The 71,873-nt window shown below is 39.6% G+C and overlaps 3 protein-coding genes across 3 annotated transcripts; all 3 read left to right on the top strand.

Annotated features, from left to right (window-relative positions):
* The first annotated feature begins 28,014 nt into the window (after window positions 1–28,014).
* On the top strand, window positions 28,015–33,931 carry LOC128852586 (dual specificity protein kinase CLK1-like). Its single transcript, XM_054070689.1, has 9 exons — window positions 28,015–29,377; window positions 29,539–30,351; window positions 31,721–31,837; window positions 31,961–32,127; window positions 32,204–32,298; window positions 32,389–32,518; window positions 32,668–32,750; window positions 33,346–33,525; window positions 33,619–33,931. The coding sequence occupies exons 2-9, from the start codon at window positions 30,218–30,220 to the stop codon at window positions 33,811–33,813; spliced, it is 1,101 nt and encodes a 366-aa protein (XP_053926664.1). The 5' UTR covers window positions 28,015–29,377; window positions 29,539–30,217; the 3' UTR covers window positions 33,814–33,931.
* A 1,463-nt stretch (window positions 33,932–35,394) lies between these two features.
* Window positions 35,395–40,032, top strand: LOC128852563 (uncharacterized). The gene is made up of 3 exons (XM_054070558.1): window positions 35,395–35,521; window positions 38,306–38,719; window positions 39,142–40,032. Exons 1-3 carry the CDS (start codon window positions 35,395–35,397, stop codon window positions 39,456–39,458), a joined length of 858 nt encoding a protein of 285 aa, XP_053926533.1. The 3' UTR covers window positions 39,459–40,032.
* On the top strand, window positions 39,501–44,667 carry LOC128852562 (dual specificity protein kinase CLK1-like). Its single transcript, XM_054070557.1, has 11 exons — window positions 39,501–39,619; window positions 40,131–40,260; window positions 41,423–41,513; window positions 41,963–42,029; window positions 42,565–42,681; window positions 42,805–42,971; window positions 43,048–43,142; window positions 43,233–43,362; window positions 43,513–43,595; window positions 44,180–44,359; window positions 44,453–44,667. The coding sequence occupies exons 1-11, from the start codon at window positions 39,501–39,503 to the stop codon at window positions 44,645–44,647; spliced, it is 1,374 nt and encodes a 457-aa protein (XP_053926532.1). The 3' UTR covers window positions 44,648–44,667.
* The last annotated feature ends 27,206 nt before the right edge of the window (window positions 44,668–71,873 follow it).

Below are 71,873 nucleotides of genomic sequence, written 5' to 3'. Positions count from 1 at the left end.
TTAGTTTAAGCAGAACGCATTACAAGACAGAGTGCACTGCAATACTCATGAGTGCTGAATTCAACTAAAAAAATTGTGGAAAATTGTATGGTAGCATACCTTTTCCTACACTTTCTTTGGCTTGCTTTACTAGATATTTAATTTATCCTCACACCTCATTCTGTCCCTGAGTTGTCTCTCCAGGCTTGCTTCTCCTGAGAGTATACCTCCTTTAACTAATGAACAACAAATACTTACATTTCCCTTACAGGACATCACTAACTAAAATTTCTGTATATTTGTATGCATTTATATATATGCACACATGTATGCATATGCTGGACCTACAAAGTCTTCGTTAGTCTCTATGGTAAAAATTCAGCTTCCAATATATGAATATAAGTACTTCCGACCACTAAAATTTTATCCTGTATTTATCACACTATAAGTGAACATGGAATATGGCAATGTTTCTTCACATGGTTTCTTCAGACTATGTATTTTTGTTGTTTAAAATGAATTATTTCTTCTTTCATGGAAGTGAAGAGTAAGATATATAAAATATGTAAAATATGAAATAATTATAATTATTTTATATCATAGATATAAACATGTATATATAAATATATATCTATTAGGGATATGACATAGCAGCATTGATGAAGTCATTCAAGTGCAACAGTCTGTGCGTGTAAATTTGTTTTTTCTAATTCGATGTATATGTTGATAAAATCATACTAAAGAAAATAATATATATGTATATATTCTTAACTTTGTCTTTGCTATTCTGTGATTATCTGCATTATGTATTTATGCTAGCATTCATTGCATTTTATTCCTGATAGCTTGTCCAATCTATTTTCAATAGATAATTAACAATAATACAAGTAATTTTGTGGTAACTGGTTCATGTGAGTGTGCAGAAATAACATATGTATCTAGATAGAGTGCACTTGCAAGCGATTTCTATAATGTTTTTAGGTGAACAGATGTTTCTGGAAAAGCTAGTACATTTATCTGGGAGAGTTCTTTGTCTTCAAACGCAACTGTTATGCAAAACAGATGACAAGCTATTCCTGACCAAAGATACTGTTTATTGCTAAAATTAAACCTTTAATGGACAATAGAGAAGAGATTTTCCTTCTAACCAGCTCTTGCCATAAGAAAAAAGATATTTTTAATCTTGTGCTTAGTTAAGGTACTTAATTTTGTACCATGTTTAGTAAATTCCTACCGAAGTCCAAGACTAAGCCTATACTAAATTAGTTGGTTTGATTCTCCTATCCATATGGATATTCTGATAGTAGTATATATACGTAACTCCAATAGCAAGGATCAGATCTTGGCAGAGCTGTTAATTCTGCCAGTGGGTAATGGAAACATGATACATTATTTTGATTTTGTACATCAAAGCTGTGCAAGTGCCACACGCAATTCAGGTTTGCATCAGGTGATGCAAAAATGAACTCATATACATTGATTGAATGAATAATAATATAATTTGCAGAACAGGGGAAATATCAAACCAAAGTCCCAGAACACCTCCACTATGCTTAGAGACCATATTTACGTAGCAAATTTTTAGAATATATAGGGGTTTCTCCATTTTTTAACTCTCGTTGCAGTGTGTTTCTGATTTAGTAACTGTCTTCACCAGAAACATTTTTTGAATGCTAATGCCTTGACCAAATATTTTTGAAGACTGGCAGGGATTTGTTACACTGAATTCTGTAAGTTAAGTTATAAACTCACTACACAGTGTGAAAACACAGAGAAGCCTTACAGCAACTGTAAAAACTGGTAAGGATGCTTGCAGTATTTTAGGGCAAATGAAGAATAATATTAAAAAAATCAGTATTTTTAGGATTATTATCTTCTTTTTTTATTATCTTTTCTTTATACTGCATATTGCTGGAAGAGATCACTAGGATAATTCATATTTTGGAATCATCCTTTGTGTATTGTTGGCCAACAACACTGAAGCTCTCTGGAATAGACTGCACTAGGTAAAATTTTTCTAGTACAAGTGAAAAAATAGGGCAGGTTTGTTAATAACATTTGTTTTACTGGTGAAGTTGGAGTTTACAAAGGAATTTTAATGATCAGTCTAACAGTTTTTAATACTCATAAGTCTGGAAACAAATAAACCACATACAGTTTTTAATAAGAAATATTTCAGCCTTCTTAAATGTGTGAAGTAGTAATGAAAGGAATTTACATAAATAAAATAGTGATCAACTAAAATAAAATGTAATCAACAGAGTCCTATGTACTTCTTCACTTTTTTGGCAAGGGAATCCAGAGGACAAGTTATTCTTCTTGCTGATGAGGTGAGAAGTATATAGGTCTTATGACAAAACTTTATTTGGGGTACATGCATTTAAAGGAACAGCACTTCTGTACTAAGAGGGTATCATCTGTAAAAGCAGTCATCAGTGTTCTCTGCTTAGAGAAACATGTTTATTCTTTATAAACTTTCTTTTTCTGACAGGAAAATATAGAGGATTTGATTAATTTTATATATGCATTACTAAGTAAAAATGTTATAATAGGACAGAGGTTTTCCTTCGAGTGACAGCTTTGTCAGTACAGCCATCTGCATAGCATCACCTACATTCCAAGGCCATTCACTTACAATTTCTGTATTAAGGTTACATATATTTGTGTATATATATTTATACATATATATTTCCATAGGACAACTAGCTGTGTTTGTAAAAGGTCTGTCATCATCAAATCCCCAGATTTCCTTTAAAAAAAGTGTTGCCTGTTCTTTGTGCCCACACAGCCTTGCACATACACATGCTCTACTAGCACATGATACTGTCGTTCTCTTTAACATTGTTCTATCTTACTTGAGGCAAGTAACCATAGAATTTTTTCTTGCATTTTGCCTGAGCTGGCACCTCACTCACCTGACCCCAAACGGGGCTCAGAACAAGAGACACCAACGCAGAAGAGACCTGCAGAAGCCTGGCAGATACTTTTGCAAATTGTCAGTCTGTGCTTTGTTCTTTGTAACATCTTGTTCATGTGACAAGCTTAGGAAAGGCAAGTTTTAAATAAAAAATGTTTGAAATACTCAAGCTGGAAAATTTCAACTTTTCTCTTTCAATGTACATGGAAAGTTATGCTGAATCCTGCATTACGTAAGCTTCGCTCTCACTTTAGTGGCTATTTTCTGTGCATAGTGTTCTCAGACCCCAAGAAATTGTCTCTGTAGTTTAGCATAGGACACTAATATTTTCTGCAACTAATTCTTATTTATTAAATATTATTGTTTAAGAGCACAAGGTTTGACTACAGCCCTGCTTTTCCCCTTTAATCTTCTAAGCTTTTTTAAAAAAACACATAGTTTGGCTTGGCTCTGGATTTTGTTACTGTTTGCATATTTTTAATTTCTATTTTAACTGTGTTTCAAAGCATATTTTGAAGCAGGAAAGGCTACCAATTAAGAATTTTCTTACTGATAGTAAAAGAAGTAGAGGGTGTTTCTTTGCTAACTCAGTTGCAAACCTTCCATCGGAATTTTCAAGTAGCCTTTAAGGAACTGTCAGCCATTTTCCTGTGAGGGAAGATTTCAAGTTTAGTCATGCAATTAGTGAGTGTTCAAAAGGCTGCAGCATTCACAGACTGAGCTCTGCCATGGAAGTCTGTACAGGCAATTCTCTTTCTTCTAAGCATACCTGCAAACAATCTATCAGAGACAGAAGGGTTCAGAATAAAATTAGAGAGGAGAAACAATAATAAAAATACTAGTTCAAGGGGAATAGTCAATGCTTTGAAATAGGAACTCACTTAACTACCTGAATAAGGGACTTGATTTTAAATTACAGCTTTACTTTTATGGGAATGTTCCTAAGCACATACACACAAATGCATGCACAAACATTCACATTGGAAGTATTCATTCAGCCCAGTCTAAATATACATCTGCTTTAACTCAGATAATGACGAAGGAAGATCTTCTGCGAGTGCAGTTTGCTGTGGAAAATTTTGGTTCTAGTCTCGTTTCATTCAAACTTTGTTTTCCATAAGCAAATACTACCATAGGTTGCAGCAGAAGCACTCTAGGTGGGAAAAATTGTTGGCATAAAAAGAAGGCAGATATATTGTTTACTCAAGCATGAAAGCCTGTGTTCTATATCAAGAGCTTTTGTAAACACTCCTCTCTATATTGTTGTAATTGTTTTGTGTTTTAAAACATTTTTTTCATTAATATACATTTATCTAAAGTTGGCCTACACATTTGGTACTATAATATTTGCTACATAAAATGAGGCGGATCTGTCCTGATTTTTGGGATCTTCAAAAGAAGCATATTACCTTCCCCACAGATATCAGAACTCTGTGGTTTGCAATAAATTGGTCTCCTGTAAGAATCTCTTAATTAAGCCATTCAATTATCTTACATAACAGAGATAAATATAAGAGAATTTGATACTGTTTTCCAGGCTGCTTTATATTTTAAAGCCATACACTAGATATAACTACTCTGTCCTCTGCCTCTTCATTAAGAGCCAGGTACATTCATGCACACAGATATGTACATGTATACACACATCCCGATGCAATCCTGCTGACCATTTTGGAAACTATTTTCTTTCTAATTTTTTTCCAAGATAGAAAGGCATGATCTATAAATCCCTCTTTTATACAACATTTTAAGAACTTAAGGATTATATTTTCATCATTTTTAGATTTATAATGTTGTTTATAATAAGGAAAAAATCAACATATATAGACTTTGGGATCTATTTTGTCAAATAAACAAATGGAAGGATTTGTATGAATAATGCCCGTTATCACTAATGGCTATTTTAATTATTATATACCTCAAAGATATAAAATGCCCCTGTAAAGCTGAAGTATCTGTGATCTTTTAGTGAGTTACTTATATGCAACCTTGCTAAATTATTTTTAATTGGTGCATCACATCATTCAGTTATTTTAACAAGTTCAGTAGCTAATTTTCCTGAAGTCCTGCTGCTGATATTTATCTCTCCCTTCAGTAAAGAGCAGTTCATTGACAGCTGCATCCTGAATCTTATTTATCATAAATAGCTGCAAATCAAGATTAATTCCCCTGGTAACCTGCAATTTAATTTTAATATTTGGGTATAAATGCATTCATTTTGCATCTGTGAAGAATCTAACCAAGATTAGGAATTCTTCATTGCACTTTTTCTGTATTATGCTGAGGACTGAGATAATTTAACTCTGTAGTGCAATCCATACTGTACTGAATAACAGTATTGACAACAGATGCTATAACTTCAACACAATCTTCTTAAACAGTGAAAGATCAGATTAAAAATACTCAGATCTCAAGACAGTTATATATATTGTCACTAAGAACTGTCTAGACTGAGATTTCTTAATTTTCTACTATAAACAGGAGAAATCTAAGAAGTAATCACAGTAGAAATAACAAAAAGATAATTCACATTGTTCTTCATTTAAAGTTGCCACAAATCATTACAACTTTTATTCCAGTCCTCTACTTCCAAGAGAGAGAGTCTATTCTCTCTACAGAAACTGCATTGTGTAGTTTGAGTGGTAAGGTTGCATGGGTTTGACCTGGCTATTTCAGTTGGGTTTGAGTTATAAAAGTGTCAGTCTCCAGTTTGCTGCTCTGATGGGGGGAAGTGCAAAGGAAGCAGGCCAAAGCATCCAATTTATGGTTGAGAATGGCATGGCTCTGAATTTTCAACTGTTCATCTCTAGTTACCAAGATTTCCTTGATGACTAAGAGAAAAACCTCCTATATTTGAGCTGTAATGCATACTGGGCATGGTTTTATGCAGATTTGGAGGGGTTGCCTGTTGTTTTAGTTCAGGAATGAAGCTTCAAATCCTGTAAGGGCAAAGGGGCTTATTTTTGTTCATCATTAACAAACAAAGCAGGTTATCAGCTACTAATTATTAAGATTGATAGTACAGCATTTCCAAGCTGTAAATTTATTTTGCAAGTTAAACCCTTTGCCTTTACAACTGTTGCTCCTTTTACTTTTAATTTTTTTAAACCTGAAAGCACTTTACTTGCTTTTTATTCATATCTCATTTTCTTTTTACAAAGGCTTTGAAGATTCCATAGGCTAGAAACCTAGGATCAGTATGATAATGATCATGATCCATCACCTAGGGTCAAGTGGACCTAACTGGACTACAACGTTTCTTGAACACCTTTGTTCATCTTCAGAAATAAAAGGCAGCTTTTTTTTTTTTTTTTAAGTGCCTTTCCTGAATAAATATGATATAGTATTTAGAGTAGTAGAAAGATGATAAGATAATCTAGATAGATCACAAGACAAAGTGATTTTCTCTTTTTTTTTTCCCTTTAAGTGATCAGCAATGAAGAAATGATGTTTCTAACATTGACATTGTATGCTACAGGTCTCAAACTAAAACAACAACAACAAGCAAAAACAAATAAATAAAAAAAACCCACACTGAAATAAATAAGGTACTTCATAACTCAGGCTTCCATCTGCAAAACTAGACAGGAAACATTACAAGGTGCACGTGCAGATCAACTTTTTCAAGGTTAGCTTCAGAAACAAGAACAAGGGATATAATTAAAGAATAAGTAAACTGAGAAAAATAAGCCTCAGTAAATTTTCATATTTTCATAATAATGGATATACAGATCAGAGTCTAAAACAAGGTAGTTTTTAGATTGTGTTGATTCTGCCCTTTAAACTCACCTTCTTTTCTTCCAGACAATTGTTGAGAAATAAAAGTAATTTTGTTCCTTCCTAATTGGAAATGAAACTGAGAGCCTATTCTCTGGAAGGCTCAACATTCTTTAAGTATGGAAATAGCAATCTTTCTTTCATTTCTTAAAGCTGTCATAATGACATGAAAAATGACCTGTTTTCTGTCATTTCCTCAGAGACAAAAATGCTGATACCTCTATTAGTCTACTTGCTCACCAGGGAGCTTGAGTATCATAAGAAAGTTTCAAAAATGAGGTTCCAGCAGTCTATTTCTTGCATGAAAGTCTGTGTCAGGCCTGCCTGATGACATACTGCAACATTGGGCTTGGTGAGTTCAGAATCTACAACTCTGGATAAACAAATAATATAGTTCCACACTGTAGATCATATAATTAAGAAATTATAAGGAAAGAGGATGCGACAGTTACATTCTTTGGGCAGCACTGGGCAATACAAAAAAAAGCAGATTTGCTGACTAAGAAAACAGAATGAAATGAGTTAAGGACAACCTTCCTCTACCTAGTCAGACAATTTTTGCAAAACTTCTGTCATGGAGGTCATAAATTAAAAGGAGTACATCTACTATTTGGACAAACAAAAACAGTGTTTTGAAAGCAATGAAGTACACATCTCCTTAGCATCCCACCTTGGATCAGAACTTTCCCATCTTCCTCTATGTCTTCTTGACAGCAGCACGACACGGAGTCCTAGAAATAAAGTTTTCTGTGTAAAATTGCTTTACATTAAATCAAAGCCCCACACTCCTGATTCATGCTCTTCGGATGAGTTACCAAGCAAGTCATTTTTGCAATTAATTACTTACAGACATGTAGACACATATGCACCAATTCATATGACTTGCAAGTTTCAGATGTGTGTTCTGCTGCTGATAATGAGAGATGGCATTTGTCATTCGGTGTGTCATCTGGAACTAGAGTCAAGAAGTAGGTAGTTTAGAAATGACAAATGAATCTGATTACAGAAGATACCTTTCTCTTCTGTTGATTTCCCTACACATTTTACATATACAGAGTATATATTATCTGTTTCTGAATACACGCATCCAAGAATTCATAGGGGACTAGGCAATGTATAAGCATTTGAGAAGCTCTAATTTTTAAACTACTACGTCAAGTTTTATTTCTTACCCTGTCTTTAAAACTTTAGACATATAATGTCTTTTACTTATATATAACATAAGAATATTAACTTAATTAACATAAGTAATACCCTTTTCAACATTATTTGTACATGTTCTAGTTCCTGGAAATTAATCATGAAATATTCCTGTTGTATATCCTAACATATCTTAGACTTCCGCTGATCCTTGTTGAAGTGTGAACTATGATCATGAAATGTATTTCATGAGCTACAAAATACAGGTTTGTTTCTCTTTCCTAGCAGGATAAATGAAACAGTTCTCAGAGGGCTTAAAGGAACTTGTAGTATCTCAGAAAAGCAACGCATTTAAGTACAGAGGAAGAGGCCTGTGAGAAATACTGGGGTCAGATACTTTAATAAATCCCTTTTTTTCTGGTACCTCCATGTTTTGATCTGATTAATCCTAAACAAAACTGTTGTTGTTTAGATATTTCCTAGTACAGACTTGTTGTACACACACTGACACCAGGTGTAATCAACAGTTAATGATCTTATATATAAAAGTTATTTCAACTTCTGAAATGTTACTTCTCTGTAACTGCCAGCAATTGTCTCACTCTGTACCAGTACTTCTGCTACTGCTGTGGGTGTGCAAAAATCAAGCTGTAGGGATCTCTGTTCCAAACAGCTGTTGGAACTGAAAATAGAGTCCTTCTGTGGAGAAGCAGTGCAAAGGGGAGGTGAACAAAAGTTTAAAAGAAAAAGAAAAAAAAAGAACTCAATACATACAGAAAGGTTTTTTGTGGTGTTCACTCAGTTCTGTGCTTGGAAGCCTTAAATCAAATTAAAGAATTACCTTGAACTGGCTTCACCAAAGACCTAGATTAATATCTAGCTGACACTGTAGCTGAACCAAGCAAAATGCTCCTGCCATAGCATGTTTTAGCAAGACTGTGCTTTATGGTGTGTTATTAATTCCAGCTGTTCCCTCCAGCTTTCCAGGAGGTCTGTAAAGCACGAAAAAATGTAGCTACAGGGTTTTTCTGCCTGCATGGTAATATCATTCAAAGCACACCATTTTGTGTCTCTGTCTCAGATACCTAGACCAACTGAAGTTTGTATTGTAGACATAGTGTAAGAGCTTCCTAACAATTCTACCATTCAAACAATTTTTAACCCTTTCTCAAGAAAACATTAATTTCTTTTAAAAGTACTTTTAAAGGAACAGGTAATTTGTAACATTCAAATGGAAAACTCATTCTTCTGAGAATCATAGAATCACAGAATCATAGTATAGCTAGGGTTGGAAGGGACCTCAAACATCATCCAGTTCCACACCCCTCTGCCGTGGGTAGGGACACCTCCCACCAGACCAGGCTGCCCAAGGCCCCATCCAACCTGGCCTTGAACACCTCCAGGGATGGGGCAGACACAGCTTCCCTGGGCGGCCTGTGCCAGTGTCTCACCACTCTCATAGTGAAGAAATTCTTCCTAATGTCCAGTCTAAATCTGCCCCTCTCCAGTTTATACCCATTCTCCCTCGTCCTATCCCCACAAGCCTTTATGAACAGCCCCTCTCCAGCTTTCCTGCAGCTTTCCTTCAGGTACTGGAAGGTTGCTAAGATCTCCTCTGAGCCTTCTCTTCTCCAGGCTGAACAAGCCCAACTCTCTCAGCCTGTCCTTGTAGGGAATATGTAAGAATATGTAAGAGCTTCCTATTGACTTTTCTTCTTTTGGATTTCACAAAAAGGGTCATTTTTTTTCTTTTTTTCCTTTGTCTTTGAAAGAGACTTGCACAGATTGCAGGGGAACTAAACTATCTACAGTTTGTCCAATGGGATCACAGCAAATAAAAGACTGTTACACCAAACCCTACTTAGCATTCTTATGACAAGCTTTTTAACAGTATTAGAGCCTCTGGATCTGTTTTCCTGCTCAAAGCAGAGCTCCAAGAAGCTACTGTTTGTTCTGTGCACTAGGGGCTGTGTGCGTATTATAAGAGAAAAAAAAAATCATGAGATGTTATGCTACAAAGGAACATAGGGTACTCTCTCTCTGTTGTTTCGTTTTGCCACTTCCCCAGTACACTGAAAACTAATATTCATAAATAATGGATATATAATATTCATAAATAATGGCTATGGACTGGGAGATCAGGTTAGAGACCATGTAAGGAAACTGAAAGTGCACAAGTCCATAGGACCTAATGAGATGCATCTGTGAGTCCTGAGGGAACCAACAGATGAAGTTGCTAAGCCATTATCCACCATATTTGAGAAGTCACAGCAGTCCAGTGAAGTCCTCACTGACTGGAAAAGGGGAAAAGAATTCCTATTGTTAAAAAACGTGATAAGGAATACCTGGGGAACTTCGGGCCAGTCAGTCTTGCCTCTGTGCGTGGCAAAATCATGGAGAAGATCCTCTTGGAAATTCTGCTGAGGCTCATAGAAAATAAGGAGGTGATTTGTGACAACAAACACGGCTTTGCTAAGGGCAAATCCTGCCTGAAAAATTTGATGGCTTTCTACTAGAGGGTGGTTGGTGGTTAAGGGAAGAGTAACTGACATCTTCTGCCTTGACCTGTGCAAAACATTTGGTGCTGTTCTGCACAAAGTTCTGGTCAATATATTGGAGAGATATGGATTTGGGATAAAGAATTGGCTAGATGGTCGCACTCAAACAGTGGTGCTCAATGGCTCAATATCTAAGTGGAGGGAAGTGACAAGTGGCATTCCTCAGGGGTAGGTATTGGGACAAGTGTTGTATAACGTCTTTGTCACAGACATGGACAGCGGTAGTGAGTGCACCCTCAGTGAGTTTGCCGATGACACCAAGTTGCGTGGCAAGGTTGACAAGCTGGAGCGAAGGAATAACATCCAGAAGGACATTTACAGGCTTGAGAGGTGGGCCTGTGCTAACCTCATGAAGTTCATCTAAGGCCAAGTGAAAAGTCCTCCACCTGGGTCAGGGCAATCTGACAATTTACAGTCTGAGTGGAGAATGGATTGAGAGTAGCCCTAAAAAGAAGGACCTGGGGATGCTAGTGGGGGAGAAGCTCAACATGAACCAGCAGTGTGCACTTGCAGTCCAGAAAGCCAACTGTATCCTGGGCTGCATTAAAAGAACTGTGGCCATCGGGTAGAGGAGGTGATACTGCCTCTCTGCTCTGCTCTCATTAGAACTCAACTGGAGTACTGCATTTAGTTCTGGAATCCCCAGCACAGGAAGGACATGGATCTGTTAGGGCAAATCCAGAGGAGGGCCATGAAGAAGATCAGAGGGCTGGAGCACCTCCCATATGAGGACAGATTGAGTTGGGATTGTTTGAGCCTAGAGAAGAGAAGGCTTCAGGGAGACTTTATAGCAGCCTGCAGAAAAGCTGGGGAGGGGCTCTTTATCAGGGAGTGTAGTGATAGGATGAGAGGTAACAGATTTAAGCTGAAAGAGGGGAGATTTAGATTAGACATCAGGAAGAATTTTTTTACTGTGATTGTGTTAAGACACTGGAACAAGCTGTACAGAGAAGTCATGGATGCCTCATCCTTGAAGGTGTTTATTACCAGGTTGGTTGATGCTATGAGCAACCTTATCCAGTGGAAGGTGTCCCTGTTTATGGCAGGGGTGCTGGAAATAGATGATCTTTAAGGTTCCTTCCAAACCATACCATTCTATGATTCTATGAATATTGAATGAAGAGAAGCAACACTGTTTTTAAAAAGTAGAAACTCAAAACAAGCCTATGTGTGCTTTACTCTGCAGCAAAGACCATGTTGCTGCATGTTATCCAAAAATTATTTGACGCAAGATACAGGTAGCAAAGCATAAGAGCCCTGAATGACTCTTTTCCTAGGTTAGGGTCCTATCTGATAGAAAGGACTATGCAATTATACTCTTTCTGCTGTTTTCCCTCTTTTTCCCAAAGTATCTTTCATTCCATATTGCATAGATACTAAGGCTCAGGAACAGAAATTGCAAGTAACTGTTATACGTATTTATTTCTTTTGTACTACATTAGTGTATTTTAGCAGTGTATAAAGTTCAGTGTATGCTGTTTTGGGCGTGGAATACACATGTAAGTTGAGTCCTTCCAATGTGCATTAATTGAAGAAATACAGTCTCCTCAGGATTATATATAAGCTACTATATGCAATCCATACTTCAATGCACATATTTTTGCACATTTGAGAAAGCACAAACACATGATAACATAAACAGTAGCATACTTCTAACCATAACAGATATATATTAAAATACATATGCTCGTTCTTAAATTAGTCTATTATAATTTCTTGAAGACATATAGAAAACAGTTTAATTTACTAATGCCATCTCTTCATTTTTATTTGTCCAGTAGTCATTACTAAAAAGGACTGAACCATAAAAATAAATATTTTTTTTTTAATTGCCTAACTAGGCCTGCTTAGTAGGTAAATAAACACAAGCTGGCACAGGAAAACTGCTTTAAGTAACGCATTTTGGAAATGTCTACAGATGACTTAAAATGAATTTCTGAAAGCAAATGTATTTTAGTCTTGACCTACACATAAAATACAAGGAACAAGTGCCTGCTTTTAAAGGTTTTCTAATGACAGGCAATCCTTTTCAAGTTAGGGAATATGAGATTAAATTAATATTTAGAATCTCAGGCCTGTGAGTGATACATTTTCAAGGAGAATAAGGGAACATTTATTTGGATTTTTTTCAGCTAGATGGTGGATACTTAAAGGTTTGTGAAATTGAGGTGCTGAACTGGTGACTAGAATTTACTTGTTGTGTAGCAAATCCTCACTACTTTTCAAGGCTGAATGATGTCTTCTAGATTGTCCTCTTGTACAAGATCATTGGTACAAATGTATTCTGTTGTTGTGGCATAAGAAATTATGTTGGTGCCTTGCTACACTTGATTTGCATCAGAGAAATTAAGAAATTGCTCTAAATGCTTAAAACCAAACCATAGCAAGGACTAAATAAAATCTTCATTCCTTTAAACCTCACAGAAAGAATGGAGATCTTATCAGGAAATAGAGGCTTGAAGAACTTACCCATTTAGCCCTTTTCATTTTAAGTTGCATATGATGCTGTAGTTATCCTGATAGTCCAAATAATAACTCAGATGGAAACGATGATGACAGCAACAGTAACTAATGCATAACTGGTAATGTACATAATGGGATAATTAGGGATTAACAGACGGCACCTTAATATTTGCAGCCTAATGCAGTAAAAGCATGGCAAACTCACACTTCATCTCCATTTTCCTGATATTATTCATTTTTACCCTTAGGGCTCCATCTTCATTTATTTCCTATAGTTCTACTCCATTAAATAGATCATCCTGAAATAGCCAGTCCCATTTGTCAGCCTTTTGTTCTGGTCCCCAAGCTATCTGGTACCGGGGTAATGTTTCTTGTGCCCTTCTTCCTTTGTGTCTTCAATGAAGTTTATCATTCAGCATCTTACATGAGGTCCAGAATTAGATGTATAATTAAATAGTAAAATCTGGCTAGGAGCACTGACTTAGACTATTTCTTTCATCTTCACTTCTGGACCAGGTTGGGAGTTTTACTCATGGCAGTCAGATTTTTGCTTACAGAAGTCTTTTGTGACATATTACATATTATTTTTATTTTTTTTCCACAGGCTGATATATGAAGGATGAGACATTATAAGGGGCCTAAGCATTACAATGTTTAGTATGAAACTTTGAAGCTCCAAATAAAATTTAATCTAGAAGTTTTGGGACTCTGGGCACACTGGGATTGGGTTTTATTTTGAGAAGAAAACTAGGAAGAGTGCTGGAGAAGTGTGAATCTGATGCTTTTCCCCCTCTGAAATGCAGCCAGAGGAAGCATAGCTGCTGTGGTTTTGTATAATAACTCATTGGCTAAACACCTCTCCAGGATGTGTGAAATTTAATTACCACTTGTGTTTGGGAGGATCACAGTCAGTTCTTCACCTGTAGCAGGATTTTTAACCTCTAGTGGATTCCAGGCTCTGTGGAATGGAGCTGTTCTGACTGGACCTGCTAGTGTCTCAGGAAAAGTTCATGGAGAGCTTGTGAGAGGCCTTCAATTTATTGCCCAGTGATCTCCGAGCAAGAGAAAGTGTCAGGCTCTGCTCCCTACTCAATGTATTGTTTTGCGATTTTTTGACACACATAGTCACTTGGTAAAATGTACCAATAAACATCTCGGATGATAAGTACCCATGGAGGAAATTTCCAAATCTCTAATCCTAGCTAGCCTTTAGTGCGTTGCATTGCTTTATTTAAGACGTAGATATTGGTTTATTAGAAGACAAATAGGTTTTGACTGGGTTTGTTGCCATTTAATTTGCCCTTTAGCCAACATGCTGAGAAGATATGTACTGCTAATGAAACACTTATGTGGAACTGCTTTTTCAAAACCATCTCCTTAGGCATCTTTGAGCTGGTAGACCGAGGAGTAGTCTGGTATGACAGCAATAAATTTGTGCTATGCCGCTTCACTGATCTACCCTTTGTAGAATACTTCTCTAGGGCTCTCTTAAAAGCCATCACACATGTTTCTGCATCCCCGGCACATTCTGAATGATACGCTGCAAATCGGAAATGCTGTAGCACATCTGATTAAAGAAGTCATTCAAAATGTGGAGACATAAATGCAAATTCATTGTCTGAGTTTCTGGGAAGATTCTGACACACCTGAAATGTATCATTCAACTACAATTACTTTATTAGTCACATTATCTTTCATTTGAATTACTTCTGAAAAAGGAAAGGGGGAATCATTATTTTTTAATGTAGTCTCTTCTTTTTTTCATGAAGAATTAAAGGAGACATTTCTATGGCTATATATTTTTTTTAAATTTGATTCTGCATATACCTCTAGTCATAGGAGTTATTCAAATGCAAGTATTTAGGGATAGTAAAAAAATAAGTTCTCAGACAGCATCAGTACTAGCAATAACAATTCCCAGGAGTTTGAGGTAATGTTAATTACTATAAATTCCTGGATTATTTATTATAAATCAGAACAAACTTGGTGCATGTTCATGGCATGCTAGTGGTCTTGGTGATTTTTCAAAATCATGCTGGCTGCCAAGAGTTAAGCTCACAAGAAAACCTCTTGAAGGAAGCAGTATTCTCAAAGCATATTTCTTTACACAGTTTCCTCCTTCAAAGAGATGAGTGCAGAAGCAGCGTAGTTGCCAGGGGATGAGCTGTGGATTCTGAGTGTTACCAACATCATCCTTGAGACCTGTTTCCACTGCTCAGGGTTATGGAGATGCAAGTGAGTCCTACTGCTCGTGCGGTACCTGCCATGGGAAGGTGCGTCCATGCCCCAGAGCAGAGCTTGGACCAAACCTCTGGCTCACATGAGAATACACCCAGTCAATTCGGCAGACATTTTTTTCAAAGAAAAAATAATCAAAAAACCACATGATACTATTTGGAAACTATTTCCAAACTGAAGAGGCATGTTGTCCCTCAGCATCTTTGTAAAATCTTAAAGTGAGTTAAGGATCATGTGTATTTTCAGGCTCTGTTTTGATACTGGTGATAAAAATGGTATCTCGTACATTTATCAAAATATTTTATATCCTTCCTTGAGGCCAGGATACAGATGCACAATTAATGGATCACAAGGGAAGAACACGAAAAAGAAAACAGTCCCATAGATGGTTACATGCTTTAATATAGGTCTCAATCTCCTAAGCTCCTCAGCTTCAGTTACATTTGCTAAGACTTCATCAGATGAGCAAGCTGTTGCTTCTTTTATCCCAACTACTATCACTGCTGTTTTGTAGCCAGCTTTTGCCAATATTGGTTTAGTATTTCACAGGAAAACCACATGTTAAAGTATGAGCAGTGTATCGATTGAGCAATATTGTATAAAACACATAATTTTCACTACTTGCATGCTGTCTCTCTTTTCTAATCCATTGTGCAAAATGATAAAATGCTAAAGGACTACTGTCATTGCTTTGGTTTTACAATGGTGAAAGACATTAATCCTGCAATGATGATGAATGGTGCAGTCAATTTAGTTCATCCAATTTAGACCAATTAAACTAAAACAAGAATTTGGAATATCTAATATAGTTACTGGTATAATATTTGCAAGAAGCAAATGGTTTACAGGTGTATTTATTCAGATGAGAGTGGCATACTGATGGCTGTAGTACAGATCATAGTCTAATTCTAGCCAAGATAATATTTTAGCCTCAGACTAAATAATGAAAAGTATTGATGAGGTTTATTGCTTCTGAAGGGCAAAATGGCATGTGCTAGGAACCCATTGGTAAGAGAGAGTTCTTAAAAAATACTGACGGGCTAGAAAAAAAAAAGTAATGAGCATGAGTAAGGAAGAAACACTATCCTTTTTATAAGGAATGAAATCTCTCTTATTTTTTCACCAAAAGAGTTCCCAGCAATTGAAATGCAGATTGAAAATGGAAGCCAGGTGTGGAGTGACATACATAAGTGAATGTGCACTGTCAAACTAAGTCTGTCAAACTATGAAATCACAAGGGCTAACCAGGAATATTCAAAAACATCCCCAAAATATTGGAAGTTTAAAAAAAGATATTAAAAAATATCAGTTTCCTACTAATATACCAGCCACAACAAACAAAATGATAACTAAACTGGTATCTTCACAGAACATATGATAATACTGCTCCAGCAAGTGTCGTGTGCATCTAGGAGGTCACGGGCTTTTATGTCAGGTGACGCAGAGGCTTAAGTGGGTCAAAATTTTTATAAACTGAATTTTTTTTCTTGGAAAGTTCTGTTCATCTTCAACTTATCAGTAGCTAATAGGTTATCCAAGCTATGGCCCAAATTTGAACTTTTTGATTCCAGGGCTGAGTCAATCCGAAGGCTGGGCTAGCTTTAGAGTTAGTGAACTATGTATGACAAGAAAGGATTTTTCTGACATCATGTCTTAGACTTGTAAAAATGTCCTTGTGAAAAATAGGGCTGCTGTTCGTGTTCTCATTTTTCTTTGTGCAATCTGGCTACATAAATCTCCTGGAACAGAATGCTTTTCTGGATTGGATCCCAGAGCATAAAAGACACTAAGGGAACAGTAATAATCACAGTGACGCCTCACAGCAGTAGTAGAAACACTTCTATCAGTGGCAACAGAGTGAGCTGGAAAAAAATGAGATGTTATTACTGCAGTTGAGAGCATATATCATCAGACCCATCTTTTATTCCTCTCAGCCACATCACTGCAGAAGAGGACATACTTTTCATGCACCAATAAAACTGGATTCAAATCCTGGGCAGGGTTTAAGGGGAGGGGTACTCTTATAATGGACAACCCAAATGCATCAGTGAAACACTGCTGATGCATTAGAAATAGTTAATGGTCCAGATTACAGTTCTCCTGACTTTCTTCATTTAGCTAAGATAGCTGCTTTCTTGTGCCCTTTAGAAGCCCTACAGTTTCACAGAGCACAGCGTTATTTTAAAGATTAAAAGATCATGGTTGAAATACATGAGCAAAACTTTGGTTATATGTAGTAGCAACACACTATTACAGGTTTTCTAAATTCTTCACATCAGGTCTTTTGGCACCAAGCGCACTTACCAGCCCTTCCCCAGGCCTTCCTCAGGCCTTCCCCCACACCATGCTCATGGGTCCAGGAGACCCATTTCAGCTCAGCCTGGGATGGTCAGCCCCTGTCTGAGCAACAATGTAGGAGTGTCAGTCTCCCGCCCTACTTTCTGGACAGACCAAAGCTGTAGCACGGTCTTCTGCCTGTCTCTTGCCATATCTGCTTCTTCCCCTGACTGGACTGGAGGGACTTTGGACCTCTTTCATCATTTTCTGTGCCTGTGGATATCACATGTTCCCCTCTCTGCCTGCCGCATTCAGACTCTGCAGGACTATACCCAGTAGGTGAGCACACAGCCTGTACTGGTGGAAAACTTGGTTTCTGGCTTGTCCCCTGCTCATGGAGTTCCTCTATTGATGGACCATGATAATGTAGGACCCCAACGGCACTGTAGTCAAACTAGGTTGCTTTTAAAAGACAGTATTGTCAGAAGACTTTCCCTTTTCTCTCCTTCTGTGGTGGTTTCAGTGGAAGGAAAACATTTTGAACAATCTTGAAAATCCTGTCTTAAATAACTGTCTAACTGCTAGGTTGGGTAGAGAAAAACTAGTAGGCTATGAATACTAAGGGATGATAATAATAATAAGGCTTAGCTATTGTCACTGCTTTGCCTTTTTTTTTTTTTTTTTTGCAGGACATTCCATAGTCTTTGAGGTATTTATTGTTGTGGCATTCCATACAGCACACATGCAATGTGGAAACTGATACACACATAAGGGAAGTAATTTAATAAATTAAAAAAGAGTAAATTCAAAACTGGGAATAGAAATGCCCTAGTCCTGTCTTCTGAAAAGAAAATTTCATGAAAGGAATTACAACAGCTCTTGAAAATTTCTTCTTCAGAAGTTTTGTGAAAAAAACTTTCTTTAACAGGAAATGCACTGTTGTTTTTATTAAAATTTTCAGTGGGTTTAAAGAAACTGACAAGACCCAAGCAAAATCCTGGAAAATTTCCTTATTAATTCTGTCCTCCTGTTTCTCTTTTGTGTTGAGCTCTTGTTTTCACTCTGCTTTCGTACTGAATGACAAGGACATAAGGGTAAAGAAACAACACATCATGCAAGCCAGTGCATTTATTATTCAGTGCAGTACAAGAGTACTCTGTTATTTTCCTAAAGAATTACAAATTTCTCTATTCTCCATCTTCTAAGTGTTCTCAGGACAAATTAAGAAATAGGAGCATCCTTGAAATCATGAATCTTAGTGTGGAATAATTAGCAGTACCATACTGCAAATATCATCAAAAGTAAGGTTGAAAGACTTAGGAAATCAGCTACATAATCCTCCCAAAATTAATCTAAGCAAAGTGAATCCTGATAGCTTTAACTTCTAATTTGAAATTTTTTGTGATTAAAATTTTTAGCTCTTTCTATCTAGTATTCAGATATTCTTACAATAGAAAGCAGTTTCCTAATGTTCATTCTATATTTTTATTTCGTGCCTGACATAGTGTGAAAAACAGGTTTTCAGCTTTGTCTTAGTAGCAGTAGTTTACATATACATTACTTTTTTTTTTGTACTGATTAATCTCATGGCTTTTAATCATCATAAATAAAAATTTTGAGGATACTGATCTCTTATGATGTCTTCTGAACTTGTCTTTTGATCCATGTCTCTAAGTTACAGTGTCCCAGACAGTGTCCCACAGTACCTAGCTGAGGTCTTTCTGGTGCTGCCTGATGCACTTAGGTGCTTTTCATGGGATACACCTCTCCACAACCCTGCTGAAATCACATTGAAATGACAACATCATCAAGTGTATTACTAAACTTTACACCAGAGCATAAAAGAAATCAAAGTTACCCTCTCTGGGCATGGGAAGCTATCCCTTCCTTATAATAGATCTTGTGGTACCAGTAATGAAAGAAAGGTCTCTGTTCAATTTTCTTACCAATGCTAATCCCATCCTTCCCATACCTCTGCAGTCAAGTCCATTCAAATCCAATTCTGTCATATCAATTGCAAGTCTCGGTGGTTATGTCACTATGTCCCTTTGCATGGTTTGAAATTTCATGGAGCTCTTTAACCATTCTATGGCTGTGCACAGGTTTGCAGCAAAGGTCTACAGATTATTACTAAACACTTAAATGTTTCTGGTAAAATATCATTAGTTTTATACGCATGAAAAAACCTCAGTGCTCAAAGAGCATGAGAACAAATGTCACATATGTCCTTGGTAAGCTTTTGTTATGATAAAATAGGAGCTGATCTTATTTAATTTTTAATAAAAACTTGTCATCTGGTGTGACACCAGAAAGAGCTGGCAGTGAATGGTCAAAGACAACAGCTCCCAGACAACTCACAGTATTTAGACAGTTTGGCTGATTCTATAAGTAAAAAGGAAAACTAGAGGTAAGTCACGCATAGTTTTGTGGACAAAAGAGCTAGCAGAATTTACAAAGAATCTAAATGGATTGCTCAACCTTTTCTACTCAGTGGGATCTTCTGTATCAAAGAAAGGGATAGCCACCATAGCAGAAATCTGATAGTGGATATTGCAAAAAAAACCACGCATCTTTAAAAACTGTTGAAGTAGAAGGCTTACCAAATCAATAAGGAAAATTTTGGAAGAAGGAATTTAGAAAATGAATGACCTAGTAAGCTTGAGACAACATCTGGACCTTTATGATAATATCAGCCCTACTGCAAAGCCATCCATAAAACCTGCTGGATTTTGCATTCTCGTGAAGAATTAATAGGAACTAAAAGGAACCTGGTAAACTGAAAAACAAGCTCTTTCTAATTAAGAAGCAGATGTCGCTTTCTGTTTTGGTTTGACTCTAAACAGGGCAGAGGTTTGTCAAGGGAGATTTGTAAGTTGTTATGGTAGAAAAAGTATGATAGCTTTTTATTTCCTTGTACCTCAGGAGCTAAAAATAAGGCTGATCTTAGTGATGTTGTTCAAGTTGCTACAAAGATGTTAATAATTTAGTTTTAATTTTTTTCTTATGATTAACCTGACTCACAGAATTCTTCTATGTGCAACTCCACTGATACTCATGTAAGCCATTGCTGAACTTTATTAACTAACATGTCCAGCTCTGTAAACAGAGTTTGTACAATTTCACATGGTGGTTGAGCAATTAATAAAACCAGGTTTCTCTGAAAACTCTGTTTAACTTGTTTAAAATGCCTTTAATTTGACCTGCATAAGTGAAATTATGCTATGGTCTTTTGAATCTTTAAAGCCATGTGACTGTCTTGTCTGGGTGTTTACTTGAGCATTACCTGGAAGGGTGGATCCAATCCCTCCTATCCCTCACACAGTCCTTGGGACTGCAGAAGGTTTGATATGTAAAGACATAAAGCAGTGAAGGAAAATGTATATCAGATATACCTATCAAGTGTTATGCCAGTTATTAGATGCTCTATCTCTTTTTGGATAATTGCATAAATTATTGGGAATCAAATAGTTAAATGAAATGGCCATGTTATCTTATCTGCATAATCAGTCCAGAGTTCACCCAGTAGTTTGACTTTTGGACACATGCACTATATAGTCTGAAATAAAATTATTCTGCTTTGCTCTATCTTTGTTTTGATGCAAAAGAAGTCACATAAAATTGCAATTCACAAAATTTCATATTCTTACCTACAGTGACTAGAATACCATTCTAAAAAAACTGTGGTACTGCAGAAATAAGCTTGACTTTATTTTTTATTAATTTGTCAGTGTCAGCATGAAAATGTGTTATTTCTTTTCTTTCTGACATACATTGACATACAACTCAGCATAAAACATTTTACCATTTTTTTTACATTTGTGTTTCCCAAATATTAACATACTTAAGTGCAAGATGCTGGCATGCTGGTTCTGGATCTACTTCTCTTTCTCAGACACACAAATAGCTGAAGTACTCTAAGAGTCTCAGTGAGTTTAAATCAACGGAGCTTCACTGGTTTTAATGAAGTTATATTAATTTACACTAGTAGAGGATGTACTAAATCTCTTAGAAGCAAATGTTCCCTTTGATTACATTTTGCTGTTAGGTCTAAGTATTGTTCCATTCCAACACAATCATTGCCTATTGTTTTTTCTACGTATATATGTATATCTATATTCCTTTTAAAATAAGCAATCATTACATGGTTTTGAATGTTCCTTGCCTGTGTAAGTCCTTATAAAGACAATTCTGAAATCACTGATGTTTAATAGGGCTTGAAAAGATACAGAAGATCTAAAATTCCAAGGTTGCATTAAACTATTCCAGATTTTTCAAATTTTACAGGTGGGCTAAGTCACTAGGAGCACATGTAAAGCTTGATAAGACAATGGAAACATGCTCCATTCATACTGGGAGCAAGAGCTGGAGATGAAAGTTGAACATCAGAGTACAACTGCTGCTTTTTAATGCTGGTTAAAAACGTCTCATTTAATAACAACAACAAAAATAAAGCTACAGTTAATTCCTCAGCAGAATTACAAGTAAGTCTCTCAAAGCTCAAATTTCTGTTAATTAGCTATGTTTGGCATCAATTAGAGTAGCAAAAAGCATTTAACTGCATATTATGAAATGAAGTGAACAGCATGAGTAATATTAAATAAAACCACTAACAAGTAGGGAAATTGTCAAGCTAAAGAACTGCCAAAACTTAATATCAAGGAGTAATGACCCATATATCACTTTCCTTACTGTACTACTGGTATATGGAGCAAGAACAAACTGAGGAAGATTGACTAAGATTGCTTTTACTTACAGAAATATTTTACATTCTAAAGTGACAACACAGAAGAGACAGGTATTGATGGAGAGGCAGTTAGAGAGACACAAGACACTGTTTCCTCCAGCATGTGAACACAGGAAAGGTGAGGTAAAAGTGGAGTGTGCTGAAAGTGATCCAAGAAGTTTGTGGAAGAAAGAGAACACTAAGCAAAAATGCACTGCCAGACCCTCAGTGAAAAGCTCTAACTTTCTGATGTAACACTTGTGTCAGTCTCTGTTGTCCTTGAGGGCAGCTTGAATTAATCTTTATTCTTCATTGATCCTAAAACATCTAAAACACAGCTATTGATATAATTTGCAACAGCCTCAGGTTTGCTTTATATTGTGTCTTGCTTCAACCTAAATGGCAAGAAATCATTGACTGAGAGCAATATTTGGGGCATGTCCTCTTCCTCTATTTTTTGCCCTTGGTATGCACTCTATAAAATATAGTTTAAATACTAGTTGTTCGCAAGAGAATTTTCTGTGCTTACTTCAAAGCCTTTGTGCAAGGAAACTTCCATCCTGTCTATTTACTCAGAAAAGTAGAAGAAAAAACTATTCAACATAACCAAGGTTTCAAAATCAGGTTCAAAAAATGTCTGCAAAAAGTGGGGGGGAGAAAAGAGGAAAAAGTTCGACTAAAGCTATTGAACGGTACTTGCATGGCATGTGTTTTTAGAGGATGAAGGAATAAAAACCTGAAAAGCAGAATAGACATTTTCCTGAAATATGAGAAAGTGTAACCCTAACATTTTCCAATTCAATAGCTGGGTGCAGAAGCTTATTTTGAATTTTTATCTTCCTCCAGAGTTGTACTGCAGGCCTAGCTTTTGTGGTGTGCAAGAAAAAAAATATAGCAAGAAATTAAGATTAAATAATCTAGTAATAACATATACTTCCCCTCTCACAGACTCCGAATCTCTGTATGGCCTGAAAGGCAGGGAGTGAGACCATATCAAATTCAAATCCTGAGGATTTTTAGGTAGTGAAGAGATAATCACCTTCATTGGAATTTGGCCAAGACAGAGGCTATTAGACCATCATTCCACAACTGCTACAGGATTGTCAGTAACAAAAGAAACTCTTTTTTAGCATCATCCAAAGGATGACACCATTAGTAGGACAGTGACTCAAACCTGTCTTGTTCTCTTATTTAAGCACTGACCTGGCTTGACCTCTTTTAACACAGGAGATTTGACAGGCTCACAGCCTTAGGTGAACTAGTATGGCTGTAGGCGATACTGAACCATGTGAAGAAATCTGACTGGAATTATTGGAAGCCACACTTTTAATGGAGAATTTTTAGAGTATATTTTGGTCTGCATTTAAGTAGTCTGATCAGGTCATCATTCCAAAAAGAGAAAAAGAAACACAGTTATATACCTAAGAGTTGTCATTGAAGAAAAACTTCACAAACTCAGGCTTTTTCTTAATATTTTATGCACAGCATATGCTATAATGCCTATTTTGTAGTTATCTAGGCAACTAATGGAATATTTTTACATAAGTAGAATACTGTGAGATTTGAGCTAAAGAGTCTGAACTTCCCATGGTATCTCTCCCTTTGTTTCAGTGTTTGAGTGCTTGAGAAAATGCAAACTAGCACATTCCAAATCACAGAAACTGAAGGCTATTGATGTTACTGTCTCTCCTTCTGCCACTGTGCAGAAAACATGAGTTTGTTGGTCTAAGGATGCGTATGAACTTACTGTCACTTCTTGAATTTGCAGACATCAGATTGGATACTTTCGTATAGACTCATAGAGATGATTGTCTTCTTCATTTTTGAGAGCTGGACTATGACCTTGGCACCACTTCCCTCTAGACAGTTGTAATTAGTATCATTTGTAGTTGATCATTAATTGGATCTTGTCTGTGAGGAATCATTAGAAAGTAGCAGAAACAGCATGTCCCTTCTTTTTTCTTTACTAGCAAGGGACTGAATTTTTTGTGACAGTTTGTACATAAAAACCAAAGATTTCAACAAATGGCATTTGTTTCATTAAAATACTTGTAGTCAAAATAAACAGCATAATTTTCTCAGTGTAATATAGTGCTAAGAACAAAAGCAGAAAAAAGTGTAAGGGGAGGTAGTACACAAGCCTGAGGAGAGCATTCTAGGAAGTTACAAGCATGCAGATGTAATCTATTTTGCCCAGCTAAAACTCAGTAGACCCCAACCAAGGGAATTAGAAAGGCATGTTATGTGTGTGAGACCCTCTACAACAAATAAAAGGAAAAACCCAGAAACTTTGAAGTATACAAAAAATACTGAACAAAGTGGAGGAACTTCCACAACACGGACAAATCTGCCAAATGAGCAATGAAAATTAGGGAAAAACCTTTAAGATTATAATAACATGACGATAAAGAAGATCTGTGAAGTGAGAAAAGCATGATAAAGCTTCCACTTCAAATAATTTTTAAACATTAATTTTATTTTACATTAGTTGATTAATTTCACTCATAAAATAAAATTGTCCAACTTCAAATATATTGGCCATTTTAAACCTGTGCCATGCATTGTAGTAAGCATACTAACAAGACAGTTCTGCAGCAATTGACTTCCAGACAGCTAAAGATTTAAGCATGTGCCTAATTTTCAGCATGTCAGGAATTCTACTGAAGCTGAGAGGGATTATTCACCCACTTAAATTTTATACTGCTTTATGTATTTTGCTGAATTAGAGCCAACATCATATTAAGTTCAACCCAAAATGGCCCAAAGTGCTTTCAGGAAACAGAAAGTATATGCATTCACCCCAGTGTAACAAAGGAGAATTTCTGGTTGAAAGTAGCATTCCATTACAATATTGCTAATCTAGCAACGATGACTAATGGATTTATCATTTTGGTGTGATCTAGTACAATTGAAATCAGAGTTGTTCTTAGTAGCAAATTTAAACCAAGCTTTAGATGAAACATATTAATACACCACTCAATAAATATAGTTATTGAATGATTTTTGAAACCAGGATTTCTTTTTATTACATGTGGCTCAGTAATTGACTAACACTGTGAAACTTTAGTTTTGATAATAATAAGTTCCATTAATATTGTTAAAGAAATATGAATTATTGCCATTAAATTATAATTTCCATGAGCAATAGAATAAAAACATATTCTGGTTCACAGCCCCCTCTTGGAAAACATTGGAATTTTGTCTAGCCTTGCCCTTATGGAGAAATATGCTTTATTCAATGTATTCTCCCAGAATTTTGTTTCTTCTTCTAAACAATGTCAACCACGTATTTGACTGCCAAGCCTAACCCAGTGGGCTACAATTGATTTGGCACCAGTAGATCTGTAGTCTGTACAATAAAAATGAGGCAATAGTGACCGTTTAAACATATACTACAATGTGGCTAGCTAGACTGTCTTTCAAAGAGAAAAATGTAAGGTAGTATAATTGAAATATCATATTCAATCATTCATAAAGAATAAACAGGGCAACATGTCCTTTTGGCTCTCCAGTGTGTACTCAGCACGCTGTCATGAGCTGTAACATAGCATTTCATTTACAAAAAAATGAAGTGAAATATCAAAATAATCATTTAGCTTCTTTGGATGGCCTCCAAATATGCTGGATTTATTTTCAAAATGCTGTACTCCCCAGGAGAAAGGAGCAATTGAGTAAGAGAAGAATGTAAAGCAGACAAATGAGTTGTATTATATAAGGTCTAGTACCTCATTGCACTGCATGCAGTAATAATGTGTTGGGGTGTGGGCAGCAATCTCGTATGTATGTCTGACTCCATTGTTTGTGTACATGACAAAGTCAGCAGTCTGGTTTGACTCTGGTGAACTCATATGGCTGTGAGGTGCAGTCTGCCTCAGTAATTTTCTTGTGTAAAAGAACAAGTAAATAAAATAGTCAGATGTACAGCTTTACAATAAATAAACCAAGGATCTTAGCTTGTCCTCAAAATGAATCCCAACTAATCTTTCCTAAGGCCTAAAGCAGTTTGATAAAATTCATTTTCTCTTCTCTTTTCTCACTCATACCTCACTCTTCAGACTTCCTGCTCCAAGCTTAAAATGAGTGGTACCAAGGTGTGATGTGAAACAGTCCTTATGCTTTTCAAAATTAAACAGATAGAGAAATTATTGGAATTTTAACTCTTCTCAAAAAAAAAGTAACACCACTGAAACTTGTATTGAAGTGTAATGTGCTAAATTCCTCCTTAGACATAAGGAGGAATTTCTTCACAATGAGAGTGGTGAGGCAGTGGCACAGGTTGCCCAGGGAAGCTGTGGCTGCCCCATCCCTGGAAGTGTTCAAGGCCAGGCTGGATGGGGCCTTGGGCAGCCTGGTTTAGTGGGAGATGTCCCTGCCCATGGCAGGGGGGTTGGAACCCGATGAACTTAAAGGTCCCTTCCAACCCAAACCATTCTAGGATTCTATGATTCTATACAATGCTTTGGCTGTCTTATTTGAATAATTTGCTTGCACAGTCCTGGCTCTATGACACTTAAACTGCAAAGTGCTTTGAGATTTCTAAATTGTGAAAATTAAATGGCTATTGGAAGGAGATTTCCTAGTACTTCTGCTTTTTTTTTTTCCAGAAGTAATGATGGCTTGGAGCCCCTGGATGAGCTGGAGAAGCTCCCTGTGAATGAGAAAACCTACAGAACTGTTAATTATGTTCGCATTAAAGATATTACAATTCATGCCAACCCTTTTGCTCTGTAGCCACAGAGCGCCTGGACACATTCTTTAGAGACCAGTCAGATTGACTGCTGGATTATGGCATTTAAAGTGCTATTGAGAAGGGTTCCTTGAGCTGGATCATAGCTTTGCTCATTTAATGCGGGAATTTCAGGTGCTGTAACATTGCTTGGGAGTTGTTACAGAGTACTCTTTAGAAGCCAGTTACCCAGAGTATCTTCCAGGATTTTGATGTTTAAACACTGCCTTTTGTATTTTTTAAATAAGAAAAGACTTTTTAAAATATATACTTTTTGCAAATCTTTGTTTTCTGCCTTGTCTTCCTTAGTGATACTATGTTGAAACAATGTCCCTTGCTACAATTTCACACTACCAGCGTTCTGAAACTTTCCCTCCTAAATTCTAGCCTTGGTTGCTCAACTGCTTTTTAGAAAACTGAGTAAGACATGCAGTGTCTTCCCCTCGGTGAGAGCAGGGTCAAAGAGAGATGAAACATTTCTCTCCTAGAGGGTTAAAGGCTCTGTTGAGAAGAGGCCTTGCCCCAGTATTCCTCCATTGCAATGGGAACCTCTTCAGCCTGCCCAAAAAGCAGATCAGCAACTATCGCTTCTGCCTGTGGCGCAACACTTTTGGTATAAAAGAGTAAGTGTTTGCGTCTTTACAGAGCTGTTGACTGAAACCAGGGTTTGCTCTAACTTCTTTATTGCGACTTTATCACACAAACAACAGGGGGTGAACACAAACCCGAGTATCGACAGAAGGGCTGTGCTCGGGCTTCAAACCAAGGGTATCCCGATAGACCCAAAACAATCAAACACACTGAGGCCGAGGTGATGTGGAACAAACGAGAGAGAGACGCGGTTTGGTGTTGAGAACACGTGCTGTCGAACTCTCAGAAGCGACTCTGCCAGAGCGTGCAGAGACAGCTGAACAGTGCCCGGGGAAAGGCACCGCGGGGCCCCAGACCGAGGCGCCGGCGAAGCCGGAGCCGTTCCGAGCGGCCGCGATGGGCAGAGCCCTCCGGGTCCCGCCGGTGCCCGGCGCTTTAACCCGGCGCGGGGTCGGAGCCGCCCGGGCTCGCAGAGCCTCAGCCCGTCCCTGCGGCGCAGCCCGAGCCCCGCGCTCCGTCGCGAGGGCACCGAAGGGTTCCCGCCGCAGCTCAGGCGTCCGTCCCTCGCCCCGCTCTGTGACGTCACCGTGGGGGGTCCCGGCAAGGCCGTGCAGGTCGCGCCCCCGCACAGAGCGGTCGCGGCCGCGGCGCGGAGCGGAGCGAGGAGACGGGCGAGGAGCGGAGTGTGGGCCCCACGGTTTAGGAGAGCAAACTTCCATCGCTTCCAGGAGGCAGTCGGTAGGACCCCGTGGGAAACAGCCCTCGGGGACGGGGGAGCCGAGCGGAGCTGCCAAACTCTTGAGGGTGCTTTCCATAGGGAGCGAGAGCGCTCCGTGCCCGGAGGGGGGAAACCCCGAAGAGACCGGCGTGGCTGAGCCGAGACCTGCGGCTCACAGCGAAGAGGGAGAGCGAACGGCACAGGCAGTGCGAGCGGGGACAGGGAACCTGGGAAGAGTCTGGGGACGCTGCCCAGTCGTGCAGGGATGGCCAAGCTGTGCAGCGCGGCAAACCGGGCGCCATCCAGGATGCTCCTAGAGAAAAAGCGACGCTCGAGGGGGAGGGCGGACTCCCTCCGGGCATTCGTGTGACGGGGCATGGCTTTGGGACCGAATTGCTTGTCGCTGGTCTGCGATTCCAAGAGCAAACTCCCTCGGTTTCAGATTCGGAGCGATCTCATTACCCCGCCATGGCTCAAAGAGCAAGCCCCGATCTCGGGAGATGCGGCGGGGCTCAGAAGAGAGAGAGGAGATCCACGAGCGGTGCCCCGGAGAGCAAGCGCTGCAAACGGGACCCTTCCAAACGTGGCAGGTCAATAAGTTTTTCACTTCTGCTGTTGGCCAGCATGTGTTTTCAGGCTGTGTTCACCTCATCTGGCTGTGGCATCACGTATCCGTGTTTCAGTTGGAGATATGTTGAGAGGGACGTCTTACAGCGCAGACTGAAAAGCGTCTGGATAGGGGCGCTAGAATTACTGTAATGACCTTCGTTTGACCCTTTGGCTGTAGTCCTGCTATCCGGAATGCGGGTCCTTTACCCGGTGTGCAACCAGCTGACCTCTACGTCACTGAGAGACACTGTTTATTCTGAGTTTGTGCAGATTCTGGACACCTGGGTGCGATGGACCCTCCAAACATGAGTGTAAAGCCCCAACGGAGACCCCATCAGTCTATACACTACAGATGGACAAATATTCCTAGAATTCCCAGAAAGGTCATGCATATCGATGTATTTTCTGGGAATTAATTCTACTCTCTTGGTGTTCACTGCACGTTCACCCCAAAGTCCTAAAGACTTTCGGCAATCTCTAGTGGCAATGTCACAGTCCTTCACTGATGAAAGTTTTGTTGCTTTCTCTCTGGATCCTCGTACTCGGATATTAAAATTCAGTCATCAGTCCTTGCTTTCCTCAGTTATCACACCCTCACTTGGCTCAGCTCATTTACGAGGATGTTTCCGATCTTCAGTTCACCTTACGGCACCAATTCATGGTTGGTTTTGCAAAAAAGACAGTAGAATTCATCAGGTGTCTCCCTAGCTCACTGATAGATGACCCATCTGCGATCCGACTTTAGATCCTGGTAAAAACCTTTCGACTTTAGAGCCTTTTTGCAGTTCTAGCATTTCAAGATTTTATGATTTCTTTCAACAGTACCTGTTCAGAAACCGAATCTGTAAATGAAGATAACTGTGAACGACCCTTGGCTGGAGAACAAAGAAACGAGGACAGTAGCCATGTGTCAGGTCATAGCGGGACAAGTAGTGGCAAAAGGGAATGGCAGGTACAGTCCAGTCTGCACAAATATTTGCAGGAGACGTGACCCATTCCAGTGGAAGACTTTTTATATTACGAAGATTAATCCTTATCTGGGCAGCAGTCATTGAGTGGAGGGGGGTAGGGAGTTCTGTCGACAACATCAGTAGTTGATTCCTTCAGCTGGTATTAGTGGCTTATTCTCTTTGCTTGGATTTGAGTGCAAATGTATAGTTTGCAGGCATGTTTGTGACAGCACACAGGACAGTCCTTGTTCCTGGGATATGTTTGACCAATTGGTGAAAAAGAACCATCCACGGGAGTGCCTGAAATACAGGCATCTCTTTGTGCCTTCTGAATTTTTATGAGGACAGACATTTATTTTGACATGGCCTAAAGTAAATGCGTAAGCTGTGTGTGATGTACTAAACTACACTTACCAAATATTCAGTCTACTGATTTAATCGCAGGTACTTTAGAGGAGTATTTTAATGTGGCCACAAGGTGATTTTGTAGAGAAATATAGAAGAACATTCTGTCCTCTGCCTCTGTAAGATACATCTAAAAGACATCTTTGATGTATAGAAGAGAACCGTTAAATGCTTTTGCTTTAAACAAGAATATGGGCACTGAAATCCTGAAGCAAAATTCATGGAACCAATCTTGTAAAAGGAAAACAATGGTCTTGTGGTTTTCTGTTGCCTTGCCACTGTGAGTATCTCATCTGAAAATCTCTTCCTTGCCACCTTTTTACCCTGTAACATAAATGATGCGCCCTGTGAGTTGCCGGGGACTGAATTGGAAATTGTTCTTTCCAACTGTTTGTGACCTGGCGTGTATCTGAGTGCCCGAGTGCCTCCCTGCTGAATGTGTTTTGTATTCCGAGCTGAATTCACTCGAGTTTGCTGATTGGCTGGACAATCTTGGTGCCATTCCAGGCGAGTCATCGGAGGAGCTCAGCGAGGTGTGTGAAGGATGATGCAGAGGGTCACCTGATATGTCGGAGAGGAGACGTGCTCAATGGAAGATGTATAGTACATTTTTCAATGGTTTTTAGCTTTTTAGGCAGAATAAGGTCTTTTAGCATAAGATGCGAGGGGGTTCTGAAGTCTTTTCATTCTCTCTTGACTTTTTGGTTGGGATTGGGACAGTTATTTTTTTCATAATATGTTGTAAATACTATTAACAGCATATCTTGGGGCTTTTTCCTTTAACCACTCCACCCCCCAAAAAAGGTATTACGTGAAGTAACTGAACGTGCTGGAATGGGATCTCTGTAAATGTACTTGGAAGACAGTTGTCCAGCGATATCTCTCAGACCAGATATTTATAGTTTAGAGCACAACCTAGAACAATCTTCAGTGATGGTATTAGTTCCTCTGTTTGCTTTATCTCTGTTTATTGTTGATTATTTGCTAGTCTATTTAATAGCTGAGTAACTTCACCACTTTGGTGACTAAGAGTTCTTTTCTTTATAGACGAGGTTGTTGGTGTGTTGGGTCAAGGTGGTTATGGAAGAGTGGTGAAATGCATTGATCGCAAGGCGTAAGTTTTTTAATTCCGCACCTGTCATTTTTCTTACTGAGACTCTCAGTGTGGGGTTCGGGAAGTGCTTTCTGATCCTATCCGGCTTTCTCTGTGTTGCCTCGTGTACCGCTCTCTGTATGTCACTATGGTGGCCGCAGTTGCCAAACCAAAGCGTACGTTGGCTCATGGTGCTAAAAGCAGCCCCTAGACATGACGGTTGTGCAGGCCTGGTGGCTGAGGCGAAGGGTGCATCTTCTGCAGGCGCAGCCCATCCTGGTAGAGGTCAGGGCTGATGGGGAGAGGTGGCCTGGAGAACGTGGGGTGCAGCTGCACTGCCCACACTGGGCAGTCTTGGGGCCTATGTTATCAAAACGTAAAGATGAAGTTTTAGTTGTGTTTGTGCATAGATGACTCTGGGTTATATGAAGTCAGTGTGACCTTTTCCCAGAGGGTTTCCAGTCTTAGGAACAGGGCAGAGGGGGTGATAAACAACCACCGTTCTGACTTCAAACTACTCAACTGTTCTATTCTATGTTAAAACCTTTCTTTTTAGGGAAGGCATGCACGTAGCTGTGAAAATAGCAAGGAGTTTAAATTGGTCCTTCAACGCTGCTCGTGATGAAATACAAGTGCTGGAAGATTTAAAAGCATCAGACCCCAGCAATGCCTAGTAAGCACACAAAGCCAACTGTGCTGTGTTTTGGCTTGAAGACTTCTTCAGTGCCGCTTTCTGTAACACACAGCGCATGTTTGAGCCTGCTGTTGCAATGAATGTGTTTTCCTGCTTTTGCAGTCACTGTGTGCGGATGTTAGAATGGTTTGAGTATCATGGGCACATCTGCATTGTTTTTGAACTCCTGGGGCTCAGCACCTATGACGTTATGAGAGACAACGACTTCCTGCCATTTAGCCTGCATGACATCAGACACATGGCCTATCAGATCTGCACCTCTGTCAACTGTAAGTATCTTCCTTCTTTGCTTTCTCTGTTAAAATTTCTTTGTGGAACCTGCTAAGTGGATGAGTTCTCTTGCAGTTTTGCATATGAACGAACTGACGCATACAGATCTGAAGCCAGACAATATTGTGTTTGTTGAGTCTGACTGTGTAGAGGAGTACAACCCCAAACTGGTAAGTTGCCGTCCTCTTCCCCACCTTCCTCCTCCTCAGCCATCCTCTGCGTATATCTGGACACTTGCATGCCATCACCTTTCATTTCAGGATCAAAATGAAGTCACACTGAGAAAACCAGACATCAAAATCGTGGACTTTGGATGCGCCACTTACGATCACGAGCATCATAGCACTTTGGTGACTACCAGAGCTTACAGAGCTCCTGAGGTGGTCCTAGGTCAGTAGAAGGCTGCTTCTTTGGCTGATCTTTCACGTATGAGTTTTTGCGTGCTATTGAACGGAGCTAGAGAGGTATTTGGTGTCTTGCTTGACCTCTTGAACTGTTTGCAGTCTGGTTTAACATGAACAATCTGCATCTTTTCACAGGGCTCGGATGGTCACATCCATGCGATGTGTGGAGCATCGGATGCACTCTCCTAGAATACTACCTTGGACTCTTAGTATTTGAGGTAGGCAACTCTGAACCTCAAAAGGGTGCAGCATGTGTAGTGCTCCCCAACTTGATGAACGTAGGCCACGGGAAGTTGGGGACTGAGGGCAATGGTCTGTGCAAGAAAGTAAGCTGCGATTCTCTGTCGTGCCAAGTTGAAGAGAACGGAAGATGTAGGCACCAAGGAACTTTCTCAGCCACAGATTTTGACAAGTTGCTTTCAATAGACATTTTGGCAGGGGCTTGAAGTGAAGAGTCGCCCTGTTAAAGTTTGGAATTTACAAGGCACCCTAATACCAGATGTGGCTTCGTCTATCACCATCAGCAAATGCTACTCAGAGGCCTGAATCCTGTCCTCTTGATGGTATTGCTGAAATGGGACTTGAAGAAGAAAGGAAAAAAAACCCACCAAAGCAAAGCCAAGGGGAAGGGGAAGAAACTCCAGTAGCTTGAAACCTCTTTCAGGAAGCAGAACTCGAGCCTCTCCTTTTTCCTTGACCAAGTTCAGGTTATTGGTTGCAGAGTAGAGTCAAAAATGGAGTCAGGCTGGTTTGTGCTTCTTGATAACTTCCTCTGAACAAGGAATGGAAATGTCTCTCTTGATTTCCCTCCAGACCAATGATGACAAAGTGCACCTGGCAATGATGGAGCAATTACTAGGACCCTTGCCTGAGCATATGGTAGAAAGAGTTGTTTCTTCAAGGAAAAAGAATTATTTCTGCAATGGCCGCCTGGCCTGGGACAAACACAGTGTTGCTGGGCTATGTGTCTCAAGTTGTTGTAAGCCCCTGAAGGTAAGATTGCAGGGGGAAGGTGCTTCTGGGCAGAGGAGCTCCAAGTGCAATTCTAGGATTGGAAGACTGTGTTTTGTTCTTTTCTTCCTGAAGGAATTCATGGCCTGCCGCGATTGTGATCATGAAAAACTATTTGACCTGATAGACAAGATGCTGGAGTACGACCCAACGAAGCGCATTACGCTGGAGGAAGCACTGAAACATCCTTTCTTCCTCCCATTGAAGCAGGAGGAAAGGGCACAGCTTCCTGAAGCTACAGGCAGACAAACATCTCCATGGGCCCATTGAGAAACAGAAACTATGATATGTGCTGGGGTTTTGTTTGTTAGTTTGTTTGTTTGTTTCTTAATGTTCTGTATTTATGTATTTACGCTGAATTCAAATTAATCTGTTGGAATAAAACTTTATAAAAAATACTGATGAGCCCAGTTTTGTTTCCTCAGTATACCAAGATCTCTGGACACTTTTATCGTGTGTATGAGAGCACCCTCTACTCTATAGCCCTCCTAAGAGCCAGATCTCTGTAGTATTAACGAGATTGCGTTTAGTTTCTTTGTTTTACAGTGTTCATTTACCGTAGAATCATACAATGTCCGGAGTTGGAAGGCAGTCAGAGGGATCATCATGTCCATCTCCCGTCCCTGCATAGGACAACCCCAACATTCACAGCATGTGTCTGAGGACTCTGTCCAAATGCTTCTTGAACATTGTGACGCTTGGCACCAGGACCGCTTCCCTGGGGAGCTGCTCTGGTGTTCCACCACCCTCTGCATGCAGAACCTCTTCATAATATCCAATGTTAACCTCCCCTGGAAGATCTTCCTGCCATTCCTTTGAGTCCTATCAGTGGTCCCCAGAGAGAAGAGATCAGCGCCTGCCCCTCTTCCTTTCCCTGTGAGGAAGCAGTAGACCCCTCTAAACCCTTCACCAATCTCGTGGCCCTCCTCTGGACACTCTCCAGGAGCTCAATATCCTTTTTCTACTGTGACATCCAAACCTGCACACAGTGGTGGGGCGGCACCAGTGTGGGGCAGAGCGGGACAATCCCCTCCCTCAATGGGCCGGTATGGCCCTCTTGGCTGCCAGTGCACTGACTCGAGCCCAACTTGCTGTTGACCAGAACCCCCAGATCCCTTTGCACAGGGCTTCTCTCCAGCCTCTCCCTTGATTTGTCCAGAAAATAAAAGTGCTTTCTGGTGATTTTGGTGGAAATGTGAGAGGTTTGTGACAGTAGCCTTGCCTATGGCCAAATAATGAAATCATGGTTTTATGCAGTGGGAACTTCTCTATGTTCCTGTTGGGACTGGGAAATAAAGTCTGTTAGTATTTCATTGCTGATTTCATTACTATTTTCTGCCTCTTGCACAGGCTGTCACCCTGCATACTCATGTAGGACATATTAAAATTGAACTATTCTGTGAGTGTACACCAAAGACTTGCGAAGTAAGTCAAGTAATGGGAGCAGGATTGCCTAGTGTTGAAACAAAGCAGTAGAAAGAGTGACTGCAGAGGATGAAGTGGCTTACAGGGAAATATGGCACATGTCCTGTAATTCCCAGTTTCCCTGGGTTCACTCACACTCACACAGCTTTGATTTCAATTTAAAGGAGAATCAATCCCAGTTTGTCAGAGCCCCCAGGTCTTCCTTTCCACGCTACACCTAAGCTCAAATTGATATAATTGACTTCTCATGCCTTAGCTTTGTTAAAGTTACTGATTACAAAATTACATATACAGAATACTAATGTTTAATGGAAGTGGTGCTTTAAAGCATGTCTCAGGCTTCTTGTTTGTTTCTCAAGTCAGAAAACCTTGTGCTGTAAGCTTGATTTAAAATCCTTTGTGTTTGTGACACTGTCAGAGGAACATATGACCTTGAATGTTGTCAGGAGAGATAGTGAGCAAGAAATAGCCACAAGTGTTGTTGGACCTCTGGAGCAGGAGTGCAGTGCATTTGATATCAAGCGAGCCTCCAGCGTGAGAATAATCAGCATCGGTAGCAAAACTAAGAAGGCATAAAACCAATTACAGTGGTCACGAGGAGCTTGGGAGGAGAAGAACATATTGTGGAAATTTTTATAAAGGACTTGTGGGACCGGTGTTGACATTTTTTGTAAGGTACAAATACGAGCTTGAAACAATAAACTTGGTCTTAGATTGAAACCAAAGCTGTGTCCTTGCTTGGGAATACTCCACACTTACAAGAGAGGTAGTAGTTTTCTGAGTGTCACTATGTAGTCAGAACTGCACCAAGTAGTTGAGACTTGTTAACTCTAGATGCTGTGACACATTACAGCTGTTGCAGTCAGTTTTTTGCACTTATCTGCTTTGCATTGTCAAGAAAAACATTTTGCCCTTTCATTCAGAGCTGGCTATTGCTTTCAGAGACAAAACATTTACCTATTTCTAAAACAAAACTGTTTTTCTTAATTTACCAGCTACTCTTCCTGTCATTATACCTTGAGCTATGTCAGGCTCAGTCCCAAACATGAAGCTATGTTTACTTTAAAGTCAAGAAAGATCTAAAGGAATAGTGTTAGATGTAAATGGATTAAGGATATTCATCTTTACTATGAACATTTCACTGATTTCTTTTGCTTATAGTTAACTGATGCCTTTCTTTCATTGTCTCGGCACCTTCTTGGTACTGCGGGCTTGTCAGCAGCCTCGGCTCGTATGGCTAGTCTGTTCCTATCTGCAGAGGACCCTCATTTCATCTCACCTTTACAGATAACATTACTTTGACTTAGGAGACAGCTGTGAGGAAGGTCTCAACATTGGCTTTATTTAGTAATTTTTGTTTTGTTTACAGCAGTCAAACTTGTTTCAGTTTAATGCAAACTGCAATTTTCTTTGAATACCTCCATGTCATTGCTTGAGTGATGGAAGTCCTTTTTTTCTATGAAAAGAGGCCTTTACACTGCATTCTCAAGGTGTTTGAGAAAACCTTAAAAGCTTTTTGAAGAGCTGGCTTCTAGCTTTCTGAATGAAGCAAAAATGTTGTTTGGTAGGCTGAAGATTTACTGAAATATTTTTATAAATCTCAATATTTTTATAAGTCTCAGTTTGACTTTAATTTTGAGAAAAAGATTTTTATTTTTGGTACATAATTTGCTCTATATTTACAACTTGTATTCTTCATATAAAACACGAGCCGGTGCTTTTCTGCGTCTTTTGGAACAATGTGGCAGAAAGACAGGTTGTAAAGAGAAGAAATGTGTGTCTCTGAAAGCAGGCTTAAAAAACATATAAAAATATGGAACTGTTGGAACAGGCCCACAGGAGGGCCACGAAGATGATCAGAGGGCTGCAACACCTTGCATATGAGGACAGGCTGAGAGAGCTGGGCTTGTTTCATCTTGGAGAAGAGAAGGCTCCGAGGAAATCTTATAGTGCCCTTACAGTACTGAAAGCTGGGGAGGGACTCTTCACAAAGCCTTGTACGGATAGGATGAGGCCAGGCTGGATGGGGCCTTGGGCAGCCTGGTCCGGTGGTAGGCGTCCCTGCCCATGGCAGGGGGATTGGAACCTGATGAACTTAAAGGTCCCTTCCAACTCAAACCATTCTAGGATTCCATGATTCTACACAATCCTTTGGCTGTCTTATTTGTATGATTTGCTTGCACAGTCCTGGCTCTATGACACTTAAACTGCAAAGTGCTTTGAGATTTCTAAATTGTGAAAATTAAATGGTTATTGGAAGGAGATTCCTAGTACTTCTGCTTTTTTTTTCCAGAGGTAATGATGGCTTGGAGCCCCTGGATGAGCTGGGGAAGCTGCTTGTGAATGAGAAAACCTACAGAACTGTTAATTATGTTTGCGGTAAAGCTATAACAATTCATGCCAACCCTTTTGCTCTGTAGCCACAGAGCGCCTGGACACATTCTTTAGAGACCAGTCAGATTGACTGCTGGATTATGGCATTTAAAGTGCTATTGAGAAGGGTTCCTTGAGCTGGATCATAGCTTTGCTCATTTAATGCGGGAATTTCAGGTGCTGTAACATTGCTTGGGAGTTGTTACAGAGTACTCTTGTGCTTTAGAAGCCAGTTTCCTCGGAGTATCTTCCAGGATTTTGATTTTTAAACATTGCTTTTTATAATTTAAAAAATAGAAAAGACTTTTTAAAGTATATACTTTTTGCAAATCTTTGTTTTCTGCCTTGTCTTCTTTAGTGATACTATGTTGAAACAATGTCCCTTGCTACAATTTCACACTACCAGCGTTCTGAAACTTTCCCTCCTAAATTCTAGCCTTGGTTGCTCAACTGCTTTTTAGAAAACTGAGTAAGACATGCAGTGTTTTCCCCTCGGTGAGAGCAGGGTCAAAGAGAGATGAAACATTTCTCTCCTAGAGGGTTAAAGGCTCTGTTGAGAAGAGGCCTTGCCCCAGTATTCCTCCATTGCAATGGGAACCTCTTCAGCCTGCCCAAAAAGCAGATCAGCAACTATCGCTTCTGCCTGTGGCGCAACACTTTTGGTATAAAAGAGTAAGTGTTTGCGTCTTTACAGAGCTGTTGACTGAAACCAGGGTTTGCTCTAACTTCTTTATTGCGACTTTATCACACAAACAACAGGGGGTGAACACAAACCCGAGTATCGACAGAAGGGCTGTGCTCGGGCTTCAAACCAAGGGTATCCCGATAGACCCAAAACAATCAAACACACTGAGGCCGAGGTGATGTGGAACAAACGAGAGAGAGACGCGGTTTGGTGTTGAGAACACGTGCTGTCGAACTCTCAGAAGCGACTCTGCCAGAGCGTGCAGAGACAGCTGAACAGTGCCCGGGGAAAGGCACCGCGGGGCCCCAGACCGAGGCGCCGGCGAAGCCGGAGCCGTTCCGAGCGGCCGCGATGGGCAGAGCCCTCCGGGTCCCGCCGGTGCCCGGCGCTTTAACCCGGCGCGGGGTCGGAGCCGCCCGGGCTCGCAGAGCCTCAGCCCGTCCCTGCGGCGCAGCCCGAGCCCCGCGCTCCGTCGCGAGGGCACCGAAGGGTTCCCGCCGCAGCTCAGGCGTCCGTCCCTCGCCCCGCTCTGTGACGTCACCGTGGGGGGTCCCGGCAAGGCCGTGCAGGTCGCGCCCCCGCACAGAGCGGTCGCGGCCGCGGCGCGGAGCGGAGCGAGGAGACGGGCGAGGAGCGGAGTGTGGGCCCCACGGTTTAGGAGAGCAAACTTCCATCGCTTCCAGGAGGCAGTCGGTAGGACCCCGTGGGAAACAGCCCTCGGGGACGGGGGAGCCGAGCGGAGCTGCCAAACTCTTGAGGGTGCTTTCCATAGGGAGCGAGAGCGCTCCGTGCCCGGAGGGGGGAAACCCCGAAGAGACCGGCGTGGCTGAGCCGAGACCTGCGGCTCACAGCGAAGAGGGAGAGCGAACGGCACAGGCAGTGCGAGCGGGGACAGGGAACCTGGGAAGAGTCTGGGGACGCTGCCCAGTCGTGCAGGGATGGCCAAGCTGTGCAGCGCGGCAAACCGGGCGCCATCCAGGATGCTCCTAGAGAAAAAGCGACGCTCGAGGGGGAGGGCGGACTCCCTCCGGGCATTCGTGTGACGGGGCATGGCTTTGGGACCGAATTGCTTGTCGCTGGTCTGCGATTCCAAGAGCAAACTCCCTCGGTTTCAGATTCGGAGCGATCTCATTACCCCGCCATGGCTCAAAGAGCAAGCCCCGATCTCGGGAGATGCGGCGGGGCTCAGAAGAGAGAGAGGAGATCCACGAGCGGTGCCCCGGAGAGCAAGCGCTGCAAACGGGACCCTTCCAAACGTGGCAGGTCAATAAGTTTTTCACTTCTGCTGTTGGCCAGCATGTGTTTTCAGGCTGTGTTTGCCTCATCTGGCTGTGGCATCACGTATCCGTGTTTCAGTTGGAGATATGTTGAGAGGGACGTCTTACAGCGCAGACTGAAAAGCGTCTGGATAGGGGCGCTAGAATTACTGTAATGACCTTCGTTTGACCCTTTGGCTGTAGTCCTGCTATCCGGAATGCGGGTCCTTTACCCGGTGTGCAACCAGCTGACCTCTACGTCACTGAGAGACACTGTTTATTCTGAGTTTGTGCAGATTCTGGACACCTGGGTGCGATGGACCCTCCAAACACGAGTGTAAAGCCCCAACGGAGACCCCATCAGTCTATACACTACAGATGGACAAATATTCCTAGAATTCCCAGAAAGGTCATGCATATCGATGTATTTTCTGGGAATTAATTCTACTCTCTTGGTGTTCACTGCACGTTCACCCCAAAGTCCTAAAGACTTTCGGCAATCTCTAGTGGCAATGTCACAGTCCTTCACTGATGAAATTTTTGTTGCTTTCTCTCTGGATCCTCATACTCGGATATTAAAATTCAGTCATCAGTCCTTGCTTTCCTCAGTTATCACACCCTCACTTGGCTCAGCTCATTTACGAGGATGTTTCCGATCTTCAGTTCACCTTACGGCACCAATTCATGGTTGGTTTTGCAAAAAAGACAGTAGAATTCATCAGGTGTCTCCCTAGCTCACTGATAGATGACCCATCTGCGATCCGACTTTAGATCCTGGTAAAAACCTTTCAACTTTAGAGCCCTTTTGCAGTTCTAGCATTTCAAGATTTTATGATTTCTTTCAACAGTACCTGTTCAGCAATCAAATCTGTAAATGAAGACAACTGTGAACGACCCTTGGCTGGAGAACACAGAAACGAGGACAGTAGCCATGTGTCAGGTCATAGCGGGACAAGTAGTGGCAAAAGGGAATGGCAGGTACAGTCCAGTCTGCACGAATATTTGCAGGAGACGTGACCCATTCCAGTGGAAGACTTTTTATATTAGGAAGATTAATCCTTATCTGGGCAGCAGTCATTGAGTGGAGGGGGGATAGGGAGTTCTGTCGACAACATCAGTAGTTGATTCCTTCAGCTGGTATTAGTGGCTTATTCTCTTTGCTTGGATTTGAGTGCAAATGTATAGTTTGCAGGCATGTTTGTGACAGCACACAGGACAGTCTTTGTTCCTGGGATATGTTTGACCAATTGGTGAACAAGAAATCCACTGGAGTGCTTGAAATACAGGCATCTCTTTTGTGCCTTCAGAATTTCTCTGAGGACAGGCATTTATTTTGACGCTACTCCAAAATGCAAGCCCAGGGTTTTAAACTTGCTTTTGACTCAGTACTGCAGCAATAGTATGGAGATCGTGTCCGATTTTTACTTTTGAAAAAACGTCATTAGTAAGATGTTCTAAGTATCGCTGAAAAATCTATAGAGTCAGATATGTATGACATCTGCCCGCTAGTGGGGCAGTTGCTCTGATCTTTATTATCCATTTAACTCTTTACAAAGCTGCCGATAGGATTTATAGTGTAAGATCTTCAGCTGAGACGGTCTAAAGTAAATGCGTAAGCTGTGTGCAATGTACCAATTTTTATCAAATATTCAATCTACTGATTTAATCGCAGGTACTTTAGAGGAGTATTTTAATGTGGCCACAAGGCGATTTTGTAGAGAAATATAGAAGAACATTCTGTCCTCTGCCTCTGTAAGATACATCTAAAAGACGTTTTTGATGTATAGAAGAGAACCGTTAAATGCTTTTGCTTTAAACAAGAATATGGGCACTGAAATCCTGAAGCAAAATTCATGGAGCCAATCTTGTAAAAGGAAAACAATGGTCTTGTGGTTTTCTGTTGCCTTGCCACTGCGAGTATCTCATCTGAAAATCTCGTCCTTACCACCTTTTTGCCCTGTAACATAAATGATGCACCCTGTGAGTCGCCGAGGACTGAATTGGAAATTGTTCTTTCCAACTGTTTGTGGCCTGGCGTGTATCTGAGTGCCCGAGTGCCTCCCTGCTGAATGTGTTTTGTATTCCGAGCTGAATTCACTCGGGTTTGTTGATTGGCTGGACAATCTTGGTGCCATTCCAGGCGAGTCACCGAAGGAGCTCAGCGAGGCGTGTGAAGGATGATGAGGCGGGTCACCTGATATGTCAGAGAGGAGACGTGCTCAATGGAAGATGTATAGTACATTTTTCAATGGTTTTTAGCTTTTTAGGCAGAATAAGGTCTTTTAGCATAAGATGCGAGGGGGTTCTGAAATCTTTTCATTCTCTCTTGACTTTTTGGTTGGGGTTGGGACGGTTATTTTTTACATAATCTATTATAAATACTATTAACAGCATATCTTGGGGCTTTTTCCTTTAACCACTCCACCCCCCAAAAAAGGTATTACGTGAAGTAACTGAACGTGCTGGAATGGGATCTCTGTAAATGTACTTGGAAGACAGTTGTCCAGCGATATCTCTCAGACCAGATATTTATAGTTTAGAGCACAACCTAGAACAATCTTCAGTGATGGTATTAGTTCCTCTGTTTGCTTTATCTCTGTTTATTGTTGATTATTTGCTAGTCTATTTAATAGCTGAGTAACTTCACCACTTTGGTGACTAAGAGTTCTTTTCTTTATAGACGAGGTTGTTGGTGTGTTGGGTCAAGGTGGTTATGGAAGAGTGGTGAAATGCATTGATCGCAAGGCGTAAGTTTTTTAATTCCGCATCTGTCGTTTTTCTTACTGAGACTCTCAGTGTGGGGTTCGGGAAGTGCTTTCTGATCCTATCCGGCTTTCTCTGTGTTGCCTCGTGTACCGCTCTCTGTAAGTCACTATGGCGGCCGCAGTTGCCAAACCAAAGCGTACGTTGGCTCATGGTGCTAAAAGCAGCCCCTAGACATGACGGTTGTGCAGGGCTGGTGGCTGAGGCGAAGGGTGTGTCTTCTGCAGGCACAGCCCATCCTGGTAGAGGTCAGGGCTGATGGGGAGAGGTGGCCTGGAGAGCGTGGGGTGCAGCTGCACTGCCCACACTGGGCAGTCTTGGGGCCTATGTTATCAAAACGTAAAGATGAAGTTTTAGTTGTGTTTGTGCATAGATGACTCTGGGTTATATGAAGTCAGTGTGACCTTTTCCCAGAGGGTTTCCAGTCTTAGGAACAGGGCAGAGGGGGTGATAATCAACCACCGTTCTGACTTCAAACTACTCAACTGTTCTGTTCTATGTTAAAACATTTCTTTTTAGGGAAGGCACGCACGTAGCTGTGAAAATAGCAAGGAATTTAAATTGGTCCCTCAACGCTGCTCGTGATGAAATACAAGTGCTGGAAGATTTAAAAGCATCAGACCCCAGCAATGCCTAGTAAGCACACAAAGCCAACTGTGCTGTGTTTTGGCTTGAAGACTTCTTCAGTGCCGCTTTCTGTAACACACAGCGCATGTTTGAGCCTGCTGTTGCAATGAATGTGTTTTCCTGCTTTTGCAGTCACTGTGTGCGGATGTTAGAATGGTTTGAGTATCATGGGCACATCTGCATTGTTTTTGAACTCCTGGGGCTCAGCACCTATGACGTTATGAGAAACAATGACTTCCTGCCATTTAGCCTGCATGACATTAGACACATGGCCTATCAGATCTGCACCTCTGTCAACTGTAAGTATCTTCCTTCTTTGCTTTCTCTGTTAAAATTTCTTTGTGGAACCTGCTAAGTGGATGAGTTCTCTTGCAGTTTTGCATATGAACGAACTGACGCATACAGATCTGAAGCCAGACAATATTGTGTTTGTTGAGTCTGACTGTGTAGAGGAGTACAACCCCAAACTGGTAAGTTGCCGTCCTCTTCCCCACCTTCCTCCTCCTCAGCCATCCTCTGCGTATATCTGGACACTTGCATGCCATCACCTTTCATTTCAGGATCAAAATGAAGTCACACTAAGAAAACCAGACCTCAAAATCGTGGACTTTGGGTGCGCCACTTACGATCATGAGCATCATAGCACTTTGGTGACTACCAGAGCTTACAGAGCTCCTGAGGTGGTCCTAGGTCAGTAGAAGGCTGCTTCTTTGGCTGATCTTTCACGTGTGAGTTTTTGTGTGCTATTGAATGGAGCTAGAGGGGTATTTGGTGTCTTGCTTGAGCTGTTGAACTGCTTGCAGTCTCGTCTAAACATGAACAACCCGCATCTTTTCACAGAGCTCGGATGGTCACATCCATGCGACGTGTGGAGCATCGGATGCACTCTCCTGGAGTACTACCTTGGACTCTTAGTATTTGAGGTAGGCAACTCTGAACCTCAAAAGGGTGCAGCATGTATAGTGCTCCCCAACTTGATGAACATAGGCTACGGGAAGTTGGGGACTGAGGGCAATACTCTGTGCAAGAAAGTAAGTTTCTCTGTCATGCCAAGTTGAAGAGAACGGAAGATGTAGGCACCAAGGAACATTCTCAGCCACAGATTTTGACAAGTTGCTTTCAATAGACATTTTGGCAGGGGCTTGAAGTGAAGGGTCGCCCTGTTAAAGTTTGGAATTTACAAGGCACCCTGATACCAGATGTGGCTTCATCTATCACCATCAGCAAATGCTACTCAGAGGCCTGAATCCTGTCCTCTTGATGGTATTGCTGAAATGGGACTTGAAGAAGAAAAAAACCCACCAAGGCAAAGCCAAGGGGAAGGGGAAGAAACTCCAGTAGCTTGTAACCTCTTTCAGGAAGCAGAACTCGAGCCTTTCCTTTTTCCTTGATCAAGTTCAGGTTATTGGTTGCAGAGTAGAGTCAAAAATGGAGTCAGGCTGGTGGGTGCTTCTTGATAACTTCCTCCGACCAAGGAATGGAAATATCTCTCTTGATTTCCCTCCAGACCGATGATGACAAAGTGCACCTGGCGATGATGGAGCAATTACTGGGGCCCTTGCCTGAGCATATGGTAGAAAGAGTTGTTTCTTCAAGGAAAAAGAATTATTTCTGCAATGGCCGCCTGGCCTGGGACAAACACAGTGTTGCTGGGCTATGTGTCTCAAGTTGTTGTAAGCCCCTGAAGGTAAGATTGCAGGGGGAAGGTGCTTCTGGGCAGAGGAGCTCCAAGTGCAATTCTAGGATTGGAAGACTGTATTTTGTTCTTTTCTTCCTGAAGGAATTCATGGCCAGCCGCGATTGTGATCACGAGAACCTATTTGATCTGATAGACAAGATGCTGGAGTACGACCCAGCCAAGCGCATTACACTGGAGGAAGCACTGAATCATCCTTTCTTCCTCCCATTGAAGCAGGAGAAAATGGCACAGTCTCCTACAGCTACAGGCAGACGAACACCTCCATCGGCCCATTAAGAAACAGAAACTATGCTATGTGCTGGGGTTTGTTTGTTTGTTTGTTTGTTTGTTTGTTTCTTAATGTTCTGTATTTATTTATTTATTCTGAATTCCAATTTGTCTGTTGGAATAAAATTTATTTCAGAAAAAGATACTGATGAGCCCGGTTTTGTTTCCTCAATATACCAAAATCTCTGGACACTTTTATCGTGTGGATGAGAGCATCCTCTACTGTATAGTCTTCCTAAGAGCCAGATCTCTGTAGTATTAACGAGATTGTGTTTAGTTTCTTTGTTTTACAGTGTTCATTTACCATAGAATCATAGAATGTCCTGAGTTGGAAGGCAGTCAGAGGGATCATCATGTCCATCTCCCGTCCCTGCATAGGACAACCCCAACATTCACAGCATGTGTCTGAGGACTCTGTCCAAATGCTTCTTGAACATTGTGACGCTTGGCACCAGGACCGCTTCCCTGGGGAGCTGCTCTGGTGTTCCACCACCCTCTGCATGCAGAACCTCTTCATAATATCCAATGTTAACCTCCCCTGGAAGATCTTCCTGCCATTCCTTTGAGTCCTATCAGTGGTCCCCAGAGAGAAGAGATCAGCGCCTGCCCCTCTTCCTTTCCCTGTGAGGAAGCAGTAGACCCCTCTAAACCCTTCACCAATCTCGTGGCCCTCCTCTGGACACTCTCCAGGAGCTCAATATCCTTTTTCTACTGTGACATCCAAACCTGCACACAGTGGTGGGGCGGCACCAGTGTGGGGCAGAGCGGGACAATCCCCTCCCTCAATGGGCCGGTATGGCCCTCTTGGCTGCCAGTGCACTGACTCGAGCCCAACTTGCTGTTGACCAGAACCCCCAGATCCCTTTGCACAGGGCTTCTCTCCAGCCTCTCCCTTGATTTGTCCAGAAAATAAAAGTGCTTTCTGGTGATTTTGGTGGAAATGTGAGAGGTTTGTGACAGTAGCCTTGCCTATGGCCAAATAATGAAATCATGGTTTTATGCAGTGGGAACTTCTCTATGTTCCTGTTGGGACTGGGAAATAAAGTCTGTTAGTATTTCATTGCTGATTTCATTACTATTTTCTGCCTCTTGCACAGGCTGTCACCCTGCATACTCATGTAGGACATATTAAAATTGAACTATTCTGTGAGCGTACACCAAAGACTTGTGAAGCAAGTCAAGTAATGGGAGCAGGATTGCCTAGTGTTGAAACAAAGCAGTAGAAAGAGTGACTGCAGAGGATGAAGTGGCTTACAGGGAAATATGGCACATGGCCTGTAATTCCCAGTTTCCCTGAGTTCACTCACACTCGCACAGATTTGATTTTAATTTAAAGGAGAATCACTCCCAGTTTGTCAGAGCCCCCAGGTTTTCCTTTCTGCACTAGACTTAAGCTTAAATTTATATAATTGACTTTTCATGCCTTAGCTTTGTTAAAGTTACTGATTACAAACTTACGTATACAGAATACAAATGTTTAATGGACGTGGTGCTTTAGAGCATGTCTCAGGCTTCTTGTTTGTTCCTCAAGTCAGAAAACCTTGTGCTGTAAGCTTGATTTAAAATCCTTTGTATCTGTGACACTGCCAGAGGAACATATGACCTTGAATGTGTTTTTTGACTCTTCTCTGGCAATACTTCGTGGAATTCACATGGTCACCATGCAAAGCAGAGGCAAAAGGCTTAGTCTTGGTCCTTACAATGCTGTAATAACAGGATACTGCTTCTGAATTGTTTGTCTATCTGGTTTTATTTCATTTCCTTAGAATTTCTTGTCTCTCTGTGCTAGTAACTACTTCGATGGCTGCATATTTCACTGGAACATAAAGGGCTTCATGTTTCAGACAGAGAATTAGGTAAATTCTTCTGGCAGGGTCTCATTAAAGTATAAATAAAATATAAAGAAATTATAGGTGTGAATATTAAAAGCGTAAATGAAGTAAGGAATAAATTAAGAATTATTGTATTGTTGATAGAGGTTTTTGTGATGAGAGCAGTTTTCCTTGGTGAGTTTACAGAATAGCAGCCGTTACCTAGTTCTAAGAAATCATGCAACAATAAAGCATTGTAAAACTTTAGTTTTTCCATCTGTTACACTAAATATGACCATTCTGCTGACTTTCCAGCTGTTGAACAGGTAGCAGTTGCTGCTTTGGTTTCTCTGGTTTCTGCCTGAAAGGCTGCACTGCCTTTAAACCATTTAGGGAAAATGTTCCAGACAGTGTCAACTGTTTGGGAGAAAATGATTTAACTGTGCGTCTGTTTGTACTCATACTGAAATGAATTTGAGGCTATGTCAGTGTTGCGTTCTGCTCCTTAACAGATGTTCCTTATATAGAGTTGTGTCTTTGCTCAGTATAAAGGCATGAGAACCTGCTACCTGCCTCAAACAAATTACAGTCTCTGTAGGGTCTTTTTTGTAAAACGTTATAACACTACATCATTTCTGGATTTTTCAGTCTGAAAATCCAGTGATCTGTTGTGGTGCTTCTCTGTTAGGCACTGGGAAAGGAGGTAACAGCATTTGGGGCAAGAAGTTTGAAGATGAATTCAGCAAATACTTAAAGGTATTTCTGTGCTCTCAATATGCAGTTCCGTTTTCATACCACTTGTCTTTACCAATTGGAGAATGATCAGCCTTGTGTTGTACTGTATTAAATATCTCTTTTATAGTTGTGAAGCAAGGTATAGTTTCACAATATAGGAACAGAAAGCTTATTAAAATAGGAACAGGCATTTCTGTACTTGGCAAGTTTGGTTTGAGGGGTTTTATAGCTGAGAAGTAGAAGGGATTTGCAACAAAGCATTTTTCATGCACTGAAGGCAAAGAAATAATTTTGCATTGTCAGACGTCTTTGAGGAGCTAATTATGGACTGTGATAGAATATATTAGCAATCAGTATTTGTTCTCAATAACGGTATTGAGGCAGAGTACTAAGTCACAGAGCACTTTGTAGAGGTTGAAGTCCTGCTTTCAAAGATGTGTATTCATGCTGAGTTTTTTTCCCCTCTTTCAGCACAGTGTCCATGAGGAAGTTTCAATGGCAAACAATGGTCTGAATACTAATGGATTGTAGTTCTTCATCACTTATGGCAAGCAACAGGTACGTCTTAGTTCTGTATCCTTTCATAAAATCAGAAATTTGTGAATAATATAGGTGAAAGATGATACTCCATAATAATGAGATCATATCTCTTACTTCATTTTCCTTCAGTCAGCAAGTAATATCTCAACTATCTTTTCAATCTCCCTAACTTGAGAAGATCTCTGTACCCAAAAAGATTTTATATGTCAGTGAGTAAACTTCAGTTTACACTAATGTTACTGTTACTTTAAGGCAATCCTTTGTTTTTTTAAATTCTTCCATATTATTGTCAAGTATTTCTAAACTATTACATGAAAGCAATAATGTAGTTAATGGTTATTATCATGCAGATAAGTCTTGGTTAGACAACTGAGTCTTCAGGTCTTAGGAAGGCTGAGATACTTCTGGAAGGGCTGTAATCTACACTGTGTTTAGTTACAATGGGGAACTTCCAGTGACTTTCAGATTAATATGTAACAAAATAATTTCATTTTTTTTTACTTCTGATGATTAGGATAAGAAGAGATTTTATTCTTGACTGAAATAGCTCTATCAGAAGAAAGTCATAATAATGCCAGTTATACTGTTTTCATCAGTTCAGTTTCCTTTGCTCCTGGGAAGTGATTTTATTCTATTCACTGTTGATATGGCTATTCCTGGTCAAATACCATTCTTATCATAGAGAAAATAAGGAAAAGGGAAAAGTGGAAGGGCCAATAGAGTGGAAAATCAGAGCTGCAAAAAGTAATCTACTTTATGTACCACACTACATTTTAATTACACACTCATTTTAACTGGCACCAAAAATATATGTAATGTATGAAATTGGTTCAGATCCAATTGAAGAAAGAAAACAGTTTAAAATATTTTTCTTTAAATTAATAATCAGTTCAACTTCTTTATAAAAAAGTACTAATTCTGAGGGATTTAAATGGATTTTTTAAATTAGAGGCATATATTTTTACGCTTCAGATCCTCTTAAACTGAAGTATATCTAAGGGCTTATATTCAGATCATGAGGTCCTGGTCTAAAGAATCAGACAAGCTGATAGAAAATTTCCAATTTATTCTGTGGACTTCCATTCGGTTTTGTGTGAGCCTGTGAACACAAAAGGAAATTCTGGACATGTGATTCCAAATGTTTCCAAATGCACTGATTTTGCATGCAAGTAGTTTCACTGAAGCCATACATGAAGAGGAAAAAGTGTTCATTTTCTGCAGTAAAAAATGGTTTATCCACAGTAACATAGCAAGTCTAGTAGTAGGTGAAAGAGCTGTGAGTTTTTTTGTACTGGAAGATTCAGTCGCAAATGAAATGTGGCTATAAGAACTTAGCCCCTTTGATTTCAATTACACTATTAACTTGTATTTCAGTGAACCCAGATTTCATTTCAGACTGTAAGGTAGTATCAGGTTATTTCAGTATGATGATTTCCTTAGCTCTTTACCTTCATCAGAGAGGGTAAATCTCATGAAAATGAATGAAAGAGGCTTCCAGGAAGTTGTAGTCTTCTCCACCCACTGTAAAATCCCATTTGGCATGTCAGACTGTAGCCAAGACTTTCCTTCTTTAGTGAACTGAACAGAGTAGAGTGGCTTCTTCAGGGCCTTTGAGCCCCCTCTGCAAAAGCTGTCTCCAACCATCTTTTACAAATAAATAGCTATAGATCACTTTTTTAGCAATGGAATTTGGTCTCAATGTTGTAGGCACCCGAGCAGGCATTTACTGTTGACTAAGTAAGAGCTCCACAGTCAGAGACTAATAGCCACTATTTATCTACACTAGTAGAACCTATATGGCAGCCTCGGTTTAAATTTCCTTGAGTCTTTAGTATTAATCCTGCTAAATTACTGGTCCTCTATATCAGAGGCTTGCCTTTGCTCTGAGGTATCCTTGAAGGAAATGTCAATAAAAAGGGTCATTAATATGAACTGATATTTTTCATGTTAGTGTTTGTTGAGATACCAGTAGCTACTGGCCCAAGGACAGGGAACTATTTTTAGGCGATGATTTTTAGTGATTCTTGAAAAAAATGAAGATTTATAGGGATGAACTGATATGGGTTTCAGTCTATTCAAAAGTTGTTAACAGCCCATCCCTGAGTCTGAGAACCAGAGGTGGTGTTTACACTTGTGAAATCTAACTGCATTGAGATTTCAAAGACTGAGAGTTGTGAAAATATACGGCCCGTAAGCAGAACCTCTGAAGAAAAGCCTGGAAATGAGTGCCAGGCAGCTTCAGCTGTTACAAATACAAAATTACTTCACCCATTCTGAAACATTAAGTCTCCATTTCCTCCTTTCACTGGCGCAAACCATTTCACTCTTTATGGAAGATAAATTGAGATACATCTGTAAGGGATTCAAGCTTAGCAATGTCAAGTCTCAGCAGTTAACAGAGAGGGTAAATCTGATGAAAAAGAATGAAAGAGGTTTCCAGGAGGTTGTAGTCCTCTCCACCCACTGCAAAACTCCATTTGATATGTCAGAATGTAGCTGAGTCTTTCCTTCTTTCATGAACTGAGTAGAGTGGGGTGTCATTTTCAGGGCCTTTGAGCCCTTTCTGCAAAAGCTGTCTCCAGCCATCTTTCATAATAAGAAAGTATCGCTTACTAAATTGGTTGTGGAATATTTAATAATTCTTCCTGGCCAAGGCTTTGGTTGTATAACTTATTCAAAAGATGGGATTAATATAATATAAAAAGTATGGCTCCATCATATCTTCAATATATTATGAATTTGGACACTCGGAGTTACATTCGTCAATTTTTAAAGGGATGGCTCCTGAAAAGGGGCACTCTCACTTGGTTTCTCTCTACTATTTTATTTATTCATTATTTGTACACAGACTTAAAAAATGTTAAATTATTGTACCTCTGACTTTTCCAGACTAGCAGATGCATGGAGATACACACAGAACAATCAAAGCATCTTATCAAGGTTTTAAATAGGAATTTACCTTCCAGTTATGTGAATAACACAAATTAGGTAGATAAATGCAAGTGTGAACAACAAGGAAGAGTTATCTGGAACTCATTTGTATTCAGGTTATTGCATTAATCATCCTCACTGTTAGCCTGTGGTCCATTCGGCTCCCAGTAGTGTTTCTACTATTTCCTTAATTTTCTGTTTCTAGTTATTTATCTTTGCTTTGTTGTTATGTCTTTGTTACTGTCACTCAGCCTGACAATAATATATATAGAAACATTAAAGAAGCAAATAGTTGTAAGCACAACTCTTAGCTGATGACTAGCAAAAGAGAGGTTGTAGCGTTCTACAAAAATTTAGTTTTACTAACAGCATAATTCACCATAACTTCATGGTTTCTATCTAGAAGAGAAGAAATAAACTGGCTAACTTTACTAGAAAGAGAAGAAAGAGACCAAAGGGAAAATCAGAACTAGTATAAGGAATCTAAATTTTGTAAGATTGCACAGGGTGTGAGGTAGGTCTTCAGTATATAAACTATAAATATGCTGATTTGTATGAGGAAAAAAGATGTTCCGGTAAACACAGAAGCAATTATGATAAAGCAAGGCTATGATAAGTACTAAATCATACAAATATTTTTATTCATAGATTTTCACAAAATGTCTGGAGTTTTAGTTAGTTTATTCAGGTCCTTTGTGAGGTCCAATATTTAGATTGTGTCCTCTTACAGTAACAGTAGTACCTGTCCATTTCATGGGTATCTAGACACTTTCATATGTCTATCTTGGTTTTTCATTATGCTCCTTAGCTATGACCAATATATGAAAAAAGTTACTCACACGTTAGCTGCTCTCAAATTATTTGAGTAGGCTGTAACTTTTCTTTCTTTTGGCATAGGTTTTCCCTAGATAAAACCGTATATCCAGAGACAAATGCCAACTTGCATTCACTTGCAAAAGTAATGTGTACAATTAAGAAATGCATGGTTTTGTAGATTTACTCTACTTTTCTGTTCAATTTTGACAGTGGTTGCTCAGATAAGTTTATTAATAAAAATTTCTAATCAACACTTGCTTGGAAATTTTACATCTGTGGATAGATCTGGAGCTGTAAATACTGAACTGACATACAAGTCAGATCATACATCATCACCTACTCTGTGTGTGGAGTCAAAATGAGGTTTTTTATGTATGTGAAGATTCAAAAATATACATTTCTCTTGAATTCTTGTGCTACTCCAAAGGAAAGGACAAAAACTTAATGCCTTACATAAAATGATATTTTGGGACAAAGTAATTTATGACTTGAATTTGTGTGACTAAATCTGCAGTTTCTTGTAGAAGTAAACTAAGTCATCCTATATCTCTTATTAGCTGAGTCAAAATAAAAATCCGCAGACATTTGAGGTAGTTCCACTATATCAGTTTGCAGACCAAGTTTGAGTATAATTATTAGTTTTTTCTGTGTTAGACGTCCTTGGATTCTCAGAAGTTTCCTAAGAACATACTTTTATCCTGACCAGAAAATCCTGAATTCTCCGTAGTTTCCATAAAATAAACTGAGAAAACTCAAGAAAGCCACACAATTAAGAATTAAAAAACATGAACTTTGCAGACAAATCTTTAGAACTGAGTCCCTGGCTCTCATCTTTTCATCATCTGTAGCGTTACATCCTGCAAAAACATTTTTTTCTAGATGTTTATTACAGTAACTTCTGAGAAGCCTGGCCTTCAGTACACGTTGAGATTCTTTGCACTGCTGAGGAGACAAGGTTGTAAATAAGAAGTTTGTGAGAAACTCTGTAACTATTCTGGTCAGAAATACAATACAGAAACAACCTAAGGCACATGGATGGTTTGGAGTATGAAAAAAACCTGCTATATGACAAAAGCTTTCTAAAGAGATAATCAGTATCATACCAAATTGTTTATGTGTGAAGAGTGAGGAAGGGCATAAACATCAGGCTCTTTACTTTAGCTGTTGGGAGTGTCTTCACAAAGGATGAAAACCAGACTTTGTTGATAGGATGTTAATCTGAGATATTTGGACTGTATTCAAAGAATGAATGTCTGAACAAATGGCACTGCCACTTCAGAGTCACTGCTGAGCATAGAATCATAGACTCATAGACTCATAGACTCATAGGATCATAGGATCATAGAATCATAGAATAGTTTGGGTTGGAAGGCACCTTAAATATCATCCAGTTCCAACCCCCCTGCCATGGGCAGGGACATCCCACCAGACCAGGCTGCCTGAGGCCCCATCCAACCTGGCCTTGAACACCTCCAGGGATGGGGCAGCCAGAACCTTCCTGGGCAACCTGGGCCAGTGCCTCACCACTCTCATGGTGAAGAAATTCTTCCTAATATCTAGTCTAAAGCTGCCCCTCTCCAGTTTATACCCATTCCCCCGGTCCTACCCCCACAAGCATTCATGAATAGCCCCTCTCCAGCTTTCCTGTAGCCCCTTCGGGTACTGGGAGGTCGCTATAAGATCTCCACTGAGCCTTCTCTTCTCCAGGCTGAACAGGCCCAACTCTCTCAGCCTGTCCTTGTAGGGAAGGTGCTCCAGCCCTCTGATCATCTTTGTAGCCTCCTCTGGAGCCATTCCAACAGCTCCATATCCTTCTTACGTTGAGGATTCCAGAACTGGACATGGTATTCCAGATGAGGTCTCACAAGAAAGGCATAGAGGGGCAGAATCCACTCCCTCGCCCTGCTGGCCACGCTGCTTTTGATGCAGCCCAGGATATGGTGGCTTTCTGTGCTGCGAGCACACATTGCCGGCTCATGTTGACCTTCTCATCGACCAGCACCCCCAAGTCCTTCTCTGCAGGGCTGCGCTCAAGCACATCATCCCCCATTGTGTACTGAAAACGAGGATTGCCCTGACCATCCAGCCAGTTTCTCATCCACCGAATAGTCCACCCCTCAAATCCATATCTCTCCAATTTAGAGAGAAGGATGTTGTGGGGGACTGTGTCAAAAGCTTTACAGAAGTCTAGATAGATCACATCCGTCGGTTTACCCATGTCCATTGTTGTGGTTAAATGTCAAGTACTTCATACATAAGGATTGAAAATATACATTTTGTGGCAGATCCTTCAACAATGCCAGCCATAGGAAAATATGAATGAGCAATCAACTCTTGTTGCTGTCCAAGGGACCCTTTCAAGAACATTACAATCCATTTTAAATTGAAAATGCAGTTCTACCCAGCAGCTATATCATTGCTTTCCATTACCTGTGTTCTCGGATCGCAAATTCATGTGCAGAAGAAAGCTGAGCATCAGTAAGGGACTAGTGTCAGAAAAATCTCTTTTCCAGAACTCTTACTGTTAGTGGTCCTCTCAAGGGTCTCGCTGAAGACCCCTGAAGGACAGAGAGCATGGCTGAACCAAGGGAGGAATTTATATGACAGAATAGTGCCTTTTGGTTTTTTATGCCTCAGTGGGACACACAACAGGGCCATGGGAAGATAGCAGCTGCCAAGATTCAGGGGTTCTTAGTACAGTGATTAGACCACGTTATTGAGTATAACCACCTGTTGGGGACCTAGTATATTACAATCCATGATTTGATTTTGAAAGTTAAAAAATAAGCTTTTATGAAAAAACTCCAGCAGCATCATAACAGAAGTTGAAATTAGCTCACCACTGAGCTTCTGTTTGTGTACACATACTTTTAAGCAACTGAGAAAAAATCTTTCAGATATCCTTATAGCTGCCATAGTGGGAACATTCCCATTCAGACATATGTAGCCGCTCTGAGGCCCATATGTCCTTAAAACTGACAAAAAGGGTGACAGGAGGATTTGGAAAAAGCCACATTGGCACTGTTACCTTTGTAACAATGTGCAATGTCTCCATAAGCTGAGACGTGTTAGAAAACTGAGAGTTCATTAAATGCCTGTAGAAATGATTGCTTTGGATCAGTGCGTTGCCTAGAGATTTTAATTTCTTAGTTGCATTTAGAAACCCCCAAAGTTTCTGAAAACAAAAAGGTAATGAACTTGCCCATGACAGCCAATGAATTTATCTTAAAAACTCTCTTCTTACTGCATTGTCATTTAGAGAGCTGCATCGGCCAGGTTTGAAAAAAGCAAATTATTGAAAAATGTATAATTTGTTTCAAACAAACACAAAAAGAAACTGAGTAGTTACAGCTGCAATGACCCTCAAACTCTGAAGCATAGAGCCGTGCAGTGTCATGTGTCCAGACTTTTTAGCTGTGAATGTGTGGGGCTTACTGATGCGTGTAGAATATGTATGCATTCATCTGCTGCTGCTGAATTTAGCAGTGATTTTCATGGAAGTATCAGAAGACTTTACAGTAAAAAAAATCCTTTCCAGCAGCAGTAGATGTCACCCACATGTACCTAGGAGAGAAGGCTATAAAATACAGTACATCCAAGTTTCAACTCATAAAGTTCTCTTCTAATAGTAGTACAGACACTTCAGAATCAGGGAGGACATACCAAGTATGCTGCAATTTTCAGTTATTCCTCCCCAGTTTTGAGGGTCTTCAGTGTGGCAATCAGGGAACAAGGAAAGGGACCTGATACAGGATGGAGTGTGAGGAGAAATGTGCCTGAACTTGAGAGCTTAGAAGTCATCTTGGGTCACTGGATCTTTCATGTGGCTTGAGATCCTCTGAGCAAAAGCTGATCAAGTTCAGTTACTAAACCTATCATGGAAAACAATCCCTTCCCTTAAAATTTCCTATCTTTGCCTTTAGAATGTATAAACGAAAAAGGGCAAATTTAATCTCCCTTTTTAGCAATTTTGCAAGACTTAAGACTTAAATAGACATCTATGCCATAAACATTCTGCCAAGCTTCCAAAAATGTCTTTCTAGGAGCCAGAGTCAGAGAAAGCACTTAAAACTGCTGTCTCCCCAGGTGCCTCCAGATCTGATCCATGACATCTGATTTTTCTGTGCTTACAGAAGCAGAAAAGAGAACTTATGTTTATTTTTAGCAAATTAATTGTTCCCTGTTTTTTTTAAAGGTTGACTCAAGCAAGGAAGGATTAATCCATCAAATGTAGAAGGAACATGATTTTAAAGGGAAGTGCAGAGCACAGCCGCAGAGCCATGAGACAAGGAGTTTTGTTCCTGCAGTTTTTGTTTTCACGTAGAAATAGCTTCTTTCAGTTTGTAGATGTAGGTGCCCACACTGGCTGCAATGGACCACAGTTACTGGTGGATAGCCTTGTGGATTTGGTTGTCATAGAGATCAATTTGATCTAGTGTATTAAAATTCACTGAGATAAGAGTGCATCTCAGATTGTATTAAATTAAGACTAGTCCTGGTATGCTTCTTATAATTTCACAGAATGATGAATCAGTAGACAGTCAAAGTCCAAGGTTCACAGGAGAGCTGAACAGTTATATCAAGTTCATATATTAACTACCAGTCTTCTATTCAGTAACACTTCCTCACAAGCACTGTCATACTTTAGCCTTTCATAAAGCTTTAATTGGTAACTCAGGTGATCTTAGTGCTGTTTTTTTGTTACTGCAAGATGAGTAGGCAACACAATAAAAATCCACTAAAAGAAATTAGTAAAATGAACTTGTGGAATAACAATTTAGGCTGTTAAAATAGAATTCCTAAGTCAATCTGAAAGACATCACCGTGACCAATGCACGCAGAAAAAAAGAGAAGTTCCTACAAAAATATTTGAGTCAGTCACAACATTCGTCCCAGGAGGTATGGCTTTGGTCTGTAAACTGACTCCCTAACCCCTCTAAACAACTGACTCCCTAACCCCCCCTAAACAACATTAGTTGCACCTAGTGTTGTATATAGATAGGGTAAAAAAACCCAGATGCTGTCTGTATACTGGGTAAAAAAAACAGATGCATATTTTAGGAATACACAATTGAGTGAGCTACAACATGAAAGGAATGTGGTAAAATCCCTTGTGCACTTAAATAACAATTTTTATGAAAAGGAGAAATCAACTTACTATTTAGCTTGCCAGCAGATCCTCTCCTCCCCACTTCCCCCCTCCTCACAGTAAAAAAAAAAACCCAAAATCAAAAAACAAACCCAGAAGAACACCAAACTCTTTCTTGAGACCGCAGATGTGAGCAACTTGTGCAGTTATTATGTCAGGACACATACAAAAAGTATTCCAGACAGTGTAAAGAGAAGTGCAAATACACTACAGTTATTAGTATGTTTCTGCATTGTGTGATATTAAAGGTGAAATGAACTACCCGCTCAGGAGACAAATGTAGTAAGTTCTATGGTTTCCCTAGCGTAAAAAAAAAAAGGTAAAATATGTCAAGTTTTGCTAAATTCTGCACATTCTGCTTGACTTCAGTGTTATGATGCCATCTTACACTAGTTGGAAATCTGGACTTGGATACTTAATACAGTATATACAAACATAATAAAAAAGTTTATCTTAGGGATTTTTTTCTATATATTTTCTTGCAGATGTGCTTATGTATGGGTACAAGCATATATGTTCTGCCTATTCTTCTAACACCCAATGACCCCCATGTTAATAGACATGGATCAGAGATGATGTTTCACGTGGAAAGTTATCACCTGCCCAAAGAGACCCTTACCTTTGGCATTGTTTGCCACATATATCACACAGATGTAAATAGCTACAAAATACACTGGAACAATACAGACCAAGGATTTATTACTTCTTTTTCACTTATTTCCTACCAAAACCACCAGCAAGCATACTCCACTCTGGGCATTTCAGTTTGTCACATATGTGATTTAGATGACAAATGAGATTATTTGAATAGCAAAGTTGAATAATCGGGTAAATAATTACATTTCCATCAGGAATTTAGGATTTAACAACTAGTGTTCTAGCCCCAAACCATCAACAACATAACCATGGGGTAGTTTTATGTGCTTGGGCTGTGCTTATGCTGCTTCTGGAAGGCTGCCCTGATATCAGTCTCAAGAGCAGACACACCTTTGCCTGACTGTACTTGCAGGACAGCACCATCTGGGAAAATGTGTTGACTCTGCTTCCTCTCTGCACTGGACTGAGGGGTTGGGGGTGCCTGATCTGTTCTCCTGGAGGTGTTGAAGGCATTTCCATATGCCCCTGCTCGAAAGCTCCTTGCAGAGGTATGTGGGAGCAAGTGTTGCAGCTAGAACTTCAGCCCTCTCAGGGCATATCCTGCTCACCAGTAGCCTAGGCTAACCTTTGGCAGAAGACAGTGAGATGCAGGGGCGTGGTACCATAGATCACCACACATAAATCCAGCATAGGCTATCTGTGAGACCATAGCACAACTGCAAGCCTTGCTGGGAGTGTGCCATGATTCTCACGCAACAGGTTATCCACTGACTGCAGCTATCAAAGTGGGAGACCATGCTCCCCTGAGAGGCTGTGAGCATAAACGAAAATCAATGGCCATTCTCAAAGAAATTCAGGTCAAAGTGGAGATTAGGAACTGCTTGGCTTTGTAAACTCAGACAGAAATGAAAGTGAGGATTAAGTTTTGGGAAGAAAATACTTAAAGAGAAAAAAAAGGAGATGCAGGCTATACTGAGAGGCGCTGAGCAGATTTTGCCATGTCACTGTACTGTCCTCTACTTTGATTGCAAGGAACCATCTCTCCAAGGATTAAGAGTATTTTGTTTGAGCCATCCTTGTTTCCTGAGCTGTAGTGACACATTGTGTTGGCTACTGTGCAATACTTTCTGTTCAGCAGACACTGGATGTGCACAGCTGGCAGGATTACGCTGCAGTGATGGTTTGTAACAAAAAAAAAAAAAACCTTAGAAAATAGGAAATAAGAATCCACCCTGAAAAGTTTGCCCAGGCTGTGTGCAAGTCCACTTGGTTACCATGCAGGCAGGGAGGCTGGATGGGCTGTGTTGCCCTTGTGAGTATGTACAAATAGGGCCACGATTTTATGGTCCATGAGCTTCGAACCTGGGTCTCTTTAAGCAGTGCCTATGCTGGCTCTACCCTCCTGCCAGGGACTGAAATTTATTTTCTAAATTGTTTATTACATGAATTTGGTATATTACACTGTGTTCCAGAAAAATAAGTAGATTCCATTTAAAAAATAATCTTTCCTTTTCTTCTCTCCTTCCAAAAAAGAAATGGAGAGAAATATTTGGTTTTAGCAAGAAATTGTTCAGTGAACAATTCTACACAATGGTCATGTAAACCACTGTGTATGTAAAGAAAAAGGGAATTAATTCTTTTATATGTTGCTTTTGCAACACATAAAAAAAAATCCAAAATTTTTGCCTAAGAGAGCAATGAATTTGGAGTCTGCTGTGGCAGTATTCAGATAGAGGCACACACTGGAAAAGTTAGGTTAGTCTTCAAAGTGTTTGTCTAACAATGTGTGGAAGAAAGAAAGTTAAATAATTGCAATTCTTTTGCTTGTTGAAGAAATCCTGTGCCATTGGACTAGTGCAAATTTTGTGATGGCTCCAGAGCTTTCAGTTACAATTACCTGCTGAGAATGTCTCTTTGATTTTACTCTAAGAGTGGCTATTAGTGGTACATACCTACTCAGCTGATCTTTCTGTATGTGTATAATGCTATGGCTTGGAAATTCAGCTTCAGCAGGAGATGCTGCATTTAGAAACACAGCTCCTTCAGCATCTGTTGCTCAGTGACTCATAAAGAGCCCTGACAACAGCTGGGTTGTTTGCTTGCCTTTTTACTTGAAAGAAAGCTACTGTGGTAGATGCAACACAAGGAGGAGAAGGAAGATTTCAATCAATCCCTGAGCTTCGTAACTTTATTTAATAAGGGTATGACAGTTCTTCAATTTTTTCCGTTTGAAAGCATTTAGTGGGAAGGGGGAGATGCAAGAAAACTAATACAGCTTCTCATTGTATTTTGTGGGCTTTCACATAGCTGGTGTTGAGGTGATAGCCTACAGCAGACTGATGTCGGTAAACAGACATCTATTTTTACTTAGCAGCAAGAGGTCAGATTTCAGCTATAAGTAGCAAGGGATTTTTACTTTAGTTGGTGTTAGGGACAATAGGAAATTAAGAAATCCTTTTGTTTCCTTAGATGATTATATATCTATTACTAATTTCTACAGGCTGTAGGAAAATAGATGCAGAACTGTGTTCTTTTATAGAGCCTTAACTCCTGGTAACCTTTTTAGCCAATGCTTCATAGTTAGTTAAATCCAAGGTGATGCTGGGCTTCTCTTTCTTAAGTTTTCAAGGTGTGTATTTCCTAAATCTGAAGTGGCAGATTCAGCAACTCAGTGCCTGTTTATAAAATCAGTCCATGAAGATGAGGAGCATCCCAGAGGGTTTTTGTGGGGTCATCTTAGTTTGTTTATATTGGGAATGCAAGAAGTACAGTTGTGTGAAAACACACACAGTGGTTATCTTGTTTGAGCTTCACCACAGTACTGGCAGGTAGCTGTAGATTAGCTGCATTTTAGAGACAGATTGAGACAAATATTCACTACAAAGACAGACTGTCAAGATTTATTGTTTTAGTTGCAGCATCATACTGCTATGAGTGACCATAATTGGTGATCTGGGAAGAGAAGTGGCCTCTGAGCATGCATACAAGTTGTCTCTCTCTAGCTGAAGGCAGCCTGTATTTCATGCCAGTTTGTTAAAGAAGTTTAAACTGCTGTTTAGAGTGGATTCAGCTACGCTGCACGCAGCTGAAGAGGCACAACTGTCAGCTACTCACTGCTCTGCAGAAACCAAGGAGCTTTCCTGCCTACCCCGCAGCAATTTCCAAGGGCTAGTTCCAGTTGATTAAATCATATCAAGCAGTGGGAAAAATCACAACAGTGGTTGCTAGTTGCAAGCAGTTAAGTTTTTTCTGTATCTTAAAGAGCAGGATGATATATTTATACCATAACATATATTCAGTCCAAAGTTATATTCTGAAGCTTAGGATGTACCATGAGGGCATTCTCTGGCTCTGGGCACATAGTTTTTCAGTATGATGGTAATATTGGTTAACAAGAAAAATTAGTGGAAGGTACAGTAAGATAAGTCATAGGAGAGAAAGGAGTATCAGGGGAAAAAGAAAGTCACCACTCAAATGGGGCACAGTGGTTCCTCTGTAAAACATGGTCGATCCAGCAGCAGCAATTCTTTAGAACACGTGGTCTCGTAGTTCTTCAGCAGCATTTTCTTCAGGCCAGTTCCATGGGGTGGTGGGCACACATGCTATGCCTTCTTGGCATGTTCTTTTTACAGGGCAAGTCTGTGCCCCATTATCAAGTGAGGACTGGCCTTGCTGTGAAAGTTCTCGAATTGAGGCAGGTGCAGAAGCTCCTTCAGGAAGGTTCTGGAATTGGAGTTGGGGGCTGCAGGGTCACTTGACAGTTCAACAGACCTTTGCCAGAATAACCTCTGCCTGAACTCTTTGGGTACACATGGGCGTGGGGGACAGTTAACCTATCCATAGGTGGTGGAGAGGGAGCTCCTACACCTCTGCCTCTCAACGTCAGCCAGGAGCCACAGAAAAGCCCTTCAGGCGCAGGCAGCCCTGCACTCAGACAATGTTTAAGACACAATAATACAAGTAGAGAACTCTGTCTTCATATGTGGGTACCTAACTAATTTTTCAGTTGGCAATTTGGAATCTGATCCTTCCCCAGCTCCTACTGGAGTGAATAAAGTTCTGGGCATGCACTAACTGTTTCAATGGAATGTTCATAGCCAGTAAATTGTTTTTCTTAATAGTATTTTAAAACATGAATATAGAAATAGGCCTGAAAACATTGGCAAAATTAAAAATTACTTGGCTCAGCCATCATAGCAGAAATAACCAAATGTGTTTAAACTTGTGGAGATTTTTTTTGTTTACTTTCATTTTCACAAGTTTTGCTTGTTTTCAGGCAAGATCAGGATAAAGTGCCAAATAATAACAGCTAATATGAGAAACCAAATAAACAGGAACAAATCCTTCCTCAACATAAAATATAGCTTACCCTTCACTCTGTCTGTTGACTTTAGCACACCTTAATATTCTTCAACCAGGTGTTGCTGGGGAAAGAACAGTAAATAAATAGTGCCTTCTGAGTACATTTATTGTATCTATATAGGCTGTCTGCATGTATAGTTATATTTATACAAACATATATGTGTGGATGTGCATGTACGCACATGTGTTTAGATAAATATAACACTATAGCATTGTGAATACCATAATTGGGCATCAGCTAAAGTAGTAGGCATCTTAATACCTGAAAGTTTTGAAAAGTTACATTATTCCCTTTTTTTTTGCTTCTCATTTTGGTGTGATGTTTGGTTATGCAGGTTGAAAGAGTGGTGAAGTGGGTCATAAAAATTTACTGTTTGAAAATAGAAATTCAAGAAGTCCAAGTTTGGATTTAGTCACAGGTCAAAACCAAAACATCTTGAAAGGTGCTGGTGGGAAAATCTGTCCTGGTTTTGATTCGTACAATCTAGAATTCAAAATACAGGTCTGCCTGACCTCCAGCACGTTCAGTCACTAGAGTCTGCACATATTTCTCATACCTATAGTTGCAGTGGACCCAAAAATGCTGTGCGGCTTCTGCAGTATTTAGAGGAAGAGAAAACTTTCTAGATAAATTTGCTTATTGCAGTATATCCCATGGGATTCACCACGGAACTTTTTTGGGGATAAGCAACAATTTGATGATATTTTGGAGGAAAAAAAGGTTTAAAAGTCTCCTTTCTGTAGACAGTGAGGTGTGAATATCACCAAGGGAAGGGAGCGAGAGGAGACTGGTACAACTGCACTGGCCTTTTCTTTTTCTTTCTTCCCACTTTCAGCACTTGTTGGAAGATGAATTGCAGATTGTGTCTGAGAAGTTTAGATAATAATGAGGACATTATGAAAAAGCACCCAGACTTCTAAAAGCTGAGAGGAAAAGACATAAAAATTGTAGAGGCTTGAGAAGCAGATGAACAGCAGCTTTGGGGAATAGCTCTGTGACAGTGAAAAATAAGTGTAGTTTTAAAAAATTGTATCTGGCACTGTTTGGGACTTGAAAATTGGGAGAAAAGGGGGGAGGGTCAGGTAAAAATTGATTGTTTTTCTCTTAGAGAGGGAAGCTTAAAAAAGAAATACAGACAATTGAAAATAATTTTTTTTTTTTTAAAAAAAAAGCACAGAGAACGTTTCCAGGGCTAATCTAGAGAGAAAGAGGGGAGACAGACAAGTGAGGTGGCAAGATGGAGATTAGTGTGGAGGATTTAGCTTGTTTCTGAAGCAAAACAGATTGTCAAGATTATTAAGTGTTCTGGAAGATCTTAAAGAAGAGAGCAGTGAGAGCAATATGAAGAATGCATGGTGAATTGAATGACAATATGAGTACACTTTAAAGTGCAAATCTTTTGGGAGAGACTGAGTTACAATTAATACGAAGGACAAAGTGCTGGCTTAAATATTCTTTATTTTCCTTGTGTAACACATTATTGCAGATTCACGTTAAACGTTAGGAGATGCATGAAAATCTTTTTTTCTTTTTTTTTTTTTCCTATGTATATGTGGTTGCAGCTTAAGGACTTCTCCCAAGTATGATAAGCCTCTCCATTGCTTAGTATCTTACAGTGTAGGACCGTCAGGGAGAAGGTCTAACTTTCTTACAAAATTTTAATGTCTCTCTTTTTCACCCATGGCACCTCTTATAACACTGGATCACTGCTGCATATAATCTCTACCATAGCCATGTACTTTGAAGCCACAATGTAATCCAATTAAAGAAGGACAGTTTCACATATGTGTAACTGGGTCTTGCTTTGTGCAAATACTCTTCACCAATATCCTTTCCAGACACTCCAGCTGCACCATTTCTCCACCGTGGAAGCAGTCTGTACAACATGCACATCTGATCATTGCAAACAGAACAGAGTTTTCCTGTTTTCTCTGTTGCAGGTATTTCTGTTTACATGTGTGACAGGTCCCTAAATCCTCTAAACTACTAAAACCTGTCAAAAGTTACAGATGATCAAGGTGATGAGCAACATTCCTTGGTGTAAGACCCTTCTCTATGTCACTTAGGTAGTCTCTAGCTATGAAATAGTACATCATCTCCTCGTATTAGTATATCAGTCTCTAGAGTTTCTACTGGCTGTGAACCAGATCTGTCTTCTCCATCAACACTTCACCTTGGGTTGCTGCTAACTAATACTTTGCATTTCAGTCACTACTGTCTATTTTCCTGATTTCTTATGGTTTTGAATATAAACCCTTTCCCTCTCCTGTAGAAACATCTGACTCATGAGGCTTTCATTTATATTGATTTATAATTAATCTTGCTTACCTATAGTAGCTAATAATACATTGACAATGAATAGATCAGTGAGAGTCTTTCTATGGCTTTTGACCACCCTCACTCTCAGGTAACAATGTAGAGAATAATATGACTTATTCTGGCATATGTGTGAGGAGGCGGTGATATTTTTCTTGCCATCTACAACTGACAGGACATAACAGAATATGGCACATCACCCTGTAAATGTTTCTAGCACAGTATGTTTACCTTTTCAGGATCACCCTTCAGAAGCAAAGTACAACTCAGTGTTTAATTCCAGCAGGCTTTTTTCCCAGTTTTTCTATTTCCCAGTTTTTAATATTTAATATTAAAAATGACATTTTATTATCAAAATGACCACCTCAGATCAAAATCCTTCTACCCTTTCAAAAGATTTCAAGGAACCCTATTTATTTCATGTGATTAGATGAAATTAGCCATTGATTTCTTCATCTAAGTTTTACCTTAAATTGTTCAAAAACTGTCATAATTCAAAATTATACTGGTTTCAAGGTACTTGCACCACCTTTTTTATTTGAATGAGGATACAGATTTAAAATGTTGCCATGCATCCCACTCTTGATTTCTCCAGTCACATTGCTGCTTGATAAATTCTGTGATAAAAATTGTGTCACTATTTTCTAACCTTCAGTCCTACACAACAGTACCACTACTTTTTTTTTTTCCACCTGTCCATTTGCTCCAGCTGAGATATTTAACTTCAGTGTACAGTGGATCTGGCTCTTCACCACCTGCCACATTTTCCCCAGGTACATAGGTGCTTCACTCTTCCCTGCTGCTCTTCATGATTAACAGAAAAATGTAAATTTTGAGTCAGCCTTTGGGTTAATGGCCATGTTAAAAAACATCCCTCCATGAAGCATGAAAGATGGTACAAAACGCCAGTGGAACCCCTAGAGACATATGGAAAAGAAGCTGACTTTCTGAAAATCAGAAACCTGATTAGCAGACAGACTGTGAGTTGGCCCACCTTATTTAAATAAACTCAGCCTGTCCATCACATAACAGCTTAGAAAAGCTTTAAAGCTTAAATTAATGGTGCTCGACTTGGAAGGGCAGACCCATAGGCTGAAACTCCCTATGAAGCCAAGCCAGAGCCTGTACCAACCATGTTAGGAGCAGGTTCGACTCCCACTTGTGCCTTAGAGGTAGCTGTGGGGTTGATTCATACGTACAGTCTGTGTATGTGCCAGCCTTTTTGACACCAGCTTTTCTGATTCAGATGGAAAAGCCTACACAGAGTAGCGAAATCCCTCATGTCTTTATTATTTAGTACCAGAAAGTAGTTATAAGATTTTCCAAAGTCTATACGGAAGATTTGCCTTTGTGTGGTCAATTGGATAAGCTAAAAAAATATAGTCAAAAACTACAAAACAAAACAAAAGCCATCTTACTGATACTGAAATATCTTTTTTTGTTTGGTTGATTTGGTTAATGGTCAGATGAGTACTTTGCCTTGGTAATGGAATGGCAATTTTGAAGGAGAAATTATTGCTGACTTTATGCAATTCAGTAAATTATTGCAAGAGTATTTTCTTAGGTTTTATATTCAGTATTTTTTACAACCCTGAAATTAAATAGGTTGCCAATGTCCAGCTCAATGTGGTTTTACCGGTCATGTAATTAAAAGCGTGTACCAGGTTACACCAGAAAGTTCTATGGACCCCTCAGTAGATAATTTGAAGTAGTAAAAAGAAGAAACAACCTGTATACAGTTTACTTCTATTCTGAGCAAACTGAAACCACTGGCCAAAGGAAATAATTTGACAAAAAGGAATAACAAGGGAGGTAGTAGATGTAGAACACCTTTATATCCCTTTTATTGGTGAAAATAACTTTCTGTACCACAGTAATTTGTTATGTTTATGGTGTCTCATTCTATTCCTTTGGTTTGTATCTCCCAGAACACCTTTAGACTAATTATTTGAAAGAAATATTAAATTACGTGATTTCATGCTGTAATAGAACTGTTCTATAATGTGAGGTTGTACTCTGCATCCAGCACAATAGATGCATTTTAAAAATGCCATGGAGAAATGAGGTCAACCATCAAGATTTTATGAAATTAGTGAATTGTGTGCTTATGTTTCAATGCATTAATTAAGACAGGAATGTGATTTTAAACTGTTTAGATACATGTCACCTTCTAACAGCTTGTCATCTCAGCAATTCGTTGGTAAGATTATTAAAAATCTAATGTCAAGGGGTCTAGCAAGAGTATTTTCCCCATACATAAGAAAACCTTACAATGATGTGAGTAGAAGTATTTGCATTGCTATCTGTAGATATAAGGATACCTTCCAGGTTGTAGAAAAGTATTGGGAAAAAAGGTAATAGCAGGCTTAGGAACTGGAGCAAGGAACTGGCAAAGAACAATAGATTAAATTAGAACATAGAAGAAAACCTATTCTCCTTAATCAGTAGCAGATGACCTTCTGTAATACCTGCTGTATAATTTCAAACTCAGAAATCAACCTTTGTCTTTGAGACTTTCATTATGGAGAGAGCAAAACATATTCTGATGAGTGTGGCAGTGCAAAATGCCAGGGAGTCAGATGGTGCTATGCCAAAAAAAGCTGGAGGAAGAGACTAGGGAAACATAAGGCAAATTACTAAATGGACATGCCAAGGACACACTCATAAAGGTATGGAAGTTTAAGTATGTTTATAGAAAACAAAATAAATTACTGGAATTTCATAATGCTTGAAACACTGTATGTTAACTATCTGCTAGGTGCAAAGTTTCATAAGTCATGGGAAAGACTGCAGAGTTTTACACCTTTGATCCACCTAAGTCCACAATGGCTGGTTCAAAGCAGCCCCCTACAGAGAGCAAAAGGCTAACAGCCCGGGTTCTTTCTTCAGCAGCAGATGGAGGCTATAAATTACTTCTGCATCACCAGGAAGTAGTGTTCCTCTGCTTTGTCCAAATGCAATTGATAGAACAGCTCACATGGCTTCTCTGTCACTGGACATAACTGCAAAGTTTCTTTTCAGTGTGTACACACAGCATGATTTTTATTTTTTCACAAGTAGCAGCGTTCAGGACTGGTTTAATTAAACCTTCTCTAACCCATTCATAGAGGAAACAGAAACTAGAGTGTGTCATTTGATTCACTCATGGTATGATTTTTAAAAGAGCTCCTTATCTCTATGTACTAACACCCAGACAAGCATTGAAAGTTTGTGCTTGCTGGGTTTAGCCTGAACATTTACATGAGAAAAAAATAGAGCTAATGCCAAGTGGTTTGGGGAGCACTTCTGAGGGCATGATGAGACAGAAGTACTTTTGTTAAAACATTTGCATTCTAGACATAGATAATGTATTTTCATCTAACTAGGAATACAAGAATATGCCTTATGAAAAGTCAGTGGCTGCTTAGGAATGCAGCTTGCTATCTGCACATCAGATCTGTCTTCCACTCTCTGCACCAGCTCTTCTAGTATGAAATCCTGCACAAGGAAAGCGTACCAACATTCAAACTGTATTTTGGGATTGTTTCTTGCTGCTTGTGTTATATCTTTCAGCTATGATCACAGTTCTTGACAGGAAGCAAGAGCACTGGAGACTGAGAGAGACATCAGGCTTGTCTCAGGTGACTGTGGAACTGTCTATTTCTAGGGTCAAGGTCAAGTTGGAGAAGAAGCATTTCTGTCAGTTCTTTCCATCCAACGAGGAAAACACACTTCCTCATTCTTCCACACTGAAAGAAAAAACAAAACCAAAACCCAGAAGCATATAAGGCAATCAAACTGTTTTAATTGTAGATTGAGAAAGAAATAGATAAGGTACATAATAACTTCTATTTTAAAAAGATTTGAAGCATCTCCTAGCTGAGGATATGGACTCACTGGACTGAAGAAAAGAAATCACATTGTATATATTTTTTCAGTTTTGCAGTAGATATCACTATCTGATCTGTATTTCACATACTGCCTAGCTGACTGGAAGTAGTCTGTAGCACTGACAATATCATATTCCATTTAGAAATCACCTAAAATTTTGTTTGAATGCAAGTTTTGTTCATAAAGTTTTATAAGAGCAAAGATTTCCAGTTGTATTCTTTCAATGCTTTTTACATAAATATCTGTGTTAGATTTAAATTGAATTATGCCCAAATAGCAAGACAACGGTTATCACTTGTGATATCTGAGGATATAGTCCTTGTTTTTCACTGCAATTAGTGGCAACAATGCCTCTACAACAATCTGACATGGTATACACCTGCATTCCTATAGTATTCATCGTAAAAAAAAAACAAACAAAAAACTTTCACTGAAGCTCTGGAGGGATTTATTTCTGAGTAATAATGACTTCTTAAGAGAAAGAGTGGAAGTACAATCAGAAGTGGAGATACTTGAAGAAAGAGCTCTAGAATACAGTTTCCTACTGTAATCTCACTTAGGAAAATATCTGAAGTGTGTACTTTAACTACAAAAGCAATAAACATACATTTTCTAAGTAAGAAAGATTGACTCCTACTTAAAATGAGGTTTATGGTTAATGTTTTGAAGAATCATGGTCTATATTAGACCAACATTACAAATTATGATAGTAATGAGCACTGACATGTTTTACATTTTCTTTCTCTGTCAGTCTATGGCTATCCCCTACTTAATGTCTTTTTGTGCTTCTCCTGTTTCTTCTAATTGCACGGATTGTCCCTAGGAGGACCTAGGAGTATCTTACCAGTAAAGTAGAAAAACCTTGTCATACAGAAATATGCATTGCTATTTTAAGACCTAAGTCCAAAAAAGGATGGTATAAACTATGGAATGATTTTATTAACTTGATAATGGCTTATTTTATTTATATACATATTATTTTTATATACATTATAGGCTACAATAATTCCTTTTAGACATTCCTTAAAATGTATGTAGTAAGAAATGTACATTAAAAGGTTTTTCAAAAGTGAATAGCAAATTATCCAAACAGTCTCTTCAAATGAGCAGGAGGATATCTAAAGCTGTATTTTAAATGGTGCATCATAGGTGGACTTTCTTCAAACCTTTTAACATAACACAATCAAAGGATCCTGCCAGAAACAAACGGAATAATTGATCCTGACTTGAAACAACATAGAAAACAGACATGGGAACTGGATAAAAGTTCTATCTCCAACTCATTTCCTGTAATTCCATGATACAATAATGTGTGACAAAAAGATGTACGTGGGCGTGATGAGTTCTAAAGGTCAGCTGCCATAAAATTTCTACATTTGGACCGTTTATGTTTTACTAAATATTATTTAAAAATACTAATCCATAAGGAAAAATAACCCTAATATACCAATGTGAATTTGTTTAATGTGTCGTAGTAGCTTAAAAAAATTTCTCCTACCATCCTTTGTGCAGATGATTTTGGAAAACAATGCTTCACTACTACAGTAACTAATACATTCATCTCAGAAATAATTGTACTTATTGAAGCAAAAATATGTATTGAGTCTTAACTATATTTTCAGATAAGCATCATCTATATGGTAGTATTTGTTAGAATGATGGGAGAGTTAATTAATATAAAGTAATTTGGAAACTGAACATGACTATTGTGCAGAGTGTTCAGTCAGACCCTTGATTCACTCCATACTTGCACACGTAACAAGCACTGGTGTCTGTAATCACTGACACTGGCATCAGAGTCCATGATAATTAAAATTAAGCAAAGATTATGTATTATCCCATCTAATACATATGCTTAATCAAATATTCTGAGTTAGAGGAATGAGTGTGTGTCAGTGGGAGAATATTGTCACTAGCTAGCTTCCATTTCAAAGTAATGAAAATTAAACATTGTTTTTTAGGAAAATAAGAGTTCTAATGAATATGCAACATTAAAATTGATACCTTCTGAGACAATTCAGGAAAACACTGATATTTCACCAAAGTTAGGATTTTATCAGGTTGTTCATGAAGACAATGCTCTCTTGCCAAAACTGCCTTTCACCTCAGTTCAACATTATTGATAGCAAATACTGTCACAATATTTTCTTGTTGCAAAAGATATTCTGAAATGAGACAGGAAAATGAGAATTTAAATGATGTCCTTATGCTCTGGTGTGTTGTTCTCCTTTTCAGTAGAAGTTCTAGGAACCATTCAAAAAGAATATAACCAAAAGAATATATTACAATGTGGAAAAGTAGTTCCATGAGTAAGTGTATAAATAATATATGACAGTAAATACTAATTTGTTCAAAAAGTATATGCAAAATACATGAAAAGGAATTAACCCCACCCTTCCTTCCCAGAAATACAATAGTGAAAGATCAACAAAAAAATATGTTTTTCACAGCAGTTAGATACAACTGATGATGAGAAAACAAAATAAGAACAAAGCAAATAAATACAATATGTTTGTAAGGTCTGAGCAAGATTAAGTTACAGGTGCACTGACTATGGGCTATGGAGACAAATGTATAAAATGGAAATTAAGACACTTAACTGTTAGTTGACCTGCTACTTTCATTATTGTGTTTATATTTGGCACTATTGGTACGTTCTTTATTAGAAGTTGGTATATAGTGATTTAAAATGAAAATAGTTTTCTGTGTCACCCCATAGGATCTTTGTCTAAAGTTACAAAAGCCCTAGGATAAACATTTTCTCTATTACAATATGACTCAAGACAAAGAGTTTGTGAACAAGAGCTAAAGCTTCCTTACAGCAACAACATATCATATGCATAGTATGAATATAGTTTATGTTGGTATTAGCCTTATTGAAATTGTCTTTCTGCCAACTTCTCATAATTACGTTGGAATAATCCCATAGTCCGGCCAATCACCTCTGGCATCCCCACTCAGTCTCTTGCTGGCATGAAGCTGTGGAAGTTTGTTCTCATCTTGCATTCAGGCCCTAGAAGTCAAGACGTCAAATACACCTAAACTACATTTAGGGGATTTTTAATTATTATTTTTTTTGAAGAAAATGCTTGTGAAACATTAAGCAGACTGAAATGTTCTACTTTTATCACTGCAGAAGTTGGTTCAGAATTGACAACTGCCAGTTGCTTCTCTTGAGCCCATCATTTTCCCTTTTGCCCCAGACACCTCCAAACAGCAAGAGCTAACGTTCACTGTTGGGGTGACATAGCCAGCCTGTAATTATCCCCGTGGACTTGAGAGCTGAATGTTAAGAGAAACTGTCTTCAGTGGAAACAATCTGAATATACCTTGCAATTATTACTTGGCCTTTGCATTCCTGTATTGTAATATTACTCTATCCTAACTACTTTCTCCCGTTTAAGAGTTGTTTGTAGATTGAATTTTCTCTTTTAGTGTATTAAAAAAAAAAAAAAAAAATCTCTTTTAGTGTATTTGGGAAGAAGCTATTCTGGCTTTTCACTGAGAGCTGGCAAATTTTGATTTACTGACATCTGCATAGTTGCAAAGTTCAGTGGCAAGACATCCATAATCAAACGTCATTCCTAGTTTAAAAAGGAATAGATACAAGTTACCCTAAAAAGCGGGCAGATAGGTTTCCTGTGAGCTAGAGCTCACTTCAGAGTCCTTTCTTCTTAATGATGACACTAAGTTTACTCAGTACTCTCCAAAGTTCAGGAATTCTAACTAACAGTAAAACATCTTCAGTAAAAAAAAAAATATTTCTCATTGTAAAAATAATCATACTACTTATGAGGCTACATAATTTGTGGCCTCTTTGTCGGGGCAGGGAGATATGTCTGACTGATGTATCCAGATAGAGCTCAACATATCCCAAGAATATGAATTTGTATCCTCACATGGAACTGGATGACATCTTTTAAACTGAGACTTGAAGAAACTCTCCTGGCACTTGAGTTCACTATCACACTTTTCATGAGATTAGGACAGTGATCTCTGATCTTAAAGAAAATTTCAACCTGGGAAATGACTTTGGCATACCTATCTTCCCTCTGCTCCTTTGAAGGAAAGCAATATCTTTCACTTTCTTTTCTAAATTGTCCTGAT

Source organism: Cuculus canorus, chromosome 6 (genome assembly GCF_017976375.1).
Source record: "Cuculus canorus isolate bCucCan1 chromosome 6, bCucCan1.pri, whole genome shotgun sequence".
NCBI lineage: Eukaryota > Metazoa > Chordata > Aves > Cuculiformes > Cuculidae > Cuculus > Cuculus canorus.
The sequence above is the reverse complement of the archived record's forward strand: the minus strand, read 5'-3'. Positions and strand labels throughout refer to the sequence as shown.

Excerpts from the sequence above, each read along its gene's own strand:
- LOC128852586 (XM_054070689.1), top strand. The coding sequence starts at position 30,218 with ATGTATAGAAGAGAACCGTTAAATGCTTTTGCTTTAAACAAGAATATG. Across the intron at positions 32,299-32,388 it reads AGGAGTACAACCCCAAACTG|GATCAAAATGAAGTCACACT; the intron begins GTAAGTTGCCGT and ends CTTTCATTTCAG. Across the intron at positions 32,519-32,667 it reads AGCTCCTGAGGTGGTCCTAG|GGCTCGGATGGTCACATCCA; the intron begins GTCAGTAGAAGG and ends ATCTTTTCACAG.
- LOC128852563 (XM_054070558.1), top strand. The coding sequence starts at position 35,395 with ATGACCTTGAATGTTGTCAGGAGAGATAGTGAGCAAGAAATAGCCACA. Across the intron at positions 35,522-38,305 it reads CGTGAGAATAATCAGCATCG|TGCCCGGGGAAAGGCACCGC; the intron begins GTAGCAAAACTA and ends ACAGCTGAACAG. Across the intron at positions 38,720-39,141 it reads TCGCTTCCAGGAGGCAGTCG|ATTCGGAGCGATCTCATTAC; the intron begins GTAGGACCCCGT and ends CCTCGGTTTCAG.
- LOC128852562 (XM_054070557.1), top strand. The coding sequence starts at position 39,501 with ATGCGGGTCCTTTACCCGGTGTGCAACCAGCTGACCTCTACGTCACTG. Across the intron at positions 39,620-40,130 it reads TGGACCCTCCAAACACGAGT|TACCTGTTCAGCAATCAAAT; the intron begins GTAAAGCCCCAA and ends TTCTTTCAACAG. Across the intron at positions 42,972-43,047 it reads GATCTGCACCTCTGTCAACT|TTTTGCATATGAACGAACTG; the intron begins GTAAGTATCTTC and ends GTTCTCTTGCAG.